The following is a 72,089-nucleotide window of genomic DNA, read 5'->3' as shown; positions in this document are numbered from 1 at the left end:
GTAGTTTTTACAGCCGTAAGGGTTACTCACAGAACAGGGTGACATAAATCCTGTTTTGGCTGGGACAGTCCCTGTTTTAAGCCCTGTCTCAGCCTAACTGACTTTTCTGGAAAAACTGGGCATTTGTCCCACGCAGTTTTGCCAAAAAAAGTGAGGTACAATCCCTAGGGAGGCACGGAGGAATGTGTGAGTGTGGTGGGGGAGAGGCAACACCAGCCCTGTGAGGGATAGAGGACTCGGAAAAGTGGCTGCCTCTGGGCCAGCCCTGTGCAGGCAGGTGGCAGGGGTCTAGGGCAGGACCAGCTCCAGGGTTTTTGCCGCCCCAAGCAGCAAAATAATAATAATAATAAAAAAAAAAGCAGCGATCATGATCTGCGGCAATTCGGCGGCTGGTCCTTTGCTCTGAGAGGGAGTGAGGGACCTGCCGCCGAATTGCCACCGAAGAGCCGGAGGTGCCGCCGCTGTCCATTGGCTGCCCCAAGCACCTGTTTGCTGGGCTAGTGCCTGGAGCCGGTCCTGGTCTTGGGCCATTTCCATGTGCAGGAGGTTAAGGGGGTCTCGGGCCGGCCCTGGGCAGGTGGGGCTTGGGCCTGTCCCATGCGTGGGGAGGATAGGGTGGCCTCAGGCAGCCCCACTGGCAGGGGGAGAGGGGGCATTGGGCTGGCCCCCTGCAGTGTCCTGTTTTCCTTTTGGGAAAACATGGTTATTACCCTGTCAAAAAAGCCACCCTTGGGGTTTCCCGACTGAAAGGCTTCCACATATATCACAGTACAATGCTGCCACCAGGTGGTCATATTAGTTGTCAGGCATTTTACTAGGGGGAAAATAGTTCAATGTCTGTCAAAGCTAACAGCACTTTTTAAAAAAGTCATCTGCACTCACACGTCTTTGAGCCATCAGTTTTTAACTGAAGTGGAAAATTTAAGTGAATCCTTCCCTTCTCTTTGAGGGCCACTGTAAAACATAGTGAGCTCAAGATTTGAAACCTTTTCCTACCCATTAGATCAGGGGTTTTCAAAGTGGGGGTCAGGACCCCTCAGGAGTTTGTGAGGTTATTACATGGGGGATTGTGAGCTGTCAACCTCCACCCCAAACCCCGCTTTGCTTCCAACATTTATAATGGTGTTAAATATATTTAAAAGTATTTTTTAATTTATAAGGGGGGGGTCACATTCAGAGGCTTGCTATGTGAAACCAGTAAAAAAGTTTGAGAGCAACTGCATTAGCTATTTGAAAATTCAATGTAATTATGCTATTTTTCCCCATCAAAGTTCTATTAAACTAGCTTACTTAATGCTCCATCAAAGGATTTACATTTTAAGCAGAATGACAAGGGTTTTGTATTGTTAGCAAGACTTTGCATTACACATGTAAGCAGAGTCAGGATGAGCTCTACCCTGACATCTGGTGGCGAGTTATGGAAAGTGCAGAAAGAATGTCGGGAATGTGAAGTCTCAAATATTTGCATAGGCACACCCAGCAAGGAGCCTGGGATGGTTATTTTGACAGCCCTGGGATCTCCAATTTCTTCATTATTGGGGCAGGATAAATAAAGTGCTGCCAGCGGATTATGTGAATGAGAAGCTACGAGACTGCTTTATAACAGAAATGTCTCAATATAAATTAAATTACACTTGCTAGACAAGGGACATGGGTTCCAAAACTCAGTGAATTGAGCTGAATTCATGTTGGACCAATGGTGCACCAGCACCAGGGCTCCCCTGCTAGGAGCTGAAATCACTGAAAGAGCTGAACTGAGATCACTGAGTGCTGTGTTAACTAGTGGGGGAGCCTGAAGACCTATTGTTAAGTGGCTGGCAGAGTGGAGCAGTTGCAGTGTGTTGGAGCAGCCCATGGAACAGTGAGTAGAGGGAAGTGGTTTGCAGGGGTGGCTGGAGGAGCAGCACAGCTGGTGTGGTGGAGCTGGTCCTGGTGAAGGCTGCAGCAGAACTTCACAGAGAGGCAGAGCTGTTGGCCCTGGCCCACATAAGGTGCCCCTTAACACCCTGTGTGGACTCCCCCCCCATTTCCACCCAGGCTGGGGGGGTAAAACTCTGCAGATAAACTCTTGAATTCTGGGGTGGCACTGACCAGAGACTTTTGGGTTGTTGGACTTTGGGGTGATTGGACTTAAGACCCTAAGGGGAAAAGGACATTGCCAAATGTACTTGGAGGTGGGTTTTGTTTATGGTTTGTGTTATAACCCTGTTTGTAGTGTTTCTCCAATGGGATGCTGCATTGATTCCTTTCTTTATTAAAAAAGATTTTTGCTACACTCAGACTGTGCTTGCGAGAGGGGAAGTATTGCCTCCTAAAGGCACCCGAGGGGTGTGGTATGTAAGTGTCCCAGGTCACTGGGTGGGGACTCGAGCCAGTTATGCATTGTGTTACTGAAACGGAACCCCTGGATACTGAACCCGGGCCTTGTTGCTGCCAACTCAGAGGGGCAGAAGAGTTACACACAGTATTGAAAAAAATGTGACTTCTCCTCTCATGGAACTGTGGTATAGTAAAATATGGACAATCCTTGTAAAGGAAAAGCTTTCAAACCAAGTACCCACACAAGAGAATCACCAAAGAGAGGCTACATAGCTAGAAATGTGGTCATCTTTTTCGGCATACTCAGAGGATAGCTTCCCACCCAGCAACCAGAATCGCTAACTACATTTTTTGAATATTAGTTGGATCCTGAACAAGTAGTAAGTAATGTACAAAATAGTGTGTTAGAATTTTATTGTAACTTTGCCTTAAGAAGAAGGTGGAATCTGAGTCTAAGGCCAGAAGGCACCATAATGATCATCCGATTTCCTGCACACTTCAGGCCACAGAATATCACCACACACTCCTGTAACAAACCCTTAACCTCTGGCTGAGTTACTGAAGTCTTCAAATCATGATTTAAAGACTTCAAGTTACAGAGAATCCACCATTTACTTTAATTCAAAACTAGCCAGTGATCCATGCCTCACGCTGCAGAGGAAAGCAACCTCCTGTGTCTCTGTGAGTCTGACCAGGGGGACATTCCTTCCTGACCTCAAATATGACAATCAGTTAGACCCTGGGCACGTTGGCGAGGACACCTGGGAAAGAATTCTCTGTAGTAACTCAAAGCCCTCCCCATCAAGTGTCCCATCTCTGGCTGTTGGAGATCTTTGCTACTGGCATATGACCCATCTGCCACTGCTAGTCTCATCATACCTCCTGCTTCATAAACTTCTCAAGCTCAGCTAGAAGATCTATTTCTACTTTCCAGTGAATGACTATCAGCCACCAAGGGTCAGGAAAATTTGAAATATTAAATACCCCACTCTGATTGCTCTTGGAGGCAAACTAAGAACAAAGTATTTGTGATCAAAGTAAGAAGTCTCCACATTTGAAAAATCCAAGTACTTATTTTTCACTATGATTTCTCCGAAAATCATGTGAAAATAACTTTAGCTGTAATGTAGGTCATTAAAATGCACTGGATTAGTCAAGCCATTGGTGCAGTGCATAGATTTTTCACGTCTCCCAAGGCAAGTAGTCAGACCACACGTAGGAAAGGAATTCATCTGATAAAGGAAAGTGTCCTTCTGGACCTGTACAGTATAAATTGTAGATAGAGTTTAGAGATCAGAGGAAGGTTAAGATGCCCAAAAGAGGCTTCTTATGTGTTAAGTCTAGTCAGGTCTTGTCTATATTAAAAGATGCTACAATATAACTAGAGCTAATATTTAAACAGGTGCAAAGTTCTGCCTGGACACTCTTAATTTGATTTAAAATAAAGTCTATTTGTCAAAACAGATTTAAATCAAATTAAGAGTGTCCAGGCAGAACTTTGCACCTCTGTAGCTATGTTGGTTTCTTTTAAAGGAGCTTTAAAGTTAAACTGGTGCAACTGTGACTACAGAGGAGGCTGAGTTGTTTTCACATGTAACTTAGAGTGCGCCATCTGGTGGTGAAACTAGCTGTCAGCTTCTTGCAGAGGTCACCAGTTTTATTTTAAAATAATTTTCATCAATAAAAAAGAATCGGGTTCTCCTATTTGTGTGATCATACTACTTGTTGCTTCTGACTATTCACATCACTCCCAGGTATTCATGAAAATGCAAGTAAAGGAAGAATTCAAACAATTTGTATAGGAATTGCATTATTCATTATTTCTCATTTATTATTATTTTAAAAGTTTACCACCATGTGACTCAGGTGAACAAGTCAATAGCAAGTAGTCAAAGAGAACAGTATTCAAGGTTATGAGACAGAGCCTACAGACTAGAGGAAAGGCTTATACTCTGTCTCTAATAGTGCCTGCATTTTTCAGCTTGACTGATTTCTGCAATAATTCTACCAATACAGAGAAAGATACCAACTAAAATAATGTGTACATTCTAAGTCTAAGTAACTTAAGTGTCTGTCTGCCAGTAAAGTCTATTTAAATTGAAAAGATTCTCAACCTCTTGAGTGATTTGTGTACAGAAATACCAACCTAGTGATTTATATTCATAGAGATACAGCAACAGGGTATATAACTAGAAGAAGGGTACCTAAATGGATTTCATTTAGTGTGGCTACATATGTCAGAATAAGGCTCAAGCTCTCATTTACACAGCTGTAATCAAGTGCTGGCAAAGTCAACAATGCTACATGTGTAATCAAGAGGAGAATCCAGCTCCCAATTAATCTAGGTGCTTTGTGCAGTGGTGATTGCCTCCAAGGATTCCACACCACTTACTCTATTATTGACTCTCAATAGGCATTTTGCCTGTATAAATGGGGAAAATGGAAACATCACATTGTTACACCTACCTGCTGTCATATCCCAGGATCATTAGGTTACAAATGCTTCTCTACCCAAGAAATTCCTCCTCATTCAGAAGAGATCACTCCGTCTCCACAACAGAACCAGGTTCTTAATTATTTTGCATCAGCAGACAGTTTGAAAGGACTGTATTCACTTCCATGGAGAATCTACTCCAGTGGAAAAGCTTCTTCCATTGTACTCCACAAAGCAGCTCTTAAAACACTACCATACAGACTTCCCCCCACAAAACTTGGCAGCCAGAAAGACCTTGAGGAGAAACCTTTCTCTGGCCTGTAGGAACTCCTTAAGTGAGCACATCCCAGGTTTGTGTTTCCAGAAAGCAGTGGGAAAATTAGAATCATAGGACTGGAAGGGACCTCAAGAGGTCATCTGCACTCATGGCAGAACTAAGTATTATCTAGACCATCCCGGACAGGTGTTTGTCTAAGCTGCTCTTAAAAACCTCCCATGATGGAGATTCCACAGCCTCCCTAAGCAATTTATTCCAGTGCTTAACCCCCTGACAGTTAGGAAGTTTTTCCTAATGTCCAACCTAAACCTCCCTTGCTGCAATTTAAGCCCATTGCAGAAGCCAGTTGTGAAATTGGAACATGCAGACAAGAGCTTGAACAATCCCATTCCAAATGACTCAGCAGGGCAAGTGTCAGACACAAATGGTGGACAGGAGATGGCACTAGATAATACAAGAGCCCTTGGCAATATTTGTGTGACAGTATCTAGTGTCATCTCTCTCAATACCTGCCATGTAAGCTCTACACACACATCTCTCGGTTTGCTGGCATTCATATCCCTAACAAGGCCTCCAATCTGGCTTTTGTTTTGACAGTGCTGCCATTAGCCGCCAGAACAGAATTTGCAAGTGCCATGTAGAATGGAGACAAGTAGCAGGCTCCAGTCTTCCACAGAGCCCAACAGTCCCACCTGTTGTGGGATCAAACTCTCCACTGGGATGATGTTTCATACTCTTCTACACTTGAAGATAGCGCAGTCAAGCGATTAAAAAATTAATTGCGATTAATCACACAATTAATCTGCACTTTTAAACAATAATAGAATACCATTTAAATAGCTTTGGATGTTTTCTACATTTTCAGATATACTGATGTCAATTACAACACAGAATACAAAGTGTACAGTACTCACTTTATTTTTTATTACAAATATTTGCACTGTAAAAAACAAAAGAAATTGTATTTTTCAATTCATCTAATACAAGTACGGTAGTGCATGAAAGTTCCTCTTACAAATGTAGAATTATGTACAAAAATCCTGCATTCAAAAATAAAATGTCAAACTTTAGAGCCTGCAAGTCCATTTAGTCCTACTTCTTGTTCAACCAATCACTTAGACAAACAACTTTGTGTATATTTGCAACAGATAATGCTGCCTGCTTCTTGTTTGCAATATCACATGAGAACAGACATTTGCATGGCACTGTTGTAGCTGGCATCACAAGATATTTATGTGCCAGATGCACTAAAGATTCATATGTCCCTTCATGCTTCAACCATCATTCCAGAGGACACGCGTCCATGCTGATAATGGGTTCTGCTCAATAACAATCCAAAGCAGTGCAGACTAACACATGTTCATTTTCATCATCAGAGTCAGATGCCACCAGCAGAAGGTTGATTTTCTTTTTTGGTGGTTTGGGTTCTACAGTTTCCACATTGGAGTGTTGCTCTTTTAAAACTTCTGAAAGCATGCTCTACACCTAATCTCTATTTCTTTTGCTTGCCATTTTTACAGTGCAAATATTTGTAATAAAAATATAAAATGAGCACTGTACACTTTGTATACTGTGTTGTAATTGAAATCTATATATTTGAAAATGTAGAAAAACATCCAAAAATATTTAATAAAATTCAATTGGTATTCTAATGTTTAACAGTTTGATTAAAACTGCAATTAATCATGATTAATTTTTTTAAGTGCGATTAATTTTTTGAGTTAATCACGTGAGTTAACTGTAATTAATCGACAGCCCTACTTGAAGAACAAGTACTCTCAGCTCTGATCCATCCCTCCTGCCACTGACCTTAAAGTCCCTACTCAAATCCTCCCTTCTCAGACTTGCACTTCTCCTTGGGGGTCATCCAGCTTTGCAAGAAGCTTTCCTCTCATCCTTGGCATTGATGAGCAGCCTCGGGCACAGATGACAACTCACATGCCTAGGGGGGCCCCATGCAAAGCTGCCTATGCAATGCCTACCACCACTGCCCCTCTTGTTTGTGCATACCATGCTAAAGAGGCAGAGACCGTTGCAAAGGCCCAGCACAAGACATGGAGGTACCTTCATAGATGTGTCACATCTGGCTTGGAAAAAGCAACAAAGGGCTTGTCTACATCAGAAAGTTGCAGCGCTGGTGAGGGAGTTACAGCGCTGCAACTTTGAAGGTGTACACATCTGCAGGGCACCACCAGCGCTGCAACTCCCTGTTTGCAGCGCTGGCCGTACTCCCGTTTTGTCTCGGGTGTAGAGGATCCAGCGCTGGTGATCCAGCGCTGGTAATCCAATGTAGACACTTACCAGCGCTTTTCTTGACCTCCGTGGAAGGAGGAAGCCTCTGGTAATCAAGCTGGTCTCCTTTCCCGGTTTGCTCTCTCGTTGCCGGAACCCCGAGCAAGCAGGTCTCCTTCCCTGCGGTTTGCTGAGTGGCTCCGGGAACGCGAGAGCAAACCGCGGCGAAGCTGGTCTCCTTTCCCGGTTTGCTCTCTCGTTGCCGGAACCCCGAGCAAGCAGGTCTCCTTCCCTGCGGTTTGCTGGGTGGCTCCGGGAACGCGAGAGCAAACCGCGGCGAAGCTGGTCTCCTTTACCGGTTTGCTCTCTCGTTCCCGGAACCCCGAGCAAGCAGGTCTCCTTCCCTGCGGTTTGCTGGGTGGCTCCGGGAACGCGAGAGCAAACCGCGGCGAAGCTGGTCTCCTTTCCCGGTTTGCTCTCGTGTTCCCGGAACCCCCCTTGAAGCCGCCCAACAGCGCTGCAGTGTGGCCACATCTAACACCACTTGCAGCGCTGGTTGCTGTAAGTGTGGCCACTCTGCAGCGCTGGCCCTATACAGCTGTACTAATACAGCTGTAACAACCAGTGCTGCAAAATTTTAGATGTAGACATGGCCAAAGAGTCCTGTGGCACCTTATATACTAACAGATGTATTGGAGCATGAGCTTTCGTGGGTGAATACCCACTTCGTCACCCATCTGAGTCTGGCTTGTAAATTCAGGTCTGAAATTGCAACTTTGTTTGATCCAGGACACCTCAATCCAGGAACGGTGTGGGGGGAGAGAAGGACACAAATACTACAGCTACACAAGCTGCTCTGTGCTTAGACCAGAGACCATGAGCCTGCCAGTGGGAATAACTCAGAACTAGTGTTGCCAATAGTCCCTTATTAGAAGGGACGTCTCTTATTTGTTCATCTCTGTACAACAAGATTGGGAGTTGCTGAGTGCCACCCTAATTTACATCCAGCTGCCTGAGGCCCCAGTGGTCTGTTCCAGTAGCTGGAGAGTAGAAATACTTTTCCCCTGGCCACACCCCACCCTCCACACTGAGCGGCCACTTTGGCCCAGCATAGCACCACTTCAAAGTCTCTGCAAGGGGCATCCCTGGGGTACATCGAGAAATCCTGTGTATCCAGGAAGCTGCCTCTGCACTCCTTTGTACCAACAGAGCAGAGTGGATGTTGCGGCCCTGAGTTCTTGTCTGTGGCACTTGCAGTTAAGGTATAATATTTCTCACCATATTTCTCTCTTGTGCAGATGATGTTTTGCATTTCACTCAGTTGGAGAATGGAGCTAGAAGATTATTTCAGGGTCAGGCTTATCCCTGGATTGTGGTTAGTAACTTATTCCCTGTTTCTTATTCAAAACCTGAAGTTAGTTAGTTCCCAGGATCAGCTGTCAGTTTTCAAATCTTTCAGCTACCACAGTACTGTGGAATTCTACAGTCCAGCCTACTTGTTCATGCTTGAAGGATTCACTGTCCCATGACACACCAACAGCCTGCAGTGCATGCATTGAATATGTAAGGTAGATCTGAAGAGTTGTAAGTGATGAGATCTCTCTCCTGTCACCCCAAGTACCATGTCTAGGTGATTGTTGGGTAGTTCTGGACAAGTAGCCCCACTCTTCTCTCTAGAAGATGCTTGGGTTCTGCCCACAGTTCTCTGACAGATACATACTCGGGGGTGCGCAGAAAGATGGTCAGTAAAGACACCTTCAGATCCCAGCCAGTCACCTGTTCAAAACCAAGACTGGGGTTAGGGTTAGCCACCAAAATCAAAGCTGTGGCTGGTAAGAGGAGCTGGACTGGACACTGGCCATCGGCACTGGGAGAGGGATGGCTGGAGAAGTCTCTGCATTCCCTCACACCACTCCCCCTCCGCACTTGCCTGTTCCCAGTGATGATGAAAAGAGCTCTGTGCAGCCCTGCCCATATCCCATACCTCTGCAATCCCACCTTTGTGCATAAGAACTGCACCAGTTCCACTGCCAGGGGAATCTCTGTATCCTTGAAGCAAGGAGACTGGACACTGCCCTTCCTCATTGCAAAGCTAGAAAAACAATTTCTTACCCTCCAGGGAGGAAAAAACCCTCTCTCCTGCTGCTAAGGGAAACAGGACTGCTGTATGGGAAGCAATGCAGAAGTTTGTATCCCACTTCCTTTATGGGGCCACAGCACTATGAGCTAGGTTTATGCAAATGGATCATGCAGCACAAAGACTCAGTTTCATTTACTGATTAATAGGTTGGTTACTTAGAATTTTGCTGATTCACAGAAAGGACAAGTTAATTTAAGATGCAGCTTTATTCCATGAAGACAGGCAGTGGGGTCTCAGATACATCCTCTTTTAGGCATCACAGTAGACTTCCCCCTGCTCATCCCACCAGCCTCCCAAGAACTGACAAGAAACAGAGTCCTGAGTCATTTTCCATTAAATGAACAACTGCAGCAAAGCCTTTGATTTGGGGCTGTGATCCGATAGGAAATTCAGCGTCTGTCACCTTCCAACTCATTTTACTGGCATTCAGACATATCCTTCCTCCCTCACAACCAGGACGGCTCTAGACATTTCGCCGCCCCAAGCACGGCGGCATGCCGTGGAGGGCGCTCTGCTGGTTGCCAGTCCCGCAGTTCCAGTGGACCTCCCGCAGGCATGCCTGCAGACGGTCCACTGGTCCCGCGGCTCCACTGAAGCCACGGGACCAGCGGACCCTCCGCAGGCATGCCACAGAAGGCACCCTGCCTGCCGCCTTCCCTGCGACCGGCAGAGCGCCCCCCGCGGGATGCCACCCCAAGCGCTTGGTGTGCTGAGGCCTGGAGCCGCCCCTGCTCACAACCAAAGACCTTTCAAGCACCTCTTCCACCTTGAAAACAGAACTCACACCCAGCTGTGTCTAACAAACACAACATGGTACCTGACCTCTTAAAGGCACACTGTCCACTCAAAAATAATCAAATCAACAGTTAATGAGTTGTGTTCTTAACACCCAGAACCTCAATGAGGAGTGGGTTTTCAAACCAGATCTTCCCCCCTTCTGTTCTTAAGCTTGCTTCCCATTGTTAATTCTTGTGCCAACTTGAGAGTCTGTGATCAGATTGTGAGACTTGTATGAGTACAGGGGCCAAATTGGAGGCAAAAAATTCATCAGGGCTGATCCCCCAAGCTCCTGCCACTTGGCATCAACACCCCATGTAGCACATTATACCTACATTATGCACCAGGGAACCCCAGTTTATGTGACAGGGTCCTTGGATTTATGCAGCACTGCTTCCCACCCTTCCCAACAACACCCACAAACTCTTCTGCTTATTGAAACATTCATTGCCACCCTACCTCACCTTAAAGGGCAGAGAGACCATGAAGGACAGAGCCCCAATGCTGCGCATGTATTTAAATGGTGGTGGTGGTTGGTGGACTATGGCCAGGCAGCAGTTCCTGACCTCTCATCTACTACTCTTTTTTAAGGCCAAATTTCAAAAGGGAACACCATGTCAAAACAAAACCGTTTCCAAGCTGTGAAAACAAAGTGTTCCTTTTTCAGCTGCAACCCCCCCCCCATCTTTTCAAATGATTTGTCACATTTCTGAGACACCCTCCTGATGCATTTTTCAGCAAACATTATTCTTCAAAATAATTGTCACCCAGCTCCAAGTGTTACAACCACCCCCAGTTCTCCTTCTAACCATCTTTTTAAGGGGTTCCCCATGACACTGCATTTTGATTAGGGGCCCCACTGAAAAGAAAAGCATGCTGTGTAAGCAGCTGCCCCCTCTTCTCTCACACAGAGCTCCCATGGGCAACAGCTTCCTATACTATTCCCCATCTCTACCCATCAATAGGGCCAGGAGTCCCTGCGTTCCAACACCTCTTCTCCCAGACTGAGCTTGCTGGTGTCAGCGCTTCAGGCCTGAAGTTCTTCTTACCCTCCAGCACAGCCCCACGAACAGCCAATTTTGTCCTTTTGGGAAAGAGTTAGAGGTGGCAGCAGCCTGGCCTGCAGCATGGTGGCATTGACAAAGATCTTTAAAACACCAACATGGTAGACCCATCATAAACACACATTTCAGACCAAAATGGAAAGACAGATAGTGGGGCTACCAACTCTCATATCATCTGATCTCTCTGAGCCCAGCTCCTGAAGTAAGGTTATTTGTCGAGAATCCCAAGGGATTTTTGTTTGGTTGGAGTAAGTTTCTAGTCCTCACAGACTTGTGGAAAAGGTTGTAAAGGGGACCCTAAATGATCCAACAGTACAAAGCATTTGGGTTTTTTATATCTTAAGCACATGGAGTTGGCAATACCAAGATCAAAAGAGACACAGCTTCTGAGAGATGAGGCATTCCAACATCTAAAGAGTCAACTAGAATTGACACGGTCCCTGTAAATTCTAGGAAAGAAAGTAATGAGGAGGTAATGGTCATATTTCCGTTGAAACACTCATCAAGGCTGAAGTGCTGAAGGTGCTCCCTGCCTTTCCTCATGTGTCATCAGTAAGTTAAACAAGGGCTTACATAGGTGACAATACCTCTTCTGAGAGGTCTAGTTTATTAACCAAAGGCCTAATGAAAATACAAGCAAAGCTTCACACCAGCATTTTAGGTAGGAGACAGTCTCAGTTTAGCCATTCTCACCTGGGTCCATCACTCCCCACCAGCAGGGTTCTCTCAGCTCAGGTCCTCTCTCTGAAATCAGGCCTCTTCCCATGCCTGGGGAGAATTCTTCCCCAGCTCCAGGGCTCTGCAGAGACGTGCCAGCTGCAGCTCTTCTCTGGGAGATTATGAAACTTCTGACAGTCTGGGCTTCTTACCCTTTACCAATGGCCTGGCTCCACTCCCCTGCAAGTTCCTGTCTTTAGGATTGTCACAAACAGATAAGAAAAGTTAATAGCACAGAAGTACTTTATGTCTCTTTGACTGTAAAAGGTTAACAAGTTCAGTAAGCTTGGCTGTCACCTGACCAGAGGACCAATCAGGAGACAGGATACTTTCAAATCTTGAGGGAGGGAAGTTTTTGTGTGTGCTGTTAGTTTTGGTTGTTGTTCACTCTGGGGGCTCAGAGGGATCAGACGTGCAACCAGGTTTCTCTCCAATCTCTCCAATACAGGCTCTTATAAGTTCAGACTAGTGAGTACTGGGTAGATAAAGCGAGTTAGGCTTATGGTTGTTTTCTTTATTTGCAAATGTGTATTTGGTTGGAAGGAGTTCAAATTGGTATTTTGCTGAAAAGATTTTAATTTGTACTTGTATACTTAGGCTGGGAGGGTGTTCCCAGTGTCTATAGCTGAAAGACCCTGTACCTATTCCATTTTTAAAAAAATTTACGAAGATAATTTTTACTGTTTTTTCCTTCTTTAATTAAAAGCTTTTCTTGTTTAAGAACCTAATTGTTTTTTTATTCTGGTGAGACCCCAGGGGACTGGGTCTGGATTCACCAGGGAATTGGTGGGGAGAAAGGAGGGAAGAGGGAGAGAGAGGCTGATTTCTCTCTGTGCCAGGATTACTTTCTCTCAGGAAGAGTCTAGGAGGGAGAAAGAGAAGGCGGGAGGAAGGTGAATTGTCCTCTCTGTTTTGTGATTCAAGGAGTTTGAATCACACAGTGATCTTCCAGGGTAACCCAGGGAGGGGAAGCCTGGGAGAGGCAACGGTGAGGGAAAGGGTTTACTTTCCTTGTATTAAGATCCAGAGGGTCTGGGTCTTGGGGCTCCCCGGGCAAGGTTTTGTGGGGACCAGAGTGTACCAGGCACTGGAATTTCTGGTTGGTGGCAGCGCTACAGGTTCTAGGCTGGTAATTGAGCTTAGAGGAATTCATGCTAGTACCCCATCTTTTGGACGCTAAGGTTCAGAGTGGGGAATTGTACCATGACAAGGATCCACCTCAGCTGACCCCAGTAACCCTTTATCTGCTGCTAAGCAGTCACCTAGAGAAGTAATTACTTCCAGGTGGGTCTGAGTTGGCTCATTCTCCCTTACATTGTGTAGTGCTATCTCTGAAAGCTTTCTGTTGTACACAGTTCCTCGGATAATCCTTGTGATTGTGTGTATTTCTTTAATAAGACATCAACATTGTTTGGCCTTTTTACTGATGTACTTGAAAGGCTGCTTGTGGGTGTTCCCAACCTCACAACATGTTTCAGTAGCACATACATAGCCTAACTTCATATACAATGAGAGCACATATCACTTAACAGGATATTGATGTTCAACAGATTAAGACTTTTAAAATGATACCTCACAAGGTATACTTTGTACAAAACATATCCTAATTATATCACCATGGTGAATATGGGCTGCAGGGTGTCACACCAGGGTGCACCACACTGGCCACATCCTCCCTCCTCCATTCCCCCTTCCCTTCTTCAGCATGCCCCATCATGTGCCTGGCCCACCCCAGCAGCCCCTTTGAACAGGCTAAAGGGCCGGACATAGGAATCAGTCTTCACTCCCTCTACAGGAGCTTGCAAAGGTAGACTGTCTCTCTCTCTCTTTTTCACACACACACACACACACACACACACACACACACACACACACACACACACACACACACACACACACACACACACACACACACACTCTCTCACTCTTGTTTGGCAGCAGACGAAAAACACTAACAAGGACCTTGTTCTGACCAGTGCTGCGAAGATTTCCAGTCAGGAGGACTTCAGAATTGTTTAAAATGACTGCGAGTGCCTGGATCTGCCTACACTATTATTCTCATGGCAGGTGTGTCGTTGCCTGATAACCAGCTGCTAAACACACTGTAAAATAAGTTTGTCTGAACTATACACCAGTTTCAAGTGTGATTCCTCAATGGGAGAGATGTTCCGTAGTGTCTAAATAAAAGCAAACAGATTTTCACAAAGACACTATGCTTCTACCGAAGAGCAGAAGTTGCAGGTATTCAGCCCCTCTGGAAGTCAGGTCATCTGTAATTAGGAGTGTGTGAAGGTGGCTTGATCTTAGCATCAGTCATAGGTGAAAAAAATGAAGTGGCCAGGATGGGGGAAAAACAGATAACAAAAGACACACACCTCTCTGCATGGAGCCTCCCTGTTTTGACCAGCTAACTGAGAGCCTCAGCTTGGCTCAAATGGGATGGTGTCACTGCCACAGTCAGGCAGCCTCACTCCGGTTAGGAGCAACCTAGACCCTTGTAGTTTAGACGGGATGTGGGAAGAAGGCCAGTCTTCCTATAAGGGCCAGGCAGGCCAGTCCCTAGGCTCTTTGTACCTGGCAGCTTCCTGCTATCATTACCCATCCTCAAGAGGAGAGTAGAAAGCCAAGTATAGTCTCTTCATAGGGTTTTCATACTGCCTGGATTTTCAGATTGAGGGGATCTCCTGGGGCTTCAAGAAAGGACTCTTGGACCCTTTCTCTTTAGCTACTTGCCTCAATGAGCTCAGCTAGAGGATCTCCCTTTCCAGCCAGCAGCCTACCAAACATCGTCTAGGTGGGGCAGGCTGCCTGCCTCCTATCTTGGAAGGCAAAGAGCCTCCTCCCGGCCTGACTTAGGCCGTGAGCCCACAGTGAGCTCCATACAAACCCAGGGGCCTGCCCATGTGGAGCTCATTGCAGGATCAGGATTGTGGTCTGGGATCTGTAGTTTCCATTGCAAGACACTTAAAACTTCTCTGTGTTTGTGCAGCACCTCGCACAATGGAGTGTTGAGCTCTGACTGGGGCCCCTAACACTACTGCAATGCGCATACATAACCATTTAGCTGCCTGACTTTAAGCACTCACATGTGAAAATTTGGGCTTTACAAACATTGCCTAGGGAAAATGAGAGGTGCTGAAAGAAAACGTGAACTGATCTGACAGCCTGGGCTAGTGATGGCAGCAGGAACCTAAATGATTTTTGAAAGACTCACCAAGTTGCCTTTTATTTGGCACATTCGTCAGCTTATGGGGGACACAGAGTCAGCTTATGGGGGACACAGACCTTGTGGTCTACAGTGACTCTAGTGCTGCTGCTTTGAATCCAGCGGAGGGCATGGCAGATTCAGTATCTGTACTTCTCATGTAGCACATTGAACTAGGCCGCCAGATATAGCATTGCATCACTGGATAGGTGCATGAGATGGCTGATAATTTGCCGTAAAAACAAGCTACTACAAACTGAATTCACTGACTGTTTTAGGTACCTCCTGGGACTTGCTGGTCTTGTGAGGGTCATTGGTGAAAAATGAGTGCCCAAGATCTTTCTGTACAATGTAGCATTATTCAGCTATAAAATATTTTTTATCTACTTTTCATTATATTTCCCTATTAGCAAAGTAGAGAGGTTTATTCCTCCCACTGTGAACAGGGCCGGCTCCAGGCACCAGCATTCCAAGCTGGTGCTAGGGGCAGCAATCCGCAAGGGGTGGCAGTCCCTTTTGTTTTGCCCCCAAGCAGCGCACTGAATTGCCGCTGTGGGCGGGGGAGGGGGTGTTTGTGTGCCCGTAGGGTGGCAGGTGCATTTCCGCGGCAGCGCCCTAAGGGCACAGGGACTGCCCCTGCCGCCAGCAGCGGCAATTCGGTGTGCTGCTTGGGGCGGCGAAAACTGTAGAGCCGGCCCTGACTGTGAACTATAGAGAGGAGTGTTTTCTTGATAGGAACCATCTTTATGTCCAGAAATGATATCCTACCTTCTTTGATGTTCACATGAACTGAAATGCATAGAGCAGACAGAGAATCGAAAACTAGATTTGCTAAGTAAGTTTTGGAGCAAACTTTAATCTTTACAATTGACTTTAACCCTCTCTTCACTCATGCACATAGGCTCCACATTGTCTAATGAGGAGAGATGCTGGATGCCAAAGGCTGTTGTGAGAAGGAAGTGTGAATGGTGTGTCCATTATAATGAAGTCAGGCCCAGACAGACTTATCTTTACCTAGCACAGGGGTAGGCAACTTATGGCATGCATGCCAAAGGCGGTATGTGAGCTGATTTTCAGTGGCACTCACACTGCCCAGGTCCTGGCCACCGGTCCGGGGGGCTCTGCATTTTAATTTAATTTTAAATGAAGTTTTTAAAAGATTTTAAAAACCTTATTTACTTTACATACAACAGTAGTTTAGTTATATATTATAGACTTCTAGAAAGAGACCTTCTAAAAACGTTAAAATGTATTACCGGCACATGAAACCTTAAATCAGAGTGAATAAATGAAGACTCGGCACACCACTTCTGAAAGGTTGCCAACACCTGACCTAGCAGGTAGTTAACCCATAGTTATCACTGTGCACATCTTTACTGCCTCACATTAGGTCATCAGGCAGGTTTGAACATCAGGCTTTGAAGGCTAAAGCATGAGCCTGTACGATTTAAGTTAAAGATTAGCCAAAGGCTATAGTAGACTCTTATCTTCTGAAGAGAAGTAGCCATTAGAGGTGGACAAAGATTCACACACTGCCAGTGTATGTTACACATTCATATCAAAACTGCTTACACCACACAGCAAGACAACAAGAAAGTCGGTGTTTGATGCCCTCGATAAGGTCTGGTATCCCATAGGACAAAATCCAACACTCAAGCTAGTCTATACTAGAAAAGGTCTCTTGCTGTAGTTGTACTGGGAACCCCTCCTAGTGTAGGTACAGCTTATGCCAGCACAGGAGTACTTTTGCTCATGGGCCATGGAACTAGGAGTCTAGCCAGACCATGACCTGACCAAATCTGAGGGGCATTGTGACCCCGGTGCCAGGTCTTAATGCCACTCACTCAGATTTGGAGGGGGTGAATATAGGGACACATGGGCTAGGGGGCAGGAGAAGGGAGCAGGCTGCTGGTGGGGGGAGTATGAAATCCAGCCCTCAGGGGCGGCTCCAGGCCTCAGCACGCCAAGCGCGTGCTTGGGGCAGCATGCCGCAGGGGGCGCTCTGTCGGTCACCGGGAGGGCAGCAGGCGGCTCCAGTGGATCTCTCACAGGCGTGGCTGGGGAGGGTCCGCTGGTCCCCCGGCTTCGGGGGAGCATCCGCAGGCACACCTGTGAGAAGTCCACTGGAGCTGCGGGACCAGCGGACCCTTCGCAGGCACGTCTGCGGGAGGTCCACGGAGCCGTGGGACTGGCGACCGGCAGAGAGCCCCCCACAGTGTGCTGCCATGCTTGGGCCGACTAAATGGCTAGAGCCACCCCTGCTAGCCCCACCCCCTCAATGGTTCTCTACAGCCCCTGCTTTTTCTGGCATAATTTATAGCAGCTTCCCAAGCTAAATAAGCTATACTGCCAAAAGGACTTACGTCAGTGTAACTATCTATGGATATTACCCCAGGATATTACCTCACCCATCTGGTCTCTGATATCCTGGAACTGGCACAGCTACAACAACACTGCATACGCCCCTATGTGACATTACTATAGCAGCAACAGTTTTAAGTGTAGTTCTAGCCTCACTCTGCATGGATGGAAAGGCCCCTATTAACTATGAGCAGACATCAGCACCATGGAGAGTACAAAAGCCATAGACCACGGTCAGGTAGCCCATCTTTCCACTACATTAACCAGTTTTGATAGCATGTAGCAGTGCTTCCCAGGCTTCTGAAAACTGAGCTCTTCCCAACCTCACCAGGAAAATGAAGCCATTCACAGCCTCCACCATGTGTTGTTAAATGCCTAAACATCTAAATGTATACATCTTCTGTCCCTTCACTTTGAGAAACACTCATGTAGATCTTCATAATAAACTTAAATTAAATTAAATAAATTAATGGAGCTATACCTATCTCCTAGAACTGGAAGGGACCTTGAAGGGTCATTGAGTCCAGCCTCCTGCCTTCATTAGCAGGAGCAAGTACTGATTTTGCCCCAGATCCCTAAGTGGTCCCCCCTTCATCTTCTTTCTCACCTCTGTTGATGAACAGTGAGATATCTTGGGTGTCAACATTATTAACTATTATCATTGACATCTGAGTTAGCATCCACTGAAGTAAAGTGAGGTAGCTCACACCTCAGAGCTGTTGTTTCAGGCTCTCTGCAAATCCAGGTTTGTCTTTCTAATTGGTTACACTCAGGTCACATTTTCAAGATTTTCTTTCCCACCATGACTAAAATTGTCTTTAATTCTTTTTTAAAAGTTGAGACTGGAGGACAACTGATAGGCCTGTCTTCACCCACTCAGCTAGTCCTCTGCCACCCACAAGTGGGGACACTCCACACTTGAAGAAGTGGAGGATAAATAGCATCTCACTCTTACATTCCAGTGCCTTTTTTGGCAGGGTCCTGTGTCCTTTTTGATGTGATGACATTTGGGTTTTGGAAGGGAGTATAAATTTCATCCTCAGAGGTGCATCTTCTCCAACAAAACAGGTTTGTGATTTGTTACTGGGATTGTTTAAGTGTTATTGCAGATTTCCCAAAATTCAATGGGATTATGCAGGGTGTGACTCAGCAAAGAAATATTTCATGGCGTCAGACCTATTTACCATTTCATGTAAAGTAGTTAATTAATCTGATGCATCTCTACTACACTTACAGCACAGGCCCTCCAGGGGACGCTGGGTATCAGCCATTACAACCTACATGAATTGAAATATATAGAAGAGAATAATACAACAGGTCATAAATATCAATACAATGGGAAATTAAGTGTCCAGTAATGTCCATATTGGCCAGTAGAAGTGATCCTGCTATCTCTCCTCCTTTGTGCTACTTAAAGTGCAATGTATTTACACCAACGCTTATCAAGCCAGGGTTGGACACCACTCCAGTCATGCATCCTGTAAGAAATGCCTGCTTTGAAACTCCAGCAAGGTAACCTGCTCAGTTTGCCTAGAATCATGTGAGGACGAGAGATCCTGAGTCAATGGTACTAGGGTAGTGAATAGACAATTAGACAGATTTACTACAGGCTGGTTTTGTGGTTAAGGTACTGGATGGGGACCCATGAGAACTGTGTTCGATTCCCAGGTCTGCCACACACTCCTGTTGGGCAGCCATGTAATCTCTCTGGGCCTTGCTTCCCCCATCTGAAAGAGAGGAATAATATTTCCTCACCTCACAGAAGCATTGTAAAGATAAACCCATAAATACTGAAGCAGTGCCCAGAGCCTGCAGTAATGGTGACTGTGTCAGATACTTACACTAATAGATTTTCCAAGTCATCCCATACTAGCCAGTGAGACATCCAGGAAAGAGCCCTCCTGAGCCCCTGAACTATCTTTCCCTCCCTCCTCCCAGTTACATGTCACAATCTCTGATGGGATTATTAATATCTATCTCAGTCACCATTGTGCAATTTTGGTGCAGGGCTTTGTGGCAGGGGTCATCTTTGTGATGCCCCCTGGTGGCCTAACATGGCATTACTGACCCTGCCAAAGGGTCTCTCAGAAGGTCAGTCACCACCTTTCACAGGGTCCAGGCTTGTGGAGCCTTAGCCTTGCAGCTAAGACACTGTGTTCAGTTCCACCAGTTCTGGGGTGTCAAAGGCCCCAAACAAGGGAAAACAGAGTGTGACAGTTATCTGATAAAATATGACCGTGTAGATCATTGTTGCCATCACTGTTATATACTTGCAACAAATCTTGTACAAAGTATGACAAGTAAGGTGTCCATGGAAAGGCTACGATGTACTGACAATGATTATGTTATTTGTATGCATGTATCACTTATGTATCTGAAGTTATAAATATTAACTATATGCCTGTATTTCAAATGTTTGGTCATGTGATAACACCAACAAGGCATTTAGTCAGCACATTGTGAAGGAACTATTCAAGTTGAGACGCCCATCAAAGAACACTTAACTCACAATGGACATAGGAGATGCCTATCTACACTTAATGGACTTTCCTGTGATGGCCTCTGCTATGACTAAGCAAAATCATGCATGGACATGTGACTTGCCCATGAGACTTCAAATACCTCTTGTCACCTGTAATTTTCCATAGTGAGAACAATGGGATTCCCTTCACTTGGCAGAAGCTATAAAAGGCGCTGGAAACCCCTTCATTTTGCCACTTTCCTGCTCAAACCTCTGGACAAGAGGTCGGCAACCTTTCAGAAGTGGTGTGCCAAGTCTTCATTTATTCACTTGAATTTAAGGTTTTGCGTGCCAGTAATACATTTTAATGTTTTTAGAAGGTCTCTCTCCATAATATACAACTAAACTATTATTGTACATAAACTAAAGAAGGTTTTTAAAATGTTTAAGAAGCTTCATTTAAAATTAAGTTAAAATGCAGATCTTGTCAGTTTAGTATGATCCTTGCCTTGCTTTTCCTTGCTTAGTTTTCCAATTTCTGGCACGTATTTGGATACTTTCCAATCTCATCAACACTAACTGTGCAACGTGTCAATAGCTCTTTTATGTGTTGGAAGTAGCAGAAAGTCAAAGTTCAAATAGCCTGAGAAAAAAAAGCTAGTTTTACAACAAGTGTTTTCCAGATTTCATAAAGATCCAGAATCGTTTGCCCTGCACCCTGGAGACAGAGGTTGAGTTTGTTTAGGTGAGCGGTGATGTCAGTTAGAAACATGAGCTTACACAGCCATTTGTCATCATTCAGTTCATGGTAGTTTTGTCCTTTTTCCGACAAAAAGGCCTTGATTGCATCAAAACAGTTTACAAAGCGCACCAAAACCTTGCCACAACTTAGCCGCCAAATGTTGCTGTGAAGTGAAATGAACAGACATCTAGCTTTGCTTCCTTAGGAGCTGATATTTTGTCAAATGTACCCCTCAATTTACAGTGGGAAAAAAAATCTCAACAGACGGCATGCACAATGTCAAACGCAATGTGCTGTTCCACATGACATGGGTGATGTAGGCAGCAAATCAGGACTTAAAATTATCCCAGTACAGTGGTGCTGAAACAATTTTTGAGGTGGGGGTGCTGAGCTGCACCCCCCCTTGCCCCTGGCTGCACCCCTCACTGCCCCATGCTGGGGCCAGTGGGCCACACCTGGTGGTGGCTGCAGAGCCCTGGGCTGGTGGCCAGGACCCCGGATGGTAGCAGAGCACCTGGGACCGGTGGCTGGGACCCAGGCAGTGTGAGTGCCACTCAAAATCATCTTGTGACATAGGTGACATAGGTTGCTGACCCCTGGTATACTTGTCTTTAAGTACAGCCGAATCATTGTCTAGTGTGAACAATGCTGCCTCTGTTAAGAGTTGCATTTTGGCTTTACAGATGCAACCTTGAGATCTCAGCCATCTTTGTTATCAATGGCCAAAAGACTGCAAAGAGTCAGGAAGCGTCCTCGAAGAACCAAAGAGGACCTTCTCCCTTACTGAAAATCAAAAAGTACAGGAGTGGCAGGAGACTGAAAGGAGGCTCTGCCAGCAGAATGCAGATTGCTGGCACCAAAGCATGGAGCAGCTCATAAGCATTATGGAGAGCCAAATGGACTCGATACAGGCTCTCATAGCACTGGAGACGGAGTAGATCTGTGTCCGCCCCTCCTCCCCTTCAGCCCTCGTCCCAAAACTCTTTCCCTTGTGCACTCATCTCACCGCCAATCCACTTCCTCCAACATTTGGTTTCTTATCACCACCAGCTGCCTCCTACACCTGTAGCTTCACCACTCAGCCCTGCAAATTACCAGGGCAGCCCGGGGGGGGCAAATGGGGCAATTTGCCCCAGGCCCTGGGGTCTGCAGTGGCCCCCATGAGAATGGCTGAGGCTCCCTTCCCAGCTCTGGCCCGACCCCGCCTCCGCCCCTCTCCCAGAGCCTCAGCGCAGCCAGCAGCGTCCCTGAACAGCTGCAGCATGACTCCGTTGGGGCCCTTGAGCTCCACCCTGTTCAGAGCCGTGTGGTAAAGGGAAAGGGCTGAAAGATCCAGCAGGGCCTGAGCTCCGCCCTGCTTGCCTGGAGCTCGCAGCCCTGCCCCCTTACCACGTGGCTCTGAGTGGGGCGGAGCTCAGGGGCCCCGCCGGAGCCACACTGCAGCTGTTGAGGGACATTCCGGGATGGGCTGAAGCTCCGGGTGAGTGGGGAGCCAGGGGTAAGTGGCCGGGGCCAGAGCCGGGGGGGTTGGCTAAGGGGCAGGAAGTACCAGGGAGAGTCAGGCCACAGGGAGGGGGCAGAGGTTGGGCAGGCGCTCAGGGGACAGGGAGCAGGGGGGTGGATTGTGGGCATTCCAGGGGTCTGTCAGGACTCAGCGGGGGGTGGATAGGGGTTGGGGCCCTCAGGGACCAGGTTGGTGGTGGGGGGAGAGGTCTCTGGGGGACGGTAAGGGGACAAGGAGCAGGAGGGGTCGGGGACTCTGAGGGGGGTGGGCAGTCGGGGGGCAGGAAATGGGTGGGGATCGGATGGGGGCAGGACCCAGGCTGTTTGGGAGGCACAGCCTTCCCCACCCTAAAGCTTATTCAGCAGTTTGAAGCTTGCAGAAGAGCCAAGCTGTTAGCTTTTCCATTAGGGCTACCATCCCTTTCACTTCTCAAATGCCAAATTATAGTCTATATTTAATTTCAGTGCCATAGGGAGATTCATGTCAGGGTAGCTTCATTTAAAATTAGCCACTGGGGGAGGGATCACATGAGAAGAGCAATATCATTCCCAACCCTACCAAGCAAGACCCCCACCCCCAGATTCCCTGGGGCTCCAGAGGGATTAATTCAGTGGCTCTCAAACTTTTATACTGGTGACCCCTTTCACATAGCAAACCTCTGAGTCAGGGCCAGTGCAACCATTTAGGTGACCTAGGTCGCCTAGGGCACTAGGATTTGAGGGGCGGCATTTTCTTTGGCAGCGACCGCGGCGGCCAGATCTTCAGCCACCCCGGTCGCCGCTGGCATTTAGGCGGAGGGAGCTGGGGTGGGGGAGCGCAGGGAGGGCCGCCTGCAGCAAGTAAGGGGGGGGGCAGCACACAGAGGAAACTTTCACCGCAAGCCTGGGAGGCGAGAGAAGTGAAGCAGCAACGGCTTGCTCGGGGATGAGGCGGAGCAGAGGTGAGCCGCTTCACTTCTCCCGCCTCCCAGACTTGTGGTGCCAATCAGCTTAGGCACCGCAAGCCTGGGAGGTGGGAGAATTGAAGCAGCGACAGTGTGTTTGGGGTGGAGGAGGAGCAGGGGTGAGCTGGGGTGGGGAGGGTGCCTCAGAGCACAGAGTGGGGAGCTGCTGCAGGGGTGGCGCCTCAGGACAGGAGCTCAGGGATGGGGGAGGGCGCAAGGTGGAAGTTTCGCCTAGGGCGCAAAACATCCTTTCACTGTCCCTGCTCTGAGTGCGACCTCCCCTCTTATAAATTGAAAACACTTTTTTTATATATTTATCATTATTATAAATAATGGAGGCAAAGTGGGGTTTGAGGTGGAGGCCGACAGCTCACAACCCCCAGTAATAACCTCATGACCCCCTGAGGGGGCCCAACCCCCAGTTTGAGAACCCCTGGGTTAATTTAATTTTAGCACCCTGTGTCCATTCACACGCATGTGCTATTTTGAGCATTTCAGTTTTCACAGCATAGGCTCATCCCAGATTCTGGAACAAGCTCAAATGCTCAGTTCATGGAGTATGTACATAAGCTATACTAAAGACAAACTCACAGTAACCGTCTCCAGTTTGTGAGGGACCCCATGGAGCCAGTCTCTAGGAAACAGATAAATGTATGGAGATTAAGTCCATTAATGACTATTAGCCAGAATGGGTAAGGAATTGTGTCCCTAGCCTCTGTTTGTCAGAGGGTGGAGATGGATGGCAGGAGGGAGATCACTTGATCATTACCTGTTAGGTTCACTTCCTCTGGTCCACTTGGCATTGGCTACTGTCGGTAGACAGGATACTGGGCTGGATGGACCTTTGGTTTGACCCAGTATGGCTGTTCTTATGTTCTAACCTAAATGAACCCAAAGTTATGGAGACAGCTATGAGTCAAGGAAGCCAGCAGAGTATCAGAAACCTGGAAAAATCTCTGACTGGATGGGCTCAGGTGTTTGGTCACAAGCTGAGGTAGTTCAAAAGTGGTTTTTTTTTTTAAGCAGATTTTTTTATTGTTTTTTTAAACAATCAAACACAGCAAGTAGCAAATATTTGGCCACACACTTCTGAAACCCCAAACCATGTTCAAGTTTTGGCAGACTAATTTCAGCTTTTCAATTAAAAAAATCACAACAAATTTTGAAGGAAAGCAGACATTGTCCATGACTTTTTTTGCTTTTAAAAAAACCCCTAGTTTTCAATTCAAAAACAGTTTTGACGGAAAATATTTGTCCAACCCTTTTAATGAGCTTTAGTGCCTTTTAGCACTAGCTGAAGCTGAGAACCAGTGATACCTTGTAAAAAAGTTTTCTCAAAACTGGGTTTGTGCCGAGATGCAGAAGGTTTATTTTTCGCAGGGCCGCCCTTGGGGGGGAGCAAGTGGGGCAATTTGAGCCAGGCCCCCCAGGGGCCACCAGGAGAATATAGTATTGTATGTAGTATTGCAATTTTTTTTATGGAAGAGGCCCCTGAAATTGCTTTGTCCCAGGCCCCCTGAATCCTCTGGGCAGCCTGCAAATTACTACCCTTACCCACTGCACTCAACCCCCATCACCATGCATTTTAGCTAGCCTGAAGTGCAGCACTCATTGCGTGGCACTCCAGACAGTAAAGCTGAACATGAAAACAGGACAAACACAAATCTGTGATTGTCCCATTCCCCACCCCACCCCCTTCCCTTCTCCCACACAGCACAGATGTGTCATACCCTTTCTGTTTCCTCAGCAGTGGTGTTTCTTTTCAATAAATGATTTTTTTGGCTTTGAAAACATTCTTTATTGCATTAAGTAAAAGATACTGTAGCCCAGGAAAGCAACAGGCACTGCAAGTCAGTGCATCATATGTAGCAAATATAGATGCCTACTAGCATTGGAGCCGCTACACTTCACTCCCGTGCAGGGCACCAAACATTACTGGAGGCTTTCCCGAGCCCTAAAAAGTGGTGTTCCACTATGGTGAGCATGTCCATGAATGCCACAAGCAATTTCGTGTTGTATGCGTTATGCAAATCAACATCATAGTTGGATTCCTCACTGTCACTTTGTAGCTTAAGAAGTAACTTGACTGCAATTTGTGACATGCTGGTGAGACCCATCAGCATATTCCTCACAAGTTCAGGATCCATTCTCGCAGATCAAAAGGGAAGACAGAGTGTGCAGTACAAAAAACATTGAAAGATAATGCCAAATGGGGATGGAAGCACAAGGATTGCTGGGATGCGAAGTGATGCATCACAGGGTATTGGGACGGGACCCAGAATGTCCTGCATCCCCCCACCTCCTTCCCACAAGCTACAGTGCCAGAAGTGCTCTGTGGAATAGCTGCCCATAATGCACCGCTCCCAATGCTGCTGCAAGGGCCGCAAATGTGGCCACACCACTGCGCTTGCAGCTGACAGTGTGAACACACTGCAGCGCTTTCCCTGCTGCAGTCTCTGAAGGCTGGTTTAACTCACAGCGTTCTACATCTGCAAGTGTAGCCATGCCCTCAGTCACAGAGATTTTAGTTGTGTCCAGGTTCTTTTTATATCTTCAGAGTTCTTTGTATATGAGGTGCCCTGATGCCTTTGGTTATGTTCACAGCCTACACTTAGAGAAGTTAGGTAAAACACAACACCCTAGCTGGAAGGCTTCAGTGTAAGAGAACTTTATTTCTTACACTCCAGAATGATGCCACACAAGAACCAAAACCAGAGAGAGAGAGAGAAAGCAGGCTGCTCCCTAAAAATAGAGAGGCACAGCTCCTGCCATCCCACTTGAAGCAGACTGGCTGCAGACTGCAAATCCAGATTTCACACTTCCCTACAGAGCCCTCTGCCTGAAAGCAGAACCAGGAAACCCCCTGAGAATTAAAGTGACAGTTTAGAATTCTAACTCATCCACACTGCTATTTTTACCCATGCTAGCTTGATTAAAGCCAGTATGGACTTGCCAGCCCAAGTTGCAATCACTCCTCTGATAGCAGGTAAAACATACCCTTTGATTTCACTAATCAGCATTTTCTCTGCATTTTTCCATGGACAATGATGCTTCTCATATATTGCTGTGGGGGCTTTTGTTTCTATTGCATCATGGCTCATACTGAGAGACACCTTCAGAGGCAGGAAGTAGTCTTGTCATTTCCCCTCCAGCCACATACGTCCCTTATCACTTTCCTCTGTCACCCAGCAAAGAGGCCACGCAGACCTGAGCAGGAGGAAGGAAGGTTAGTATTTGTAAACATTTATTTCTTCTTCACTCAGAATATGGACAGAATGAGAAAAGCTATGCTAAGTGATTGGTGTGTTCATCCTCCCAGCACATTGGATCCAAGTCCACTGGAAGGCTCTGCTACTGCACAGTGATTAGAGAACAATCACTTAGGATGCTTCTTTCTTTTCTTTTAGGAGGAGGAATTTGGTAATTTGTAAGCTCTAGCGGGGCTCTACCAGTTCAAAGCGGACCTCTTGCTGGCTTCAATAGGAGTTTTGCTTGCAGACTAATAGGAGGGGAGGGCTCTGCGTTGTACTCCCTATGATACCCAATTCTTGTTTATCTCAACTTTTTGCCATGAACTCAGATTCATTTTAGTATTTTTACTCTTACCTATTGTTTCCCCTATTCCCACTCTCTACCTCACATCATATTATCTTCTTCTTGTCCTGCCTGTCTTCAGCACAGCATTATTTTTAAACTGCTTTTGAAATATATCTGCTTATCAGGCTGACATTTTACTTTGCCTTCAAGACTCAACGATCCTTTTCCTTATGCCTCCTGCATGCAGATGATTTCTAATGAAGGCTCCAATCCTGTACTGAGAAGCATTTGTGTGGACCCTGGCATCTCTACTTCCTATTGAAGTAAACTGGACTTTGTCCAGTTGCAAGGGTCCATGTAAATCGAGCCCAATGCAGGATCAGGGCCAAAAGTAGGGTTCTATCCCACAACACTTAGTTTATGAATTCCAAAGTGAATTAATATAGGGCACCCCAGAGGATTCAAGGAGCCTGGGGCAAAGCAATTTTGGGGGCCCCTTCCAGAAAAAAAATTGCAATACTATACAATACTGTATTCTCGTGGGGGCCCATGGGGGGCCTGGTGCAAATTGCCCCACTTGCTGCCCCCCCACCGCCCCACAGGCGGCCCTGGAAAAAATAAACCTTCTGCATCTCGGCACAAACCCAGTTTTGAGAAAACTTCTTTACAAGGTATCACTGGTTCTCAGCATCAGCTAGTGCTAAAAGGCACTTAAGCTCATTAAAAGTGTTGGACAAATATTATCCGTCAAAACTTTTTTTGGATCGAAAACTAGGGTTTTTTTTAAAAGCAGAAAAAGTCATGGACAATGGAAAAGCAAGAGCAAGGATCATATTAAACTGATAAGATCTGCATTTTAATTTAATTTTAAATGAAGCTTCTTAAACATTTTTAAAACCTTCTTTACTTTACATACAACAGTAGTTTAGTTATATATTATTGAGAGAGACCTTCTAAAAACTGGCACACGAAACCTTAAATTTGAGTGAATAAATGAAGACTTGGCACACCACTTCTGAAAGGTTGCCGACCCCTGTTCTAAAGGCTTGTCTATACAAGGACATTCAGGAAAATGTATTTGAATTAGCTAAAAGTGTGAATTTAGCGTGGATTAGTGAAACCACTGTGTGATTGCTCTTATTCAGAATTGAAGTGACCTTCAATTTGTTTAACTTAATTCAGGGCTGCCTGGCTGGGGGAGGGAGGTGGAATGTGCAAGTGGGGCATTTGCCCCAGACCCCTGGCTGCGCAGAGGCCCCAACAACAATGGCTGATGCTACCTCCTCAGCCCCGGCCCGACCCCACCTCCGCCCCTCTTCTGGAGCCTCAACGCATCCAGGAGAATCCCTGAACAGCTTTTCCTTGCTAAGTTTTCCAAAGTCTGGCATGTATTTGGATACTTTAAGCTGCACACAGGCTTCTAAGAGATCAGTTGTTAATCGGCTCCAAGAGGGACAGAGAATATAGTTCATCTGTGAAAATACCTGTTCACACAGGTATGTGGATCCAAATTGCAAACATAATTTTCTCCAAACTGTTAAATTTCACTGGCAGGGACGTCCAGCAGATTAGAAGAGAGGGTCCATGATCTCTCTTGGTAGCTTTAAGTGCACTCCAAAGATCTCCAAACTTTGATGCCCACAATTCTGAGTTCTTTAATTGAATAAGCTGCATTTCGAAATCTTCAACACCCATCCACTTAATTACAGACAAATCCAAGTCGCTTTTGTTGAACTTTTCAGGTTTAATTAGAAAAGAAATCATTGGACCAAATCGCTGCAAATCTTGAAATCTGTCAGAAAATTTTGATTCCAGTTCTTGCATGTACATTCCAATCTCATCGATGCTGACAGTCCAATGTGTTGGAAATAGCAGAAAGTTGAAGTTTGAATAGCCTGAGAAAAAATGGCTAGTTTTACAACAAATGCCTTCCAGATTTCATAAAGATCCAGAACTGTTTGCCTTGCACCCTGAAGACAGAGGTTGAGTTTGTTTAGGTGAGCGGTGATGTCAGAAACATGAGCTTACACAGCCATTTGTCATCATCCAGTTCGGGGTAGTTTTGTCCTTTTTCTGACAAAAAGGTCTTGATTGCATCAAAACAGTTTACAAAGTGCACCAAAACCTTGCCATGACATAGCCACCAAATGTTGCTGTGAAGTGAAATGAACGGATATCTAGCTTTGCTTCCTTAGGAGCTGACATTTTGTCAAATGTACCCCTCAACTTACAGTGGGAAAAAAAATCTCAACAGACGGCATGCACAACATCAAATGCAATGTGCTGTTCCACATGACATGAGTGATGTAGGCAGCAAATCAGGACTTAAAAATATCCCAGTACAGCGGTGCTGGAACAACTTTTAAGATGGGGGTGCTGGGCCACAGCGGGGGATGGCTGCAGAGCCACAGGCCAGCGGCCAGGACTCCACGATGGCAGCAAAGTGCCCGGGACTGGTGGCCAGGACCCGGGCAGTGTGAGTGCCACTCAAAATCATCTTGCATGCTGCCTTTGGCATGCATGCCATAGATTGCTGATCCCTGCCTTAGACACGACTGCTTGGGTGAGTAAAGATTATTCATGTGGGTAACATTTTTAGGTCCAGCCTTTACTGAGGAATTTCCCTGTCTGAATTATTGTGTTCCACGCTACAGTATGTGCCATATGTTATCGTGATCTCTTTCTTCATGGAGACAGGTGTATACTGATTATAAAGAAAGGGGAACACCCATGTCTGTAAAGGTTATCGTTCTGCAAGACTGTTAACCATTCTCCGCACCTCTGTTTCTCCAACCTGCTTCCCCCACTTTTAACAGAAAATGTGACATTAGACTTAGCTGACACTTTGATACTGATTCTTTTCAAGATGATTCATTGGGGCTTGTTTTTCCTTCTGATTTGTTAACCCTCTCTGGGCCCAATCCTGTCTGAATGAGGACTGTAGGATCAGGCCATGAAAGTTTGCAGTGTGCTGCCTTGATCTCTAGTGGCTGTAATGACCAGGAAGCTGAAATCTGGGAAGCTGGTTTCTAGCACTTTTGTTCTAGATCATCTGTTCTAAAATGAAGAACTGAAAGGCAGAACTGGAGCTGCCCCAATCCTTTGCAACCCCAGCTTCCCCTCCACACACTAATTAGAGCTGATACATACCATCAGGCTGCTCAGGGTGGCTCACAGGCATGAGTACCAACCTCTAGGCAGACTGTCAAGAAGCAGGGCACAAAACCCAAACTGGGTGGGAGTTCTAAAGCACGACAGCAGCCTTGCCAGAGAGTCACAGACAGTCCCCTTAGGCACTCCAATCTATCTGGCCACAAGCCTGCCTGTGTGATAGATGATACTGTACACCAGCAGTTCTCAAACTGTAGGGCACAACCCCATTTTAATGGAGTCACAAGGGCTGGCTTGGAATTGCTGGGGGCCAGGGCTGAAGTCAAAGCCTGAGCTCCACTGCCTGAGGCTGAAGCCAAAGCCTGAGGGTTTCAGCCCTGTATATGATGGGACTCGGGTTACAGGCCTCCTGCCTGGGGCTGAAGCCCTGTGTGGCTACAGCAGGCTTAGGTCCCCTCTCCTGGGGTTGTGTAGTAACTTTTAGTGTCAGAAGGGGGTCGCAGTGCAATGAGCCAGAGGGTAATGCCTGCAGCTTCCTGGGAGTCGTGCGGAGCTGGGCAGGGGGCCTGCCTGTGCTGCCAACTGGATTTTTAATGGCCCAGCCAGCGATGCTGATTGGAGCCACCAGGATCCCTTTTCAACCAGGCATTCCGGTCAAAAACCAGATACCTGGCACCCCTAGTCCCCTCTTCATAGGTCTGGGAGAACAAAGGCTGAAGTCTTTTGTCCACTAATGTTCCACAATGGCTTTTCTGGTGTCTGTAGTTGTTTTTGCTGCGCAGGAGATAATACTTCTTGTGATAAACTAGCATTTCAGACTCGATAATGTGTCTCTGTCTGTGGGGTATTACAGTTTAAGCAAATCCATCTATAGTTACAGAGCAAACACTTACATATTACCTTAAAGTATAGATATAAGTAAGACTAATACATGCAACATCCTACAAGCATTTCATAAAGTCTAAACATTAAACACAGTCTTATAATAACTCTGATATCTATTTTAACAATGCTAACAAAGAGGCGAGCCAGACTGGTTTCCAGCTATGCATATGGCAATGTTCAGTGAGGCCCAGAGGTCCTGACATGAGCTGGCACCTGGTCTGCCAGAGTCCCACGTACTACAGGCAAAACCCCTTTTCCTGCATCTGGAGGTGTGTTAGGAGGAGAAAGTCAGCAAGGGATGCAAAGTCAGGGCCCTTTCCGGTTCCCAGCGGAATCCACAACAAACCCTCACTGATTCCAATGGGAGCAGGGTCAGGCTTATATGCAGCATCACAGTAAAGGGAGGCAGGGTGGCTTAGTGGACTGGACTGGGATGCTGAAGGCTGGATGTGTCTCGCCTGTGCACTCTATGTTCCATTGCTGGTTCCAAGGCAGCATGGAGGAGGAAGAGAAAGCATCCTGACTGGGACGCAGAGGGGTGAGGAATGGAGAAAGACAGAGGAGGAGAGATGAAGGGCTGGGGGCAGGATGGGATAGAAGATGGGAAGGGGATACGAACAAGAGGGATTGAGAGAGGCAGGAGCTGGGGATGGGGAGGATAGGAGCAGAGGTGTGGGACATGGTCAAGGGCTGGGGACTCAGGTGGGAGCAGAGGGAATGCAGCAGGAGTTGGGAGGGGGAGGATGGGAGCAGACGGAGACAGACAGGCAAAGGCACAGAAGCTTTGCCACCACTAATGCACACTCCTCTCCAGAACCTGGAACTTACCCCATTATACCTGAATCTCAGCATTCCTTTGCCATCAAACAAATATAGCTACAAGACCCACTGGCAAAGTGCGTGGCTCATCGCTCTGTAATAGCAGGTGTATATAGAAGATGACAACCTCTTACTGCTACCAGTTACTCTGTTAGCTGAAGTGGTAAAGTATCATGCTGTGGATCTACAGAGCCCTGCCCGGCTAATGAATCACATGGGAAGTCAACGTGATTAAATGAAATTTGTTTTTTTCAACTTTTAATGTCTTTAAAAATATAAGAAATTCCATCCCAAAGCTATATGAAAAGGATGCGAAGGTTGCAAAGTCACACAGTGGAGAGTTAGGAAATACCAGAACTGAGGTTGGCATTGTATCCTGAATTCACACACACACATCCCCACTCCTGTGCATAGGCATTATGATACAGTTTTTAATTAGATGAGCACCTCACAGATTAAGACATTTGCCCAAGTGTACACAGGGTATCTGTGATAGAACCAGGTTTTAACTTAAAATACTCAGCTAGGACCCAGGAGGCCAGCCTTCCTATCTGATAGATGCGAAGATAGATTTGTCCAAGAAAACTGCTGTAAAAAATGTTTATTAAAGCAACACTTCTCACTCCTTTTATCTCAGGCTGTAGATCTTCTGTAACTTTCCAGTAAGAACATGCACCAGGAAACTCTGCATGAAATGCTGTTTGCTCTTCTGCTCTGTCTTGCTTGCCTTCTACCTGGTAAGTGAAGTGACGTCTGATGTCAAAGCAACTTTTGTGACAATAACCATCCAGCAAGAATCCCTTTATCATATGAGCTTAGTTTTAAAGGTTAGAGTGATGAAGTTGTGTGTGTGTGTGTGGACGTTTTGAGGACAGAACTAGCCTACGATTGTGTGACAGAGAAAAATGTCTTTTGTACTGCTATTGTTCAACAAATTCTTGTTTTTGCATATTGCTCCATGCCTGGAGAGTGTATTGATGGGAACTCTTATATACCAAAAATTAAATTAATAGAAGCAAGTGTATTCTGCCTGCCATCGCCACCAGTTACTTCTGGGCTATGAAAATCAAGCTGTATTCACTCTGCATCATATACATCATACTTGTCAATAGAGATTGTGGAACAGAACTGGGTGAATACAGGATGGTGGGAGCCAACCTAATATTAATATTCTTGCACACAAAACCTGCTGCTCTGTTTTACAATTATTCACAAACCCTTTTATCAACTTTCATCCACTTGCAGGATCAGGGCCTATGTGGGTGGACACTCAAGCATGCCTAGAGCCCCACTGAAGTCAATGGAGTTCAGCCGGGGCACAAATGACAAACCCCCATCCATGTGGGTCTGGATGAGGAAGGGTTTATTCTCAGAATGTTAACAGAAAGAAAAGTATCCCAAATTCTAGTGTGGATGATTCATAGATTTCAAGGCTCCTTTGAATTAATTCCTGTTTGAATTGAGCAGATCTTTTAGAAAAGCAGTTGCTGGGTTATTTGTTGGCATATGTCTGTGTGCTCTGTTATGCCACACTCATCACTGTGGTGTTGTGGGATCACATGCTCATCACATGGGTAATTATTTTAATTGTCATCATCGTCATTTTCCTACATATTTCTAAGAAACCCCATCACAGCAGTGTCTGGGCACCAAAGCCTTATTCATTTTTTAAAAATCGCATTGCTCCGGGGTCAACTAGAAGGAACAGGAAATAGTTAAACTGGACACCCACGGTGCAGAGGCCTGATCCAAAGTCCACTCGAGCCAATGAGAGTCTTTCTACTGACTTAATTTGGCTTTGACCATGGCCCCAACTGCATTGGTCCCAAGGAGCTCAGAATGTATCCAGAGGTTGAATTCCCCACTTCCATCCTCATCACACAAAGGCAAATGGGAGGCTGCTTCCCCCTCTCCCATCCCCACAACTCTGGGCAGTTGAATGGGGGTGGGGAGATTGGACTCAAGAAGCAAGTGAAAAGTGGGGAAGCAAGTGGAAATTGGTCATCAAGCCTTCTCCACAAATCTACTGAGGTGTCCATGTCCTACAGTAATGGCTGGTTTAATAAGGCTGTTTCTGCCGTGAACCAACATCACACCAGCCCTATAACAACTTTGAAGGAAGTTTTTACATTAAAAAGAAAGTGGTTTCTCAGAGAAACTCACCATCTGCTGATGGAGGCGATACCAGGAAACATACCCCACCAGACACAAGAAATAACTGAACCGCTTTCAGCCAGTCAGATCACACAGGGCTGGACCATGACCCTAGATGGAGCCCTGAACAAAGGGTAGTGAGAAAGCAATGCCAAGTTAGGAGAAGCCCTGACTCAGAGACACCCCTCTGAGTCACAGTTCTACCCCTGCTTCCTCCTGGCTTCTGGGGAAGGGGAAGGAAATACAGTAGTTTGCGGCTTGCCTATACCAGCAACAAATTATGATATCCCCTATATCCCCTAGATCTGCTGTAGTGTGGCCAGGGAGGCTGAAGTGTTCTCCTACAGGTTTTTGTATATTGCCATTCCTAATATCTGATTTGTGTCCATTTATCCTCTTCTGTAGAGACTGTCCAGATATTAGAAATGGCAATATACAAAAACCTGTAGGAGAACAGATCTTAAGGTGGCCATCCTGCAGCAAAAAAACTTCAGACCAGACTTCAAAGAGAAACTGCTGAGCTTCAGTTCATCTGCAAATTTGACACCATCAGCTCAGGATTAAACAAAGACTGAATGGCTTGCCAACTACAAAAGCAGTTTCTCATCCCTTGGTTTTCACACCTCAACTGCTAGAAGAGGGTCTCATCCTCCCTGATTGAACTAACCTGGTTATCTCTAGCCTGCTTGCATATATATACCTGCCCCTGGAAATTTCCACTACATGTATCTGACGAAGTGGGTATTCACCCACGAAAGCTCATGCTCCAATACGTATGTTAGTCTATAAGGTGTCACAGAATCTAAAACATACCTAAATATCTTTATTAGGTGCTTTTAGGAAAGGAGAGGCTCATTCCATGCTCTGCCCCATCTGTCTTAGCTATTTCTAAGGAATCTCTCATCGTGGTATCTGTCTTTCTGAGCTTGTAGCATGTCTGGTCCTAGATTTGCTACAGCAAACGAAAACACACCTGAATCAATATGAGATCTGGACACACTGTGGCTTCAGTATCTTGTCTGAGATCTTGCTGTCAATTGTTAGAATAGGTCAGCAGGTGGATGAAGTGATTTCAGTTTCCCCTTCTCTGATATGGTCTTCAGCCCGATGGTGCATCCGTCACTGCATCATAATGATGAGCAAACCTGCTGGGCAAAGAAAGCATGATGGTGGGCTTGGAAGAGCTTCCTCTTAAATCCCCCCAATTTTTTCACTGGAGCAAACATTTTACTGTCACGGTTCACATTTTTTGACTCCCTGCTTTTCTTCCCATGCAACTCAGAATAAACGCCTGGCTGGCTGCTATTCTAACTTCAAAGTCTTACCCTTCCCATGGTAGTTGTGCACACTCAGCTGGAGTTGTGTGCACACAAAAATGAGGAGGTGACTGGGTTCCGGGTTAATGATGGAGTTCCCCACTTCTGAAGGAGGCCCAGGTGAGGATAGTCCTTGACAATGCGCCCCAGAGCACCAATAATATTCTTTCTTCCAGCACAGCTTCTGACTTCTCTGAGCAAAATGTATGTTAACTTCTGGCCACCTTTCCAGCACTACTAATGATGTTCTGCTTAACTTCTTCTCCTCAGAGGTCACAATGGAACAAAATACTAAGGAAGTCTATTGTCGCTTCAATACCACAATACTGCTGATGGGGACCAATCTGAATGCTTCTTCAGTCTTTAATGTGGAGTGGCGTGCACAGCTAAAAGGGAGAGAAAAGGTCTCCATCCTAACATACTCCCCCGGCTCCAACAACATCTATATTAATGAAAGTTACAAGAAGAGAGTTGTCTTTTCTCATACCAGCTTTTCCTTGATTATTCATTATGTGACTTTAAGCGACGAAGGAGTCTATACACTGACCATCCAGCTGCTTAACAAGCAGCAACAGATCGACAGGACAAGAGTCACAGTGATCAGTAAGTCGCCTTTTGTAAAATCCTTGGCAGCCCAAGTTGCATGAGCCACCTCTTCTGATTAGACAGTGACAAATTTCCAGTGCATACACCTGCGCTCATTTGATTAGAAAAGGCTGAAGTGAGCAAAGGGAGTTATTCAAGAGAACGTACAGAGAGTTGATAAACTGGTTCTGTTTAAATCTAGTTTATTGAACATGGAGACTAACAACAGACCAAAGGGTGGCCCTGTGGTTAAGGCACTGCACTAGGGCTCAGGACAATTCCTGCCTCTCCTACATATAAAATGGGCTAATGTTAATATTTGCTCTTTTCCACCCTTTTTTATTGTGTCTATTTGGAGTATAATTCATCAAAGCAAGGAGCATCTTTACTATGTGTTTGCATAATGGCCAGCACAATGAGGTCCTGATCATGGCTAGGCCATCTAGCTGTTGCTACTAATACTGTACAAAAATAAAGATCTGAACCCAGCCTGTTACTGAGGTCTGCAAGACTCTGGTGCTTGACAATGCAGTGTAAATGGGGTAGGGAGGGTATGGTTTAATGAAAACACATCCACGTGTAAAAAGATCAGAAGGTTTTCTTCAGGAAGCAAGGAGAAGCCAAATCCTGTTTGGAGAGAATGTGTGTGTGGAGAATGTTCTAAAAGAGTGAATTCTAAAGAAACCCTATGGAGCCTTCATGAACAGTGAATTCTGAATTTGTGGTCAAAATATTTGTACCAGAAATCTTAATCTAAGAGTTACGCTCATCTAATCTGGGGACAGGTGCATATCATATAATATATCAGTCCAATGAAAATGGCTCAAATTTTCAATGTCAATTAGTGAGTGCTCACAATGAACTGCTTATAGGGAGCTACAGACCAAGAATTATCACTGAAAAAATACAGAAATTCAGTATTACAGTAGCCAAAACCCCTGAACCCTGCTCCCACAGCAATACTATGAGACAGACAATCAGAAACCTAAACTATCGTATCCATCCATGGCAAACATTATCATTTGATCAGTGACCACAAAAAAAAACTAGAATGACTTAATCATAGAGTGGTTGGGTCACTTGTCAGCCTTCTTCACAGCCAAACCCAGTGCATTTCAAATAATTGTATGATTTCTTGACAGGCAAATGGCAAAATAAAAGCGGTCATACACCACTTCTCATAAAGACCCTGAACGTACAAAGCACCGAGAGCACACAGCACCTTGCAGAAGGTGCTCAGCACCACACAACACTGGGCTCCAATTCTACGTGGCAGATAATCACCTATCAGACACAGACACAACATGCCTCCATACACAAACCTCACATGCCCAGATCCTGAAACTGCAGCACTTAGATGAAAAGGGCAAAGATTGACATGTGACAAATCATCATGCTTAATATCAGAGGCATGAGTGAATGTAACAGATTAATTTGTTATACCAATTATATTAGACCAGTAAAAACCAGCAGGATCTTATTAAAGGGGACAAGGCAAAGATGCCACATTTATTATGGTTACAATTTATGACTAATAACTAATATCTTAATTCTTATACACACACATTATACCTAATACCTACACACACACACACACATTCACACACACACACCCACATTCATCAGGTGTTCTGCAGCTGCTGCATAGTTACCAGTCCTGAAGATAGCTTAAGTTCATGGCTTGATTTTGCAGCTTGGGTTCGTAGCTTGTGGCAGCTAACTGGCCAGGAAAGGTGGGCACAAGGCTGAGCTGGATCTCTGTTGGGCAGGCACCGATGTTCTTCCATGTTGGCAGCAGAATGTTACCCAGAGTCTCTCATCTCACCCTTCTTTTTTATAGGCTTTTAGTTTGGATTCAAAGTCTATAGGTCTTGCTGTGTCATGCTGCCTCTGGGTTTAGATTGATCACCCATCAATTGCAGGCGTGACTTTCAGCCTTGGACCTGGCTTTGATCTTCCTTCTGTTGTTATGTTGTCCTTTTCTTTTTAGGGTGGATGCTTCTTACTTTGTTTAGGGCTGTTGTCTAGGTCTTCAGCCGTTGGTATTTGAACTTTATCTCATCAGGACAGGCTGGGGCTGGAGGTTGATTCCATCATTCATACATACCTCATTCACACATCTAAACTAAACTAATAAGATTACAGCAGGTTTGCAAAAATGAAGGTTGGAGGAAGCTTTTACAAAATGGAGTGAGTGTTTTAAAATGGGGTTTGAATTACAATATGGAACAGAAGTTACAGTATAGGCAAGTGTAGTGAATGGTGAACAGAAGTTACATTAATAAAGTGAACAACTGAAAACAATTTCATTTATCAGTTCTACTTTGTCCCCCTTTTGACCCTTCAATCCAGGGGCATTGAATGGGTCACACTTTATGTAATTGTTTTAAGGCAGAACCAACATAACAGTTAGGATTACTAATAGGACAATGAGGGGATGAAAAATTACGTTTAGAACTGCTGACCAGGTGGGCTGCTTCTACAATACTTTGCCCCTTGATTTATGACCATTACAGTAGTTGTTGACATTGTAGGGCAAGGTGATCTGTTGCAAACAAACCAAATAATTATAACTAGGTGAATATAACTAAACCTATTACAATTGACTAAACACCAGATATAACCTACACATAAGTGAAAACAATTATAGTTATAATAATTGGGAATACAATAAAACCATTACAGTCATTGGGTACATTGACAAATAAAATGAGGACCAAGTTTGATGCAGCAATAGCCATCAAACAATAAAAGTTACTGAAGTCAGGACCTTTTTAAGCACACACAGCAAATAAGATTTTGTAGGAGGACCACAGTTGTCATGCAAAGTTAAGCTGATTTGGACTTAAACTAACATTTTGTTGCTAAAATGTTGCAGAATCCCCTATTTTTAACAGTTGTTTTCAAGAGGTTTCTGGGGACCTGAAAGATGGGGCCCTACAATTATGGGCTAAGATTTTACAAGTTATGAGGGCCCAAGAACTACCCTTTAGGGCTTGGAGGAGTAGAACCAGAGTGCATAGAGGAAAGTGTGGAATTAACAATATAAGCAAATGTAACTAACAACAAATGTATCAATAACAAAATTAACAACAAAATGACTATTAGATAACCTAACAAAAAATAAACCTGGTGCACTGGGGACCAAAGTTTTTTGGACACAAGTGGTGATTGCTAAGTTGGATGAACTTGGGGGAAGTAGAGAAAGGAAAAGACATTTGTTCTGTCTAATGTAGTATTTCTTTTCTTTTCTTTTCTTTTTTTTTTGGACCAATGCTAGCACAGGACACCACTACAGACAGACACAGAACATGCAACACAGAACACTGAACACAGACTTTGTCGCGACACTATAACCATGGTATTTTATAACTCTTCAGCTGGTACCAGCTCTCCTGATGTTCTGGTTCAGAGCCTGAAAAACAGAAGCTTAGAAACAAATTAGCACAGTGCTCCCACAAGGCAGACCCTGCTCAGTCTTTGCCACAGTGTGTTTGGTACTTGGGGCTGCACAAATGCTAATTAGGTGGTTCATTTCTTTGTGACTTTAGATTTTTTTTTTTCCATTTTAAAATTCCCAGCCACTTTGCCATGGCCTGGAGGTCTGAGGCTGAAGCAGGCACTGTTGTTACTGTTGCAATGGCATTTTGGCCCTGGGAGGAGGAATCTACCCAAATATCCCCCTTCCCACTCTCCAGAGTGGTCCCAAAAGTCTTCCCCTTCTGGGGTCTCAAATGTTTCTTTTTTTTTCTTTCTTCTTTTTACAGGCTGTTAGGTGGAGGTAGCTGTCATTACAAGCCTCCCACAGCAGCCAGATCCCTGCAGCACCTCTTTTTGTTGCATTTGGGGGTTTACATATGAGGATATATTGGGCCAACCTATCCTCTAGGTCCGAAATGGTGCAGATATCTGCAAGGGCTTGTTCAGTCTAAGGACTGTGCCCATATCTCTGAAGGATTTGTTTAGAAGGCATTATCTCTTTAATAAAAGGTGAGGTAGAAGCTACTTTTGACTCCATTCCTCCCTCTGAGACTGTTTTCCCTTGCCTTTTCTTAAACATTTTTAATTTTGTTCAGCAAGCAGCACTGCTGGCCCCTGGCACCCTCTTGCTGCCCCTGATTTTTCTTTCTTTTCCTGCTACCTATCCGGAGGCCAGCAGGTTTTGTTAACAATTTTATGTTTTCTGCTACCTCTTCGGAGGCCAGCAGTTTTTGTTAACAATTTTATGTTTTCTGCTACCTCTTCGGAGGCCAGCAGGTTTTGTTAACAATTTTAAGTTTTCTACTACCTCTTCAGAGGCCAGCAGGTTTTGTTAACAATTTTAAGAGCTCTTTATTTTCCTGCTACCCACACGGGGGTCAGCAGGTTTTGGTTAACCAAGAATAGAACCGTGCTCTGTAGAGCCAGTTGTGTGCACACAGATTGGTTTACAATAAGTGAGGCAAAAATACCAATAATCCCCCTTTCGCTATTCTCCACCAAAATGTTGTACCAATTACATTAGACCAGTAAAAACCAGCAGGATCTTATTAGAGGGGACAAGGCAAAGATGCCACATTTATTATGATAACAATTTATGACTAATAACTAATATCTTAATTCTTGTACACACACATTATACCTAATACCTACACACACACACACACACATACCCACATTCATCAGGTGTTCTGCAGCTGCTGCATAGTTACCAGTCCTGAAGATACCTTAAGTTCATGGCTTGATTTTGCAGCTTGGGTTCATAGCTTGTGGCAGCTAACTGGCCAGGAAAGCTGGGCACAAGGCTGAGCTGGATCTCTGTTGGGCAGGCACCGATGTTCTTCCATGTTGGCAGCAGAATGTTACCCAGAGTCTCTCATCTCACCCTTCTTTTTTATAGGCTTTTAGTTTGGATTCAAAGTCTATAGGTCCTGCTGTGTCACGCTGCCTCTGGGTTTAGACTGATCACTCATCAATTGCAGGCGTGACTTTCAGCCTTGGACCTGGCTTTGATCTTCCTTCTGTTGTCCTTTTCTTTTTAGGGTGGATGCTTCGTACTTTGTTTAGGGCTGTTGTCTAGGTCTTCAGCTGTTGGTATTTGAACTTTATCTCATCAGGACAGGCTGGGGCTGAAGGTTGATTCCATCATTCATACATACCTCATTCACACACCTAAACTATACTAATAAGATTACAGCAGCGTTTGCAAAAATGAAGGTTGGAGGAAGTTTTTACAAAATGGAGTAAGTGTTTTAAAATGGGGTTTGAATTACAATATGGAACAGAAGTTACAGTATAGGCAAGTGTAGTGAATGGTGAACAGAAGTTCACTTTATTAATGTAACAACTGAAAACAATTTCATTTATCAGTTCTACAAATTAAGCCAAAGTTGTGTGGTGCATTGTCATAGAGCAGGGCTTCTCCCCAGCTTCCAAGCATGCCCAGTCTCCTTTAAGGTTTATTGTTCAAACACAAACAAGTAAAACAAACAGAAATAGTCCCTTAGTCTTTGGGTTTCACGGACACCTGTCCCGGGGTCTCTGGTGATCCTTCTCTTTGCAGTTCCCCAGTTTCAGCCAGCTCTTTCTGGAGCACCTGGTCGCTTGCTCCAGGGACCCACCACAGGAGTTAGCTCTACTCCACTGTGGCTTCTCTCTCCCAGGCACTGTCTGTCCCAAGCACTTCTCCCCTTCCTGCCCTCTGGTAGGTCTGTATAGCCCCTGGTGTTGCCCCACCCCCTTTTAATTCGCTCAGCTAGGCTCACCTGCTCTGACATAGGGGCACTGGGTCTGCTCTACTTAAAGGGACCAACTACCCTGCAAGGTGTACATTTTTGATACTTTGCATGCAAAGGGAATATATAGACAGCTGGTATCTCTATATTGGCAGAGTTAATGTAGGTTGGGTGCCTTAACTGGGGATTTCCAGATAGTCAAATATTTGAGTTTCTTATATTTTTAAATTTAATGGATAGTAGACATTCAAACCATTGATATATATCTACAACCAGAGCTGGTTGGAAAACCATACTGTGGATATTTTCCCATACTGTGGATATTTTCAAAAGTTCACCTTTTTTCCCCATCTTGAATTGAGATGAAAAGTTGAAATTTCAAAAATATTAATGAACCCATTTGGGGCCAGTTGAAAAGTTTTGAAATAGGCTTTATAATAAAGCTTATTTTCCAGCTAATTTGCTTCAATTTCTAAATAAAAAATATTTTGATCCAAAAAACTGGAAATTCTTGTTTTGAAAACATCAGAGAAAGCATTTCTGATGAACAACTTTTAATGAAACATATTCTGCCCAGGTCTAAGGTAGAGACTAGAATGCAGATTTGTAAAGCAAAGCAGTGAAGCTTTGTGGGAATGTACATAATGTTAAGCACAATCTCTTGCTTTCCCCATAACTCTGTGTTTGGAGGTCACCATAACTTGACAGCTCCTCTTGTGGTTTTTCAGTACCTGTATCGAACGTGCGAATCACCAGTGAAACATCTGCTCCTCATCAGGGGAAAAACATCACTTTGAATTGCCTGGGGACAGCAGGAAATGCCATGTCCTACTCCTGGCAGAAATGCAACCAGCCTTTGCCAATTGGAAACCGCACCATCCTGTCTAAGGAAAACGCATCCCTGACCCTCATTAACATACAGCAATCCGACATTGGGACTTACAGATGTGTGGCCCAGAACGTACTCAGTTCTGGGCACAAAGACTTCATCCTGCAGCTCTGTGCTGAGACTGGTAAGTCAGAAACTCATTATAAATTATTGTTATCATAATTCTAACCTATGCTATGACATAGAGATTGAAAGCAGTGAACAAAGACCTACACTATTACGCCTTGAAACCTATCTGTGCTTCAGACACTGTATGGCCACAGACACAGGTGCTGGCTTTTATTTTTCCCAGTGGGTGCTCCATAGGGTGACCAGGTGCCCGGTTTTTGACTGGGTGCCTGGCGGCTCCAGTCAGCACCGCCCACCAGGCCATTAAAGGTCCGGACAGCGGTGCTGCGGAGCTAAGGCAGGATAGTCACTACTTGTCTTTGCTCCACCCTGTGCCCCAGAAGTAGTCATCAGATCTGGTTCCTAGGCGAGGGGGCCACGGGGCTCCGTGTGCTGTCCCCACACCAAGCACTGGCTCCGCACTCCCACAGGCTGGGAACCGTGGCCAACGGGAGCTGCAGGGGTGGTGCTGGTGGGCAAGAGCAGCGCACATAACCATCTACCACGCCTTCGCCTATGAGCTCGACCTGCTGGCCTCTTCTGGGGCGCAAGCGCAGTGCCACACAGAAGAGGAACCTGCCTTAGCTCCACAGCACTGCTGACTGGGAGCCAATCAAGATAAGCCTGCACACCAACCCCAAGCCTCAAGCCCAGCCCTGAGTCCCCCAAACTCAGAGCCCCCTCCTGCACCCCAAACCCTTCATCCCACATCCCATCCCAGAGCCAACACCCCCAGCCAGAGCCCTCACCCCCTCCTGCACTCCACCCGCCCTGCCCCAGCCCAGAGTCCCCTCCCACACCCAGAACCCCTCTGCCCCACCTCTCAGCCTGGAGCCCCCTCCTGCACCCCAAACCTCTCATCCCTGGCCCCACCCCACAGCCCACACCCCAAACAGAGCCCTCACCCCTCTTGCACCCCAACCCCTCTGCCCCACCCCCCAGCCTGGAGCTCCCTCCTGCACCCCAAGCCCCTCATCCCCAGCTCCACCCCAGAGCCCACACTGCCAGCCAGAGCTTTCACCCCCTCACACACTCTAACCCCCAGCCCAGAGCCCCCTCCCACACCCTGAACCCCTCATTTCTGACCCCATCTCAGCGCCTGCACCCCTAGTTCAAGCTCTCACCCCCTCCCACACCTCAATCTCCTGCCCCAGTCTGGTGAAAATGAGTGAAGGTGGAGGAGAGCAAGTCACCGAGGGAGGGGGAATGTAGTGAGTGCGGGGCAGGGTCTTGGGCAAGGGGCCAGGAAAGGGTGTTTGGTTTTTGTGAGATTAGAAAGTTGGCAACCCTAGTGCTCCACCCCCGCTGGGGCCCAAGGTCCTCCCTGCTCCACCCCTTCCCCGAGGCCCCGCCTTTTCTCCCCCTTTTCTGAACCCCACTTTGCCCCCTCCTGCCTCTTACACACTTGAGCATTCACACTGCACTGTAAACTTGGGCATACAATTTCTGGACCATGCTAATGTGTGCATACTGCGCGACGCAGATCTTCTGACTCAGGCCTACAGCTTGAACGGCGTCCACACTGCAAAATGACAGGGCTTTGACCAAGTCACAGTGGGACTTAGGCTCTGACCCACTCCTCTTAGCAGGGTTGCAGGACCCAGGTCCTGAGTGCTTGCTGACCCAAGACAGACTGATTTGTGTGGACCTGGAAGCGCAGCTTGTGCTCAAACCTGAGTCAGAGCCCAGGCTTAGTGTGCAGTGTAGACATACCCTCTGGGGCCCTGAAGAGGGAAAACAGAGGCGGCCTTCTGCAAAGGGAACTCTGGCCATGAGGGACTGCTCATGAAGCAGCAGCCCTGTTACAGTTTCTCTCTCACACCACCCCCGCCCCCCCAAGGAAAAAACCCAGGTGTAAATGCAAACACAAGGTTCAAACCTGGAGACATTTTTGTGAAGCACTTTGGATCATTTACCCTGAAGATGTTTTGTTTGTATTCTGTGTTTCCATCACCCCTAACCAGGTGTCTCTCCCTGGCGGAGCTATGGCATTTATGGGTACCCTGGCTATCTGGGCTACGCTATTGTCATCTTCTACATCTTCAGCTGTGTGAAAAGGACCAGGAAAAGCAGCTCCAAAGACCAGTCAGGTACCAGTACCTCCACCTTGCCCCTCAACTGCTGAGCTTCCCTCCCCTTTGCCTTCCACCAGCCATTACAAGATAGATAGATGATAGAAGCATCTGTGTGCAAAGAAAAGTGTAATTAAATATTCCTGATGCAGTCATATTTTTTTATTTTCTAAGATGCCAATGCAGGGACTGGTTACACTTTAGCTTGCCAAATAAATGCAGATTTTTGAAGTTTCAGCAATGCCTTTCACCATGCAAGCTGGAGGCGAGGCACAAGGCTGATACAAAAGAGATGAAAAATGCTGCTCTCGCGGGGAATCAGGGAAGCAATTCTGATTTGATGTTTTTACCCTGCTCTGCATAAGGTGCAAGGCTGCGGAGATGAGACCCATAGCCAGCAGAGTTGAAACACAGAGGCCATTACAAGGATAATGTTGATAACGAGAGAACAGTTAACACAAGAAAAAATGCAGGAAGAGGAAACCCACAGCCCAGGTCTTAGTCCCATGCGTGTGGGGGTATACAACCTCACTTCCCACTGCCATTTGCCCCTTCTGCCTCCCAAGCAGTCCTTCATAGTTCATCCCGTGAGCACCTGTGTTTAGCTGAAGGTTAACTTCTTGTTCCCTGAGCAGAGTCCCTACATCCCATCTTTCACAGACATTCAGGAAGAGACGGGCTCCATCCCAGTACCTCAAGAGAGCTAATGGTAGGAAGCAGGTTTTATCTAAAATGTGCAAAACATCTGCTACAAAATTACAAAACTGCCCAAAATCAGGAGTCTCTTTGCCTTCTGTTACACACACAGGGATGGAGCAGAGCACTGAGAAATACCCACTTTACACTCCTGAGCAAAAAGTGATTTTGAAATGCGCAGTTCAAAATTGAAATCTCTGCATGTTTCGAATGCAGAAACAGCCACGTTTCAAATGTTGTAGATTTTTTTCTGGAGAGAGAGACTTGGTAGATTTAAAATCCCCCAGGTTGCTGTGGATTACCATCCTGGCTAGCTTTATTCCCCATGCTGCTGCTAGCAAGCCTTTGATGTGACAGGAGGTGCTGGGGAGGGGCAGAGCAACAATGGCACAACAATACACTTTTACACTCTGCTCCATACCTGCTGCAGATATTCCAGCACATTCCTTATCCCACTGGTCCTGCTACCACCTCTGGAGCAAACAAGAAGTTGATGACAGGGTTCACTCTGGTATTAAATAAGCCCCTTTCTTCAGGTTTTGGCCATATCTGGTTATCAAATGTGATGGTAGCACTATCACTTTTTCATGATCTGCTCTTGAAGCTCACCTGGCATCACACACGGAAGCTGCTTGATCCATGCAGAGTCATCTTGGAGACTCATGTTGTTTTCTTTTCTGTTTTTTAAACAGATACCATTTATGAAAACATAGCTCTTGAAAACACCCCCACAACCAGCAAAAGAGTTCCCCCTGCCCACATAAGACACATCAAGAAGTAATCTTAAAGGGAGAGAGAGACTGGTTTCTATTCAGAGTGGTTTTATTATGTGTATAAAATATTCAGCCTGTCCTGCTAGTGTGCACATCCCAGTGCTAATGGTGAGAAATGGCGAAAGAAAGAAAGGAAGAAAGAGTGAGCTCTACAGATGGAGCGAAACTGCCTTTGTGCACACTAGCTGCATTCACCTGTCTACCTACCTGTGGTACTTACATGAACTTCTCCTTCCAAAGTATCTGAGTACATGACAATCTTTCCTTATTTACTTAGCACTCACAACACTCAGTTGTGTCCGCATTTTACAGATGGTGAACTGAGATGCTAAGTGACATGCCCCAGATCACACAGAGAGTCTGTGGGCTTGTTTACACCACGCAGCTTTTAGCGACAAGGCTGTGTTGACACAGTCTTGTTGCTAAATGTCAGCGTGTGTAAACGCTCTTTTTCGGTACTTTGTCAGCACTTTTGCCAACAAAATACTTCCAGCCTCGCAAGTGGCATTAGCTTTGTTAGCAGAAGAGCCCTCCGGACGACAAAGCCACATTCACACTGCCACTTGTGTCGGCAAAACTTTTGGCTTTTTTAAGTACCCGTAAAAGACAAAATGTTGTTGACAATTTCACAGTGTAGACCAGCCCTCAGGCAGAGAAGGAAATTGAATCCCAGTTTCCCGAGTCCTAGGCTAGTCCTCCAACCATTGGACCACCCAGCACCAACCTGTGTTGGTGAACATATGCACTGTCCTTCTGAGAGGGAGACCTCTCCAATGTTTCCATTTTTATGCATATGCATTACTTCATTTACGTAAGTGACACCAAGCTACAGCATTGCAAAATAAAGGCACTGTACTCAGTGTCACCCCAAGTTTCCTCATCCCCCACCATCTTGTAGGTCATTTACCTTCAGCTCCACTGCCATGTCCACAACATTCTCAGGAACAATCTGAGTCCTGGCCTCTTGAATGAGCGGGATCTTCTCCATGAAGTGGGATGACAGTTCTTCACAGTGCGTGGTGCTGAGTTCTGCCTAAGCTTGTAGAAAATCTTTGCTTCCTTCTATCTGTTTCAGCTTTGGTTTTCCCATCATCAGCACTCCCATTTCTACCCCTCTGTCTTTGTCTGGCATAGGATGTCAGAAGAACATGGAGATCTATGGGTGATAGGAAGAAAGGGTAGTCTGGGGCCAATGCATTGAGGATAGTGCACAAGGGTAATAATTCGGCAGATCCTCGACTCCTTGTCTTATGCATGGATTGCTGCTGTCCTATTGGCAGGCTTTGAAATTTGGTGGGGTCTTAGTGGTCAAATCAGACTAGTGGGTCTTTCACAGAAAGTGGGAGAGCTCTGACCCCTATCTTCATGAGGTCATGGTCTAAGAAAGAGGTTGGGCTGTGATGGCCTCTGTATTGACATCTAACCCAAGGACCAGGTCCAAGGTGCGACTGGCTGTGTGGATTCGGCTAAAGAGGTGAGAATCATAGAGAGGCAAGTGAGAGGAATCAACATGCATGTTGAAATCTTCCAGGGCAAGCCTGAAATATTTCACCATCACCATGAGCAAGGTATCTGAGAGCTCCTTTATGGGGGAGGGATAGCTCAGTGGTTTGAACATTAGCCTGCTAAACCCTGGTTTGTGAGCTCAATCCTTGAGGGGGACTATTGTGGGAACTGGGGTAAAAATCTACCTGGGAATTGGTCCTGCTTTGAGCAGGGGATTGGACTAGATGACCTCCTGAGGTCCCTTCCAACCCTGACATTCTATGATTCTAGAGCTCTTACAGACTATCAAAGACTAAAATCAGCATGACATTTCTAAGCTTGGTTTCTCTTTACCTCTGACCTTGCTAAATCCAAGTTATGAGTAGGCAATCTTAAAACTATTGGGGTTCCTTCTCAGACTTTAAAATTAATATGGAAAAATCTCCTGCTTTCTGTTCAGCACTCCAGACCACACAGGAGTTAGTAGAAAAGACACCTTTATGGACCCCCAGTTTAAATATCTTAGGCCTGATTTTGCCCTGCAGTAGAGCAGCTTTGCACCTATCTACTAGCAGAAAGCAGCCCTAAAGCTTGCTTCCCTGGACCACGGAAGATCACCCTGTATAATAGCAGACTGTTAGCATTCTGAAGTATTTGGAGGGAAATTGGAGGCTGTCATTCTCCTCAGGCTCTGGAGAATCCAGGGGTGTCCCAAGAAACACTTAAGGGCAACTGGCAAGGAGGTAAAGAGGGGTACAGGCCTCTCATGGGTCAGTTTTTACATTCTAGTTCACCAAAGATTGTCATGTGAGGTCTTGAATAAAAGCCTGAGCCACTCTGGTCATCAAGATCATTGTGACATATATGTATATACTGTGTATATACACTGAAATTATGGCCTTAGTCTGTAGCTACTGGCCACCAGCGCAGGTGCAAACAGGTTTTCTGTCAGACAATATGGCTGGGGGGGGAGTATTATTTATCCATCTGTTCAAATGTAAACTGAGTATTGTCTCATTCTCAATGGGCTTCCTATCAAGTCTGAACTGTATGCAAATGACAGATGTTGAAGGAAGGGGGGCTTCAGACATATCTAACAGGAAGAGAAGACCAGAAAGGGGAAGGGAACCTTATCTGGGGGAGCACTTTGTAGGTTTGCTTGACTGTATTTGGGGAGCAAGAAGTTGCCGAGTACCTTTCACTGGGGAAGCAACAAGCTTGATTAAAAAATGCTGAAGGGAACGTTGAGTGAGATCAAACTTCTATAGACAGGAAGTTAACCTCTTAGTTAAGTTTAGTCTCTAGAAAGCATGTTATGATTTTGCTTTACATGTAACCACCTGTTCCCAGTATTCTCACTCACTGTTACCTGGATCTCTAAACTTTGATAATATATTTAGAGTGAAAACAAGAATAAGTTTGTTCTTGTTCAAAGTGCTGAGCTGAATCTTACAAGCGGGTGGGACTGTCCCTTTGGGAATAACAGGCCTGGTAGCTCTGGAGTGTTCAGTGGTTCAGGGGCTGGAAGCTGCAGGGAATGATTTGAGGAGTTGGGGGTTGGTGTGTGACTAGCACTACCTGCACAGACAGAGCCAGGCCTCCGGAGACCTGGAAGGCAGGGCTTTTGTTGGCAGGGGCTAGTGGATTCAGGGAGCTGATCCACAGCAGGCAGACAAGGCTGTGTCCTGTGAAGGTACCATTGCCAACCGTCCAAATTGTCCTGAAGTTTCCAGGAATTACAGATTAATCTTTAATTAAAGATTATGTCCTGTGATGAAACCTCCAGGAATATGTCCAACCAAAACTGGCAACCCTATGTGAAGGGCAGGTAGTTCTGAGGGGCCTGATAATCCTGGGTACCCCTGGGAAACATCATAACGGGTCAGTCGTACAAGCACACACTGCAAGACTACACTATAGAGACTGAGAAGATCAGAGAGGAACCTGCCTGCATGTGTTGGGAGGTCAGACTAGATCAATGGTTCTCAACCTATTTACCGTTGTGGGCCACATCCAATACTACCTATATGACCCTGAGGATGTCACAGGGGCTGCAGCTGTGTGCTTATTGGGCTGCAAGCAGCCCATGGGTTCAGAACCACTGGGCTACATGATCACAATGGTCCCTTCTGGTCTTGGAATCTATGAAACCACATATTGAAACGCATGACAGCAACAAAGTGGGGCAGTCTGTATAAAGAACATCAGTAGGTTTACTGGCTAACTGCTTGGGTTAAGAAGTTACTCAAAAGTCTTCTGAAATCTGTTTGCAAATGTTTGTGTATGTATTAAATATTTGCTCCCTAAGAAATTGTGTGGTAGTCTCCCTCTCTCTCTCTCCAGTGCTGACCAGCAGCTATTAACACCTGCATTCAGGGTTTTGCATACCATAGCTCGGAGGTTTAACGCTGGCTAACACTTTGCTGACAAGTCATGAACAAATCAAACTCTAACCTGTGTTTCGGCAGAGACATAAGCTGAGGTGAAGGAAAAAGGGGAGAGTAAATTAGTTCTACATAGTATAACCTCAGTCAGCACCCCTCTTGCTTGTTACATTTACAGCCTAACCAGACACAACAGAGCAAGGGCTGGGGAACGGGGCATAACCTACAAGCAAAGCGAGCAGCGGGATGGTCAGCAAACAACATTGTAATGCTACAATTGGTTTTTGGAGGGTGGGAGGTTGTTTTTAATCCTTGGGCAGGGTTTAGTTAAGAGACTAGCTAAAACAGAAACACAAAGGAAGGGTGAGGGGCCATGGAGGGGAAAGGACTAGAGGAAGGGCAGGAAGAAGGGAAGCCCTGGGGGAAGCCAGAGTAAGGCTGAGGTGAAATGTGAGGGATGTGCAGAAAAGTGCCAGAGCAAAGGGCCAATCAGTGCAGGGAAAGGATGTCCAGAGCGAACGCTGCAGTGAGCAGCTTGATGACATCATCAGCATCCAAGGGTCCCACCTGAGGCTGGGCCTTGCATTTGCTCCTGCTGTCTGGAATTTCTTTGGCCCCTGGAATGTCTTTCTTACGGGGCACACATGACTCAGGGAATCACCACATGGGTGCTAGTACCCCCAGAGGGCAGAAGGGACAGCCCTGCACAGGAGGCCCTGGGGAGGGATGCCAGGAAGAGGGCTGGTTCAGGCTGGGCCCCAACTCCATCACTCTGCTGCAGCAATCTCTGTTTTACCTATGTAAGGTGGATCTGGGGAAGAGCTGCACTGAGCCATGCACCTGCCTTTATGACTCTGTACTCCTCCATCCTTTCAACCTCTCAGAGGCTTGTGGGCATGAATCACTCTGCCAGCTTGGCAGCCTCTTCCCTGGCTATTCCCTCCACCCAGATTCTCCCATCGTGGGTGTTATGCAGCACCGAATAATCCAAGTTTCAAAGATGACCAGATTCCTGTGGTGGAATGCACAGGCCCAGTACATGTGTTGATTCCTCCTGCTTCTAGTCTGGATAATATGGGGAAAGATCACACCCAGCTACATGCTGGGGACAAGGCCTTTCCCTCCAGCAGCATAGATTTCACTGTGTGGAAATCACACAACGCTGGCATGCACCAGGAACTATTTAAACAGTAATTTCAAAGCTTCAGCTGCTGCAGTCAGGGGTCCGATACTGACTAGTGAGCACAGAAACCTCTTCAGTTAACCTGTTCCTGGCAATATTTGCACCCCAGAGCCATAACCGACGTATTACAAGCTAGTAACAGAGCACTGGCTTTCTTACAAGGTCCTGACAGACTTTGGGACAGTTGCACCAGCTGTCCCATCTGCACTTGCACTGAGGCAGTCACTAACCCAAGAATTTACCACATCTCTAGCTGGTCTCTTTAGATGCCCAGAAGTCAAGGTGAGATGGGCAAGGGTTGCACAATGGATAATAGGAAACAGTGAATATTGTTCAGCTAATAAACGACAATGAAAAACCAAGTGTCTAAGATGGAAGTTTGAGGGACCATCTGGTGCTTCTCCAGACTTTTCCAGTCCTTCAGGGTCCCAACTGGTGCTGTTTATGGACATTTGGACCTCCTTCATACTAGCTGCATTGGAAGTGACTGGTGGAAGCCAGGAAATACCCACTCCGCTGTATTGTCCATCTATATAGGAGAACATGGGTGTAGTATGGGATGTTGCTATGAGAAGTACATCTGGAGATCAAGCTAGCGGGAGAAGTTGTGGAGTGAGGGTCTGTCATGCTGGGGAGATAACGACAGTGGGACTTACCTTCACCAGTTCAGGATCCTGGTCCTGCAGGAGCAGAAGCAGGGGGACCAGACTGCGGGTGATGCCTCATTCACAAAGTGCTTCTCCTCCACTTTAACTGCTCCCACAGCAGAGTGCACCTCCGGTCTCACTTGGGAGGGACACCCACAAGGAGAGGGTGAAAGGGCTGTCACCCTGTAACAGCAGGGATCACTCTGATGGGGATTTACACTCCACTTGTGGAATGATCTCAGAGTAATGCAATCTAAAGACCATGACTGAATCGATGAGTAACTCTCCTGGATGCAAGTACTGATAAAGGGCCAGACCTTGCCACCCTCACTCACCTTGTGCAATGCTTCACTCTGAGTCGTCCCATTGGAACGGTTGCAACTAGCCCTGGAGCAAGGTACTATGCAGCATTAGTAAGAGTGACAGAATCTGGCCTATAGTGTTTCCTTTGACAAAAAGACTGGCACAGAACTGTCCAGCATGTGCAGCCATCCAACGACTGTCCAGTGTGTGTAGCTTCCCTGTGCTGGAGCTTCCTGCCTCATGCGGATGTTGGCCTGTTGATGTGTAAAACCACAACCACACACATCCTGTGATATTATTGCTCCCGAAATACACAGGTACAGTGCAGTAACAGCCAGCCCAGGACCATAGGCGACAATTTTCTCCAGGGCCAGTGGGTGCCCTCACCCCCCCGCCCCTTTCCCCACCCCTGGCACCGCTCCCATTCCAACCCCATCCCCAAAGTTCCCACCCTAACTCTGCCCAGCTATACCAGGATCTGTACGTCCGCTACAGAGGACACAAATCATTGTTTAATGACACAGCTAGAAGTGCAAGCAGAGGAAAGCAGTTAGTTTCCTGACATAAGTGAGAATCACACCCAGTGCTCTCTCACACATCCTGTTTCCTTATATCACTGAAGAACAGCAGTAGCTTGCCAGCAGGAAGTATGATGCTGTTCTCCCACCCAGGTTCTGAAGGAGGATTCTGGGAAATCTGTGGGGGCGTCCGTGACAGCTCTCCAAGCTGCGTCACTCAGGCAGCTGGACTACAACATCTTCCACATTTAAAAAGCCATTGATTCAATAAATGATTACAACATGCTGTTGAATCCATGTTATGCTTATTATAAACAAGTGCAGAGAGACTCACATTTCACTTATTTAGGGCCTAGTGTCTTACCTCCGACCCATTCCTGTCTGAGACATCTATTGGCTTGATAGCTCTGGAGATTAAAGTTCTTTAGGTACAAGCCAGGTACAGTACGAGTAGCAATGACACAACCTTTCCACATTGCCTTGTGGTCCACTGTGCGAAGAGGAATTCCATTCTAGACGTGAGAGGAGAGTTGGATCCCCATGGGCAAGTCAGTTCTCAGCCTCTCTGTGGAAATGGCCTGCACAGTACCTGTTAGTGCTAACTGGGGGGGTGGGCTTTGGGATGAGATCATAGAGGAAGCCCCATGGAACAGGGCCCTTGCTGGCTACTGCCTATGAAGATGAATAATTGCTTGTATTACAACAGCCCCAACAGGCCTCAGTTGAGATCAGAATCCCATTGTGCTCTGTGCTGTGTGTACACATAGGAGGAGATAGTCCCAGCCCCAAGGAGCTTTCAGTGCTGGAAGCCCTACACTAAACCTGGGAGGCAGAACAGAAGTACTCACTCTCTCTCTCTCTCATAACAACACTGTGGTTTTGCAATATTTGCGGTACTTCACAGGGCTAACTGAGGTGGCCCCAGCCTACAGTTCAGCCATATCACTGGAACCCTTGCTGTCCTGCAAGTTCTGTCCAATGTTGTGATGAACCTGCACATGCAACAGCGGAGCAAATAGGCCCTTCTCTCCAGCCAGGGCTCTGTGCTTCTCAAGGGTGTCAGCAAGGGCATAGGTTGCTTGGGAAAGGTCAGAAAAAGACACAAGTCAAATTCTTGCTTTGCCACCACACTTCACAACTTCTCCAGGGAAGGAAGAAATATGCTTTGCTGCTCCTCTCCATCCACAGGCAACAGAAACAGGATAAGGAGGTTTTGCTAGAGAAAAAGTTTAGCAGTATGTCAACTTGATGCCTAGTGCTAATGACAGCACTGTTATATCGGAGACCAAAATTGGATTTCCAGTCCCACTCTCCAGCTTCTTCCTGAGACTGCAGGGCTGGCAAGAGTGCTGAGCCCAAGGGGAATGAGTGCCTCCCACGGCTCAACAGCGCTCCGACAGGGCATACATTCAATTATCCCAGCACATCACAAGATTCCTAAGCTCTTTAATATTTTATTTTATATTCATGTTTTAGCTGGAAGGTGAAATTCTATTGGCTGATGAGAATTCCACACTGGGTGATAATAATGTATTTTCCAATTACATACCCAGCAAAATAGACAGAGGATGAATAGATTCTTAGATATTTGGTTACCATTTATTCAAGACTCTGACAAAGTACACTTACCTGCATACTTGTCCAATGTTTTTGAGTATTCCCTTGGACAGACATGCCTGGTTTGTTAATATGTTTAATCAGAGATCTCACTCAGTTTAATAACATCAGCAGACACAACATGTTGTGAGTAGTAAAAAGATGCTGCCTGGGTAATTCAGTAACACCCTATTAAATAGAAAGATCGAATTACTGTCTGATGTTCCTCTAACAAAAGCTCAGCGTTGTAATGATTATTGTGCTGTCTGATACTCACATAGCTAGGATTTGTAAACCTGTTAAAACTTCCTAAATAAATAGGTAAATAGTAAAATATAATAAATAATAACAAATCTTCTATTTAAAACAGGGCTCCAGCTGCTGAGAGTGGACTTAAACCATGCGTATCTAGCCAGATAAGAATTCCCTTTGGGTCAGGGAATGCTATGATGGCATAGTCCATCCCAGTGGCTCCTATGCCAGCCTCCTTCCTCCCTGCCCCCAACCCTAGTGGGAAGCTGTGATTGGGCATACAAACCCTACACTAGGCAACAAGGGATTAAGGAATTGCTCTGAGTCCAGCCAGCCCCGCTCCACCACATCTGCAGAAAAAACACCAACGGGAGGAGGAGTTAAAAGGCAGAGAAGCAGCTCCCTTGGTGGCAGACCAGGGAAGAGAGTAGACCTGCCACCTGCAGCTCCAGGACAGAATTGTTGAGGGAAGACAGAATCTCTCCCTAGGACAACTGCCCCAAGGTAAGGGAGGGCCTGCCCCAGAGACAGCTGGAAAGGGAAACTTTCCCTTTATCCCCTTTGTATGGACTGTGGACATTGGTAATCCCCTTTATTTTTTGTTTGGAGTACCCCAGCAGCGGAAATCCCTAGGACTGTGCTGGCACAGGAGGGTGGGTCATACCTCAGGAGGAGGCAGTTGGCCCCAGAGAGAGAGATTGAGATACCACACTACATGGAGCCTTGTGGTGAGCAGACACCCTTTGCACTGCCTTAACCCGATTTTGGGACAATTGCAGAGGAGGTGGGGGTGACAGGAAGTGGCCAGGAGAGCAGCCATAAGCAGCCTTGGCTGTCAGATCACTGATAGCCCCTCACAGGGCCCTGGGTTGGAGCCCAGCAGGGGTGCTGGAACTATTTGTACAGTGGGGGTGCTGAGAGCCATTGAACCAAATTGTAAACTGTGTAAATAATGGAAACCACTTCAAGCCAGCGGGTGCTGTAGCACCCCCTGCATCCCTTGTTCCAGCACCTATGGAGCCTGGGGGAGTGGGAGGGCCCTGGATCCCCTATCAACAATCCCCTGCAAATCACAGGCCTTAGCCCTGACACTACCTGACCAATCAACCCTTGAGCGAGAACTGCCACAGTGGCTTGTCAGGGCAGCAGAGGGAATATGGGTAGGGTACATCAAAGGAATCAGTCACCAACCAGAATAACAGCTAGTCTTTTTATTTATTTTTACCCAGCATACAAAACAACTGTAGCACCCCTCTCCACTGGTTACCTCCTTTAATGCCAGTCCGCTTACAGGTTTTGATGGACAGGTCTGGGTTCTTTTGGATGCCGCCACCCACTCAGCAGGGTGTATCTTCTTTCTTTTTTTTCCTATAAAATTATTTGGCGGTGCCTCCACCACCCTCGCTCCTTCCTGGAAGCGTCACCAGGGTAGCTTGGGCAGAAAATTCTAACTACAGAGTAATCCCCACTTACTTGGCAGATAGCTGGAGACTTCCAAGAAATAACACAAACACATAAAAATATATTCAACACAATAATTACATACAACATAACAGGGTGAAACACTATTTTTAGGGTCACTGGTGCCCACACTGAAAATACCCATGACTTGATGTAGCAAATGTAAAATTAGTGTCCCATAGGTACGCATACTTGCTGAGGCCCTTCATGACCTATAACAGGAGTCGGCAACCTTTAAGAAGTGGTGGGCCGAATCTTCATTTATTCACTCTAATTTAAGGTTTCACGTGCCAGTAATATATTTTAATGTTTTTAGAAGGTCTCTTTCTATGTCTATAATATATAACTAAACTATTGTTGTATGTAAAGTAAATAAGGTTTTTAAATGTTTAAGCTTCATTTAAAATTAAATTAAAATGCAGAGCCCCCCAGACCAGCAGCCAGGACCTGGGCAGTGTGAGTGCCACTGAAAATCGGCTCGCTTGCCACCTTTGGCACACGTGCCATCGGTTGCCTGCCCCTGACCTATACCACAAAATTCTTCAGCCCAAAGGACTCACAAGTGGGAGGAGGTGGTAAATCCCTCCACAGGTGTAATATGCAACAGGTTATAAAATCCTTAAACCCTTACTCACTGGCTTGAGGACACAGTTCAGGGAGTAGGGGGTCCCCAAAACAAATTCCCTAACTAACTAAAAGATGGTGCACTCACAAACTCCATGAATGATTCTCAGGTTTGAAGATGATGCTGGACTCCTCAGTCACTGCAGAGGCACTGCTGTCCGCTGGCAGGGATCCTCCTCAGGCAGGAATCGGGCTGCGTCAGTCCCAGGATTTCCCTTCACCACAAAGGGGTGCAGGGCTCAAGGTGTAGCTTATATAACTTCACTAACATCCAAACTGTAGCCTCCTAGCCCAGCCTCCAGTCACACACCCATCAGGCATCTTCCTTGGACTAGCAGAGAAAGCAGAGCTGACCATGTGGTGACTGGTCTCACCTAGGGAGCTGGAGGGCGAACCAGTAGCATAGCTAGGGGGGAGCAGGGGCCTTTTTAATTTTTACACTCACACGGCGACAACGTTGCGGGGTGAGACCTTGGAAGAGCCTCTTTGCTCATGGCTGTCAGCTTGCGGCACAATGGGTGCAACTGTCCCTTTAAACCGGGTGGGAGGGGGCATTCCCATGGTGCCTAGCAGTGGGTGGCTTGGTTTTTAAATCCCAGTGGCCAGCGGCAAGAGCGGGATGAGGTCAGCGCAGGGCCAGAGCCACGCAGGAGCAGGGCAAGCCCCTGCATTGTTGAGGAGGAGGATGAAAGGCCCAGGGAAGCAGAGCAGTCAACGGGAGCAGAGGGAAACCTTTGCATAGTTGGGACCCTCCTTCCAGATAGTGTTAGGGTATCCTCTCACACTGAAGTTACCTCTCCGGGGGAGGGAACTCCAGTCACTAGGAAAAGGCAGGTGTTAGTAATGGGAGATTTGATCATTAGAAACATAGAAAGCTGGGTTTGTGATGACCGTGAGAACCGTATGGTGACTTGCCTGCCTGGTGTGAAGGTTGCGGATCTCTCGAGGCATCTGGATAGACATATGTGTAGTGCTGGGGAGGAGCTGGTGGTCGTGGTACATGTAGGTACCAATGACATAGGGAAGGGTAGGAGAGACGTCCTGGAGGCCAAATTTAGGCTGCTAGGGAAGAGACTGAAATCCAGGACCTCTATGGTGGCATTTTCAGAAATGCTCCCAGCTCCATGCACAGGGCCAGGTAGGCAGGCAGAGCTTCAGAGTCTCAATGCATGGATGAGATGATGGTGTAGAGAGGAGAGGTTTAGATTCATTAGGAATTGGGGAAACTTTTGGGATGGGCAGGAGCAGCGCCAGGGTTTCTGGCACCCTAGGCAGAATTTGGGGGGTGGCATTTTGTGCGCTCCCCATGGGGCGCGCAGGAGCTTCCGGTTCCACTCCCATTGCGCCGCCAAAGAAGAACCCTCCGCCGAAATGCCGCAGGCGACAGCGCCAGTCATTGAGCTGCTCAATTGCCTGCCACTATTTTCTGCGGCATGTCGGCAGAAGGTCTTTCTTCTGCGGCGCGATGGGAGTGGAACTGGAAGCTCCCATGCGCCCCATGGGGAGCGCACAAAATGCCGCCCCCCCCGAATTCTGGCACCCTAGGCAACTGCCTAGGGTCACCTAATGGAAGCGCCGGCCATGGGGATGGGGGAGCCTATACAGGAAGGATGGGCTCCACCTAAACCAAAGTGGAACCAGACTGCTGGCACTTAACATTAAAAAGGTTGCAGAGCAGTTTTTAAACTAGGAGATGGGGGAAAGCCGACTGCTGCAGAGGAGCATGTGGATCAGACAGAGACTTCTCTAAGAGGAGAGTCTATTGATAGATATTCTCTAGGTAATAGTCAGGAGCAGAGGATGGAAAAGGATAATGTAAGGGCCAGATCAAACAAGAAACATTCATATAAAGAATCGAACACATCAGAAAAGGGCAGACAAATAAACAGTGACATGTTTTTGAAGTGCTTGTACACAAATGCTAGAAGTCTAATTAATACGATGGGTGAACTAGAATGCCTTGTGATAAAGGAGGATATTGATATAATAGGCATCACAGAAACCTGGTGGACTGAGGACAATCAATGGGACACAATCATTCCGGGGTACAAAATATATCGGAAGGACAGAACAGGTCATGCAGTAGAGGGAGTGGCACTATATGTGAAAGAAAATGTAGAAGCAAATGAAGCAAAAATCTTAAGTGAATCCATATGTTCCAAATGTCTATGGATAGTAATTTCATGCTCTAATAAGAATATAACATTAGGGATCTATTATCGACCACCTGTTGAGGACAGTGATAGTGTTGATGAAATGTTACAGGAAATTAGAGAGGTTATCAAAATTAAGAACTCAGTAATAGTGGGGGATTTCAATTATCCCCATATTGACTGGGAACATGTCACCTCAGGACGAAATGCAGGCACAAAATTTCTTGATACTTTAATGACTGCTTCTTGGAGCAGCTAGTACGAGAACCCACAAGGGGAGAGGCAACTCTAGATTTAGTCCTGAGTGGAGCACAGGAGCTGGTCCAAGAGGTAACTATAACAGGACCGCTTGGAAATAGTGACCATATTATAATAACATTTAACATCCCTGTGGTGGGAAGAACATCTCAACAGCCCAACACTGTGGCATTTAATTTCAAAAAGGAGAACTATGCAAAAATGAGGGGGTTAGTTAAACACAAATTAAAAGGTACAGTGACTAAAGTGAAATCCCTGCAAGCTGCATGGGCGCTTTTTAAAGACACCATAATAGAGGCCCAATTTAAATGTATACCCCAAATTCAGAAACACAGTAAAAGAACTAAAAAAGAGCCACTGTGGCTTAACAAGCATGTAAAAGAAGAAGTGAAAGATAAAAAGACTTGCTTTAAAAAGTGGAAGTCAAATCCTCGTGAGGTAAATAGAAAGGAGCACAAACACTGCCAAATTAAGTGTAAAAATGTAAGAAAAGCCAAAGAGGAGTTTGAAAAATGGCTAGCCAAAAACTCAAAAGGTAATAACAAAATGTTTTTTAAGCACAGCAGAATCAGGAAGCCTGCTAAACAACCAATGGGGCCCCTGGATTATCGAGATAGAAAAGGAGTGCTTAAAGACAATAAAGCTATTGCGGAGAAACTAAATGGATTATTTGCTTCAGTTTTCATGGCTGAGGATGTTAGGGAGATTCCCAAACCTGAGCCAGCTTTTGTAGGTGACAAATCTGAGAAACTGTCACAGATTGAAGCATCGTTAGAGGAGGTTTTGGAATTAATTGATAAAGTTAACATTAACAAGTCACAGGGACCGGATGGCATTCACCCAAGAGTTCTGAAAGAACTCAAATGTGAAGTTGCGGAACTATTAACTAGGGTTTGTAACCTGTCTTTTAAAACGGCGTCTGTACACAGTCACTGGAAGATAGTTTATGTAACACCAATATTTAAAAAGGGCTCTAGAGGTGATCCTGGCAATTACAGACCGGAAAGTCTAACCTTGGTACCGGGCAAATTAGTCAAAACAATAGTAAAGAATAAAATTGTCAGACACCTAGAAGAACATAAATTGTTGGGCAAAAGTCAACATGGTTTCTGTAAAGGGAAATCGTGTCTTACTAATCTATTGGTGTTCTTTGAAGGGGTCAACAAACATGTGGACAAGGGGGTCCAATGGACATAGTGTACTTAGATTTTCAGAAAGCCTTTGACAAAGTCCCTCACCAAAGGCTCTTATGTAAATTAAGTTGTCATGGGATAAGAGGGAAGGTCCTTTCATGGATTGAGAACTGGTTAAAAGACAGGAAACAAAGGGTAGGAATTAATGGTAAATTCTCAGAATGGAGAGGGGTAACTAGTGGTGTTCCCCAAGGGTCAGTCCTAGAACCGTATTCAACTTATTCATAAATGATCTGGAGAAACAGGTAAAAAGTGAGATGGCAAAGTTTGCAGATGACACTAAACTGCTCAAGATAGTTAAGACCAAAGCAAACTGTGAAGAACTTCAAAAAGATCTCACAAAACTAAGTGACTGGGCAACAAAATGGCAAATGAAATTTAATGTGGATAAATGTAAAGTAATGCACATTGGAAAAAATAACCCCTAACTATACATACAATATAATGGGGACTAATTTAGCTACAACAAATCAGGAAAAAGATCTTGGATTCATCGTGGATAGTTCTCTGAAGATGTCCACACAGTGTGCAGAGGCGGTCAAAACAGGATGTTAGGAATCATTAAAAAGGGGATAGAGAATAAGAAGGAAAATATATTATTGCCCTTATATAAATCGATGGTACGCCCACATCTTGAATAGTGTGTTCAGATGCGGTCTCTTCATCTCAAAAAAGATATACTGGCACTAGAAAATGTTCAGAGAAGGGAAACTAAAATGGTTAGGGGTTTGGAACGGGTCCCATATGAGGAGAGATTAAAGAGGCTAGGACTTTTCAGCTTAGAATAGAGGAGACTAAGGGGGGATATGATAGAGGTATATAAAATCATGAGTGATGTGGAGAAAGTAGATAAGGAAAAGTTATTTACTTATTCCCATAATACAAGAACTAGGGGTCACCAAATGAAATTAATAGGCAGCAGGTTTAAAACAAAAGGAAGTTCTTCTTCACGCAGCGCACAGTCAACTTGTGGAACTCCTTACCTGAGGAGGTTGTGAAGGCTAGGATTATCACAGCGTTTAAAAGAGAACTGGATAAATTTATGGAAGTTAAGTCCATTAATGGCTATTAGCCAGGATAGGGTAAAAAATGGTGTCCCTAGCCTCTGTTTGTCAGAGGGTGGAGATGGATGGCAGAAGAGTGATCACTTGATCATTACCTGTTAGGTTCGCTCCCTCTGAGGCACCGTCGGTAGACAGGATACTGGGCTAGATGGACCTTTGGTCTGACCCAGTATGGCCATTCTTCTGTTCTTATATGTTCTTATTTAAGGGCTGCAGGAGGGGACAGGGGCGGATCCGCTCCGTCTGCAGTGCTATGAGCACCTGTATTGAGTCCGCTTGGCACTCCATAATGCTTATGAGCCGCTCTGTGCTTTGGTGCTGGCAATCTGCATTCTGCTGGCAAAGCCTCCTTTCAGTTTCCCGCCACTCCTGTACTTTTTGATTTTCAGTAAGGTCCTCTCTGGTTCTTTGCAGGTGCTTCCTGATTCTTTGTAGTCTTTCGGCCATTGATAACAAGGACAGCTGGAATCTCAAGGTTGCATCTGTAAAGCCATAATGCAACACTTAACAGGCTGCTTTGTTCACACTCAACATTGCAATTATTCAGCTGTACTTAAAGAAAAGTACAGTGTACACAATAGCAGAAAGTACCAGTCCCAAAACGAGCGCACATAACCCACCCAAAATGGTGAATAAGCACAGGGCCAAGGGGGACTGATTGTTTCAGGACCATAGTGTCTTCTGGGGTTGGTTCTGTGCCTTGGGAGAACCAACAGTGGCAGGGGGCCCCTATACTGAACACTGTCCCCACATTTTCCACAGGATGAGTTCATCCTGGAAGATCTCTCGCTGCTGAGGGTGACCTGGGAAGCAAAGGAGGGTCTTCTACTACAATGCAGCTTCCGCCTTGGCCCTTATGCTACTTGCCTGTGTTCAGCAATGGTTCCCCTGCCCCTCATGGCACAGTGGCATGGACATGTTAGCCTTACTGGGACAAGGAGCACAGTAGCTCTGCCAAGGAACCTGTGGAAGCGGATTGCCCAGCTTCTGCATGAGACCTTCAGTGAGATCACTGAGGCTGATTACCATGATGTGAGAGAGCACATCACCTCCCTATTCCGCATCTAGGCATGCACGCAGGCCTAACCCTTCTCGCCCCAAGAGCCCACACCAAACAACTACCTTTCCAAAATAAAAACCACTTACTGGGCACCTCCTCTGCAGTTTATTCTTCTCCAATCACCGTCTGCTGCGACTGGGTCCTTTCCTCTTGGCTTGAACACAGTTCCTGGCTGCATGCATCTAGGAATGCCCGGACGTCGTCTGGCTCTGGGTCCCCCTCCTCCTCAGCACCCTCGCTCCTGCTTTCCTCCTCCTGCGTTGTTGAACTCTGTGCTGCTATGGCCTCTGAAGTATTCATGATGCTCTTTGGAGTGGAGGTGAAGTCATTCCCAAGTATCGTGTCCAGCTCTTTGTAGAAATGGCAGGTCGCAGGAGCAGCACCGGAGTGGCAGTTTGCCTCACGGGCTTTGCAGTAGGCATTCCACAGCTCCTTCACTTTAACCCTGTACTGCAGTGCATCCCAGTCATGGCCCCTTTCCATCATGGTCATTGATATCTGCCTGTAGGTATTGTAGTTCCTATGGCTGGAGCGCAGCTGGGACTGGACAACTTCCTCCCCCCAAACACTGATGAGGTCCAGCACCTCGCCATTGCTCCATACTGGGGATTGCCTGGTGCGTGGAGGCATGGTCACCTGGAAAGATTTGCTGAGAGCACTTCACGCCTTGATGAGCAAACAGGAAGGGGAATTTCAAAATTCCCAGAGAATTTAAAGGGCAAGTCTGGCAGTTGGTCACCTGAGAGCAGGGCAGTAGAGTTCAAAGTGATGACCAGAGTGGCTAGAACTGGCATTGTGTGACATTTCTGGAGGCCGATCAGAGTGCATTAATAAACCAGGGCATCCACACTGGCACCGCAGCATGCCAGCTAGGGCACAACAAGCTTTATGCTTCTCGTGGAGCTGGATTACCAGGCGTGCTCCAGCCACGGAGTCTGAGTGCTCTACATGCCTTGCCAGTGTGGACATCTCAGGAGTTAGGGTGCTTGGGGCTGATTTAATGCACTCTAACTTGCAAGTGTAGATAAGGCCTCAAACTGGGATGTGCGCCCCCCTGCAATGATGTAGACCAATTGCCTGGGTTGCTTGTGTAAACTGATTGTTACTTAATTAGCCTCGGGTGTTAAAATACTTAACACCTAGTTTACTTTCTGGGTGCTCAGCAAGAAGAGAGTTTGTAGATTTTTCCTGAGTAACCACAATTTCCAATTTACAAATGCAGTTGAAAACTTTAGACCAGACTGAGGGAAAGAGGGGCTCAGAAGCCACAAGCCACCATAAAAGGAAGTTAACTTGATTGCTGAGCTTCCTGGAGAGCCAGGCTGTCCAGGAATCTCGGAAGGAGATTCAGGCTCTGGTTAGTTGAAGTTTAAAGTGTAAATGAGCCTCTTCAAAAGTGGTGGAGGGAGGGACGGTCGGACAAGCTTCTCAGGCTAGGATCTGAAAAGCTACATCTACACTACACACCAGTGTCGGCAGCATGTAGCGTACACATAGCTACACAGTGAAAAACAAGCTGCATGCGTAGCGACACAAGTCAGTGAAAGATTCTGGCAGGCGGAGGCAGCTGGGAAAACCTCCTGTTGGAGACTTTCCCACTACCTCCCCTCTGCTGGAGTCTTTCCCTGTGGCGAAGAGATAGTATATTACTAAAATGGCAGTGTTGATGGGGAGGCACAGCCTGGGCTAGTAGAAAGCAAGGTAGGGTATATAATCACGTACATATCTACACCCTTTCTGTGTGTCTCTACTCAACTCACCTATGATTCACCTTGCCAGCTGTACTGGGCTGACAGTGGGACTACGGGAATCTTTTTAGGAGTTTATGGGGTCAGAAACATTGGGTGTTGGTGTTTCCATCGGGTTCTCCTGGAGGGGAAGCCATAGTCTGTATATTAAAATGACACATTTATAATGCTCCACTAGAGGGAGTAAGAAGGTCACTTGTGGCCAGACAGCTAAAAGAACTGAGTCCAGGAAAGGACCCTCAGGGTGTAGAAATAATTAAGGGAAGGATGTGGTGGGCAGGGAGAGTCATGAGGCCATAAACTCCCATCTCGAACCCAGTGGAGCTCACCAATGGCGCATTCTGTATATCAGGGGTTTCAAACATGCGGCCTATGGGGTTATTTTCTGCTGCCTGCGAGCTGCTCACACAGCATTTAACTAGAGAGGCTCCAGCCCGACGTGCACTGGGGGAAGGGCAGGCTCCCTGCCTGCCTGTCCCCGTGCCGTTCCGGGAAGTGGATGGAACATGGGGAACTGGGGGGCACAGGGGTGTGTGTTGCTCTTGCTTCAGGCAGCGCCCCCAGCAGCTTCCATTGGCCACGGTTCCCCATTCCCAGCCAATGGGAGCTGCTGGGGGTGATGCCTGAAGCAACAGCAGCACAGAGACCCTCCTCCCCCAGGTTCCAGATGCTTCCCGGAGCGGAGTGGCGGGCGGGGGCAAGGCAGGCAGGCAGGCAGGGAGCCTGGTCTGCTCCCGGTGTGCACCGGGCCAGAGTCCACCCCCCGAACCCCTTCTGCAGCTGAACCCCCTGCCCTGAGCCCCCTCCTGCATCCCGACCCCCTGCCCTGAGCCCCCACTGCACCCTGCACCCCTTTTGCAGAGCCACCCCCTGCCCTAAGCCCCTGATACACCCCAACCCCCTGCCCTGAGCCCCCTGCTGCACCCTGACCCCCTGCTGCACCCCTCACTCCTCCTGTACCCCACACCCCAATTCCCTGTCCTGAGCCCCGCCACACCCCTCCTGCACCTCCTGGGGGCAGGGAGAGGGCAGAGTTGGAGTGGGAATTTCAGGGAAAGGGTTGGAATGGGGGCAGGGGCAGAGCCTCATGGAAGTAGTGGAGTGGGGGCTGGGCTGAGGGTGACCTGGTGGGGCAGAGGTATCAGTAATGCTGCCCTTGGGCCAACGTACTAGTCCTCATGTGGCCCTGAATCATCTGAATTTGAGACCCTCACTCTAGATAAACTTCATATTGATATAAACTCCCCCATTTAACCTGAAATAACACTTTGACCAGACTTCATTGGGTGTCCCTTAGCTTAATATTGTCCTTTAGCTTAAAGAGCCCTTCATCCTCGCTGGCATTTACCACCACCCTCACCCCACACCCCCAGTGCATTTGTAGATAGCTGTCTGTACACACCATCTCTTGGTCCAGTTTGAATTCCTCTTTTTTGGACATAGTGAACAGCACTGTACACAGTACTGAAACTGAGGTCTTACCAGTGCCTTGTACAATAGCACAAATACTTCTCTATCTTGCCTGGAAATGCCTCACCTAATACTGCCAAGGATCTCAACTGCCTTTGTCCAGGTGCAGAGAAGGGCTACTAGGATGATCAGGGGAATAGAGGGTTCAGGGGAGACTGGAAGCTTGGCTTGTTTAGCCTACCAAAATGAAAGCTGAAGTTGCTCTAGTGTTTACTCCTCTGACCAGAGTCGGCTTTAGGGCGATTCTCCCGATTCCTGGGAATCAAGCCCCGCCCCTAAGAGGGCCCCGCAGCGTCTGGAAGATGGGCCCCAAATCCTCCGCCGAATTACCACTGGAAACAGTGGCAACCAATTGAGCTGCTACCAAATTGCTCAATCACTGCCGCTGTCTTCAGCGGCATTTCAGTGGCAGCTCTTTCAAATCAGGTCCCGCATGTCCTAAAGCTGGCCCTGCCTCTGATGAATTTATAGAAAGCCCTCTATAAATACATTAGAGGGTAAACACCAGAAAGGATAAAGGGCTATATAAGCTAAAGGAACAAGAACAAATGGGCATAACCTGGCTATGAAAAAATTCAGGCTGGAAATTAAAAAAAACTTCTAATCAGCTGAGGGGAGAGGTTTCAGAATAGCCTCCCAACAGGAGTTGTGGGGGTAACCAGCTTAATTAGTTCTGAGAGACAGATGGACACATTTGAGTGGGATTGTCTGACAGGGGTCCTGTTATGGTAGGATGCAGGGCTCGGCAGTCCTGAGAGTCCCTTCTGGTTCATTCTGATTTTCGTGAAATCTCATGCTTCAGGGCTTCAGACACGTACCTGCAGCTGGGGTCAGGAAGGGATTCTTTCCCCTCCCTCCTAAGTGTGTTCTGGGTTGTGAGGGTTGTGGGTGGATTTTCATTTATTTATTTATTTAGTCCTCTCCCTTTGAAGCATCAAAAATGACCACCCCTGGAGATAGCCCTCCCCATCTAATGTCCTAGGGCTCTGAAGTGGCACAGGCATTTTCTCTCTCTAAGGTACTTGTCTGGCTGGTTCTGGCTCACATACTCAGGATCTAACTGATCAGTGGGGATCAGGAAGGAATTTCCCCCCAGGACAAATTGGGAGTAACCTTGGAGAGAGCATGGTTCACCTTCCTCTGCGGCATGGGGTGAGGGTTGCTTGCTGGGATTATCTGGGTATAGCTCATGTAATCAATTCCTTGCCATTGTATGGGCCTCAGCCTCGGAGCACCTTGGTCCTTCTCACCCTGTGGCACATTATATCTAGTCTCCTGTGGGTTGTCATACTTTGGTCTCATTTCAGTTGTTGAGTTCAGTGTGTGGGTGCTGTTGGTAGCTTGTCCTGTAGAGGAGGCTGATATGGCTGTCCCTTGAGGCCTTGAATTCTATCACCTCCTTGAGGCTCCCTTGTCATCCCCAGCCTGCATGACTTGCCCAAAGTCACATGTGACAGCAGTAGCAGAGCTGGGAACTCAGCTGAGGCCCCTTGAGTTCCAGGCTAGTGCCATAACTGCATGACCATCCTTTCTCCCTGCACACCATGCATGATGGAGGTATATAATAAAAAGGCATGGCCAGTGCCTCAAATGCATTTAGGCTTCTACCTTCCATTGATTTCAATGGAACATAAGTGCCTAAATACCTTTGAGGATTTGGGCCTGTGCATCTTATGCACTGGTATCCATATACTGTAGTGCTATCTGGCACAGAAACCAGGTCACTTCTCCCACACCATAATGATCTATCCATTTCTCTTATTACCAGCAATGACTACACCAGTCTTCAAATCTCCCACATGCCAAATTCCTGTTGACTTCACTGTGATTCAGCAGGTGAAAGGGTCTGCAGGACTGGCCCTAAGCAGAGCCATGCAGCGCTCCTTGAGACTAGCAGGAGGGCATCACACCCCTCAGTCAGAATCAGCCATGGGGAGAACCTGGTGGCACATGAGGGTTGGTGAAACTCAAAGTAGTTTTGTGATTTTCAAAAATAGTGACGTCCACTAAACCAATGTTACCGTCCCTTAAATTCATGGAGCTGATCCTCTGGTGTAGTGTGATCTGATCCACTTTAAAATCACCATTTCTGTTGCCCCATTTATAACTGCTTGTTTTAAATGGGAAACGTGTTTTAATGTCTATTATTGGGAGTGCGGAATTCCCATCAAGTTTCCCCTTCAATTTAGACTAGGCTATAAAATATTACATTGAAGAGTAAGAAATCTTGCCCTGTGCTAGCCCAGACTGGACTCTCGCTCCTTTCACTAACTTTCACCCATGATAGCAGAAGCCACACTTATAACAGCTTTACTCCTGTTTGACTCAGACATGTGGGGATTTTTTTTCAGCCATTGGCCTTCAAGAGTCCATCCTGATGAGGACACTTGCAGTAATACTGGTGCACGCAGTGATCAAGAAGTTTGCTACCAAACAGCAGAAGGTGAGTGGAACGCATAAAGAGAGCTGTAGAAACAGGCCCCAGGATCTGTCTTCTCTACTGGATAAAAGCCTGACCCTGGTTGATGTTGCACTGAGAGGCCTTGTAGTCAGAAGGCCATATAAACTGTCAGGGCACTGCCTCCTCCAGCCCTGGGGATAGAATCACAGCATCTTAGGAAAGTCCCTTTCAGCTTTCCCTCTATTCCTACCTCTTCAGACAGGTCTCTGGTTAGCCGTTAGGAAGGTGCTTCCTTTAGCAATGGGACTTAGTCACTCTTTCATCCAGATGTAAACTCACACTCTTATATGCTAGAGGAGAAAAGAACAAACCTGAAACCAGCTCCCAACGATCTCCTTTTCGTCCAGGTGGCTAACCTCACTAGTGGGATTTTCCTCTGACAAGGTTCCAGCCAGGCACCTGTTGATAAATACTCTGTACTGGCTGGCTGACAGAGTCAGTGCACAAAGACTTATTCCTTTTAGGATACCCAGTCCCACACCACGGCAAAGGTGCTGAGCTCTACTGCGTGATCTCAGTGATAGTTTAGTGTCGTCCAGGTGCACAGGCTATTAACTACTAGCTCTCCTACTCAGTCCAGGTTGGGAGGAGGAATCTCCGGGTCTGAATTAACTAATGAGTGTCCTATCTTGTGGCAAATGGTTTCTCCTCACTGAATGAAGATACACACACAGCCTCTTGTCTGAGTGACATTCAGAGCCTAGCTCCACCACAGATTTCCTTAGTGCTGTAGGGACAATGCAAAGATCAGAGTCACTTAGTTTCTTAGTTAAGTGAGTTTACAACTATTAACAGCTCTAGTCAGTGACACCCTGATTGTATTGCAGACAAGTTCAGCATGGAGAGTGACCAATAGAGATTTGCCCCACGCTCTTCCTGTGTTCCCCCACTCCAGCCTGATCTGGTGCAGCTACTTCTAGAAGTGGAAATTCCAATTCCCACAGCTCACCCAGCAGCCATCCAGTGGTAATCACTGTCTGCCAGCAGGCAGAATTTGACCTGCCCACTTCAAAATCCAATTACGAAGGAATCTCCTGAGTTCTCCAGTCTCACTGTTTTTCTGCATTTGCAGCCATTTAGCTGAGCTAATGCAGGAACTGCACTCATCTGCAAACGGCTCCTACCGGACTGGCTCCCACAGCTGGAGAAAAGCCAGAACAGCTGTCAAGGTTCCTCCCCAACTCTGAACTTTAGGGTACAGATGTGGGGACCTGCCTAAACACTTCTAAGCTTAGATCTGGGTTCACTGCCACCATCCAGATTCCTCCATGTCTGGAACACCTCTTTCCCCCAAAAACCTTCCCCTCCCTGGGTAGCCTTGAGAGGCTTTTTCACCAAGTTCCTGGTGAACACTGATCCAACCCTTTGGATCTTAACACAAGGAGAATTTAACCATCCCCCGTCCTTTCCCCCACCAATTCCTGGTGAGTCCAGATCCAATCCCCTTGGATCTTAAAACAAGGAAAAATCAATCAGGTTCTTAAAAAGAAAGCTTTTAATTAAAGAAAGAAAGGTAAAAATCATCTCTGTAAAATCAGGATGGAAAATACTTTACAAGGTAATCAGATTCATATAGCCCAGAGGAACCCCCTCTAGCCTTAGGTTCAAAGTTACAGCAAACAGAGGTAAAATCCTCTCACCAAAAGGAACATTTACAAGTTGAGAAAACAAAAATAAGACTAACATGCCTTGCCTGGCTGTTGCTTACAAGTTTGAAATATGAAAGACTGGTTCAGAAAGATTTGGAGAGCCTGGACTGATGTCTGGTCCCTCTTAGTCCCAAGAGCGAACAACTCCCAAAACAAAGAGCACAAACAAAAGACTTCCCCCCACCAAGATTTGAAAGTATCTTGTCCCCTTATTGGTCCTTTGGGTCAGGTGTCAGCCAGGTTTCCTGAGCTTCTTAACCCTTTACAGGTAAAAGGATTTTGGTGTCTCTGGCCATGAGGGATTTTATAGTATTGAACACAGGAGGGCTGTTCCCTTCCCTTTATAGTTATGACAGCAGCTCTGAGGAGGTTTCTCAGGAGTTTCCTCCTGCTGTGAGTCACCATTCATATGCTACTTCCTCTCTAAGCAGTGAGGTCTTCCCCACAGTATCATTGTCTCTGTTCTGACCATGGGCACTGTGCAGGCCTTCCATCTGGAGTGCCGGAATTCAGCCTTTAGTCTGCCCACGGAGCACTGCAAAGCAGCAGGCAGCATGCCTTTCCTCAGTGGGCTGCTCACCCATCCTCTGCAGCATGCATGATCTCTTACCTAACAGTGTAGATCATGGCACTGCGCTGGCCTGATGTTGAGCCTTGAAACTGCCCCAGAGTCTGTGTCTCTCCATTGTACATTTTAACCCAACTAGACAGTAAGACAGGGGAGCATAAGCATATTTTTTGCATCGTTAGAGAAAACATGAAGGGTGCAGAGCAGAGGATGTTAACATCTCACTATTACCTTCTTCAGGTAACTGATGTCCTTTTTGTGATCCTCCAAACACACATGAGCCGAGAGGAAGAAACCCTTGAGAAGGGAATGGATTGCTGCTGTGGCTGACTGGTGAGGAATTCCACTTACAATGGGGAGCTCTCCATTGGTGTAAGGTGGCTGGAGATGGCAGAGCTCCTGGACAGGCCAGCCCCCCATTTCCAGAGCAGAAGAAGGAGGGAGTGTGAGGGTGTGCCAGAGGAGCAGAGAGGACCTGACAAGCACAGTCCTGCTACGTTGATCCTCGGTTTGCCATTTTTGGCCAATGGGAGCTGCGGGAAGTGGCGCAGGCTGATGGATATGCTGGCTGCTGCTTCCCACAATCCCCATTGGCTTGGAGCAGTGAACTGTGGCCACTGGGAGCTGTGATCGGCCAAACCTGCAGATGCGACAGGTAAACAAACCGGCCTGGCCCACCAGGGGCTTACCCTGTACAAGCTGTGTCCCTAGTTTGGGAACCACTGGGCTAGATGGACTTTAGTAAGGCATTTGATACGGTCTCGCATTATATTCTTACCAATAAACTAGGCAAATACAATTTAGATGGGGCTACTATAAGGTGGGTGGATAACTGGCTGGATACCCGTACTCAGAGAGTAGTTATTAATGGTTCCCAATCCTGTTGGAAAGTTATAACAAGTGGGGTTCTGCAGGGGTCTGTTCTGGGACTGACTGTTCAATATCTTCATCAATGACTTAGATATTGGCATAGAAAGTACGCTTATTAAGTTTGTAGATGATACCAAACTGGGAGGGATTGCAACTGCTTTGGAAGATAGGGCCATAATTCAAAATGCTCTGGACAAATTGGAGAAATGGTCTGAGGTAAACAGGATGAAGTTTAATAAAGACAAATGCAAAGTGCTCCACTTAGGAAGGGACAATCAGTTTCACACATACAGAATGGGAAGAGACTGTCTAGGAAAGAGTACGGCAGAAAGGGATCTAGGGGTTATAGTGGACCACAAGCTTAATGTGCGTCAACAGTGTGATGCTGTTGCAAAAAAGCAAACATGATTCTGGGATGCATTAACAGGTATGTTTTGAGCAAGACACGAGAAGTAATTCTTCCCCTCTACTCTGCGCTGGTTAGGCCTCAACTGGAGTATTGTGTCCAGTTCTGGGCACTGCATTTCAAGAAAGATGTGGAGAAATTGGAGAGGGTCCAAGAAGAGCAACAAGAATGATTAAAGGTCTTGAGAACATGACCTATGAAGGAAGGCTGAAAGAACTGGGTTTGCTTAGTTTGGAAAAGAGAAGACCGAGAGGGGACATGATAGCAGTTTTCAGACATCTAAAAGGGTGTCATAAGGAGGAGGGAGAAAACTTGTTCATCTTAGGCCCTAAGAATAGACCAAGAAGCAATGGGCTTAAACTACAGCAAGGGAGGTTTAGGTTGGACATTAGGAAAAAGTTCCTAATTGTCAGGGTGGTTAAACACTGGAATAAATTGCCTAGGGAGGTTGTGGAATCTCCATCTCTGAAGATATTTAAGAGTAGATTAGATAAATGTCTATCAGGGATGGTCTAGACAGTATTTGGTCCTGCCATGAGGGCAGGGGACTGGACTTGATGACCTCTCGAGGTCCCTTCCGGCCCTAGAATCGATGAATTGGTCTGACTCAGTATGGCTGTTCTTACATATAAAAGCACCATGCACACACCTGTGACACCATCTATATGATGATTGTTTCTTTATTTGAATACAATTGTCTGGGTTGATTGTGATCCTAAGAGACAGTTCTGTAAGGGAAGCAGATCACCTGGGATGAGTTTCGCTCAATCACCAGAACCATGTTCCTTTCTTTATCGCGCCTTTTTCTAGGACTCTATTTTTGAGGTCCCATTCTGCAGCTCCATTGTTTCTCACTCCTCAGTTAAAGGTGGGTCCCTCTTCATCCAGCATTTCACATATT

General features: G+C 46.4%; 1 protein-coding gene across 2 annotated transcripts; it reads left to right on the top strand.

The window, feature by feature from the left end:
• Positions 1-22,156: 22,156 nt before the first annotated feature.
• On the top strand, positions 22,157-47,476 carry LOC115657983 (hepatocyte cell adhesion molecule-like). Of its 2 annotated transcripts, none has more exons than XM_030576400.1 (6): positions 22,157-22,209; positions 32,166-32,265; positions 35,269-35,601; positions 42,026-42,310; positions 44,259-44,384; positions 45,755-47,476. In XM_030576400.1, exons 2-6 carry the CDS (start codon positions 32,199-32,201, stop codon positions 45,841-45,843), a joined length of 900 nt encoding a protein of 299 aa, XP_030432260.1. In that variant the 5' UTR covers positions 22,157-22,209; positions 32,166-32,198; the 3' UTR covers positions 45,844-47,476. The 2 variants fall into 2 exon arrangements, with proteins under 2 accessions (XP_030432260.1, XP_030432261.1); XM_030576401.1 differs by lacking the exon at positions 45,755-47,476 and adding an exon at positions 44,732-44,776.
• The last annotated feature ends 24,613 nt before the right edge of the window (positions 47,477-72,089 follow it).

The sequence above is a fragment of the Gopherus evgoodei genome, chromosome 9 (assembly GCF_007399415.2).
Source record: "Gopherus evgoodei ecotype Sinaloan lineage chromosome 9, rGopEvg1_v1.p, whole genome shotgun sequence".
Taxonomy (NCBI): domain Eukaryota; kingdom Metazoa; phylum Chordata; order Testudines; family Testudinidae; genus Gopherus; species Gopherus evgoodei.
This window is presented reverse-complemented; position numbering and strand designations above follow the sequence as displayed.

Bases quoted from the DNA above. Each gene is read 5' to 3' on its own strand.
- LOC115657983 (XM_030576400.1), top strand. From the start codon at position 32,199: ATGCACCAGGAAACTCTGCATGAAATGCTGTTTGCTCTTCTGCTCTGT. The intron at 35,602-42,025 runs GTAAGTCGCCTT...GTGGTTTTTCAG, and splicing joins GACAAGAGTCACAGTGATCA to TACCTGTATCGAACGTGCGA. The intron at 44,385-45,754 runs GTACCAGTACCT...TTTTTTAAACAG, and splicing joins CAGCTCCAAAGACCAGTCAG to ATACCATTTATGAAAACATA.